The sequence below is a fragment of the Amblyomma maculatum genome, chromosome 10 (genome assembly GCF_055883805.1).
Source record: "Amblyomma maculatum isolate TAMU_Amacu chromosome 10, ASM5588380v1, whole genome shotgun sequence".
Taxonomy (NCBI): domain Eukaryota; kingdom Metazoa; phylum Arthropoda; class Arachnida; order Ixodida; family Ixodidae; genus Amblyomma; species Amblyomma maculatum.
Window position 1 is genome coordinate 53,025,893 of NC_139353.1, and position 70,306 is coordinate 53,096,198.

General features: G+C 47.7%; 5 protein-coding genes, 1 non-coding gene and 1 pseudogene across 6 annotated transcripts in view; 5 read left to right on the forward strand and 2 right to left on the reverse strand.

The window, feature by feature from the left end:
* The window catches only part of LOC146176420 (integral membrane protein GPR180), a 13,887-nt gene extending 5,900 nt beyond the window's left edge, over positions 1-7,987 (forward strand). The window contains exons 5-7 of the mRNA XM_084582750.1: positions 1-11; positions 3,844-4,007; positions 6,690-7,987. The exon at positions 1-11 is cut by the window's left edge and continues 245 nt beyond it. Of these exons, the coding sequence (XP_084438876.1) occupies positions 1-11; positions 3,844-4,007; positions 6,690-6,725 (211 nt within the window). The 3' untranslated portion in view covers positions 6,726-7,987. The remainder of the gene's footprint in view (positions 12-3,843; positions 4,008-6,689) is intronic.
* An 8,720-nt stretch (positions 7,988-16,707) lies between these two features.
* LOC146176421 (uncharacterized) lies at positions 16,708-29,771 on the forward strand. The gene is made up of 6 exons (XM_084581299.1): positions 16,708-17,008; positions 19,135-19,331; positions 20,456-20,674; positions 21,179-21,390; positions 22,338-23,232; positions 26,557-29,771. The coding sequence occupies exons 1-6, from the start codon at positions 16,888-16,890 to the stop codon at positions 29,743-29,745; spliced, it is 4,833 nt and encodes a 1,610-aa protein (XP_084437425.1). The 5' UTR covers positions 16,708-16,887; the 3' UTR covers positions 29,746-29,771.
* On the forward strand, positions 18,621-18,694 carry TRNAI-AAU (transfer RNA isoleucine (anticodon AAU)). The gene has a single exon. It is a non-coding gene; the product is annotated as a tRNA-Ile (tRNA).
* A 1,173-nt stretch (positions 29,772-30,944) lies between the features above and the next one.
* On the reverse strand, positions 30,945-34,446 carry eIF3h (eukaryotic translation initiation factor 3 subunit h). Its single transcript, XM_084582751.1, has 2 exons — positions 33,675-34,446; positions 30,945-31,945 (listed from the first exon to the last, which is right to left on the reverse strand). The coding sequence occupies exons 1-2, from the start codon at positions 34,413-34,415 to the stop codon at positions 31,664-31,666; spliced, it is 1,023 nt and encodes a 340-aa protein (XP_084438877.1). The 5' UTR covers positions 34,416-34,446; the 3' UTR covers positions 30,945-31,663.
* A 209-nt stretch (positions 34,447-34,655) lies between these two features.
* On the forward strand, positions 34,656-35,089 carry LOC146176424 (uncharacterized). The gene is made up of 2 exons (XM_084582753.1): positions 34,656-34,831; positions 34,973-35,089. Exons 1-2 carry the CDS (start codon positions 34,688-34,690, stop codon positions 35,072-35,074), a joined length of 246 nt encoding a protein of 81 aa, XP_084438879.1. The 5' UTR covers positions 34,656-34,687; the 3' UTR covers positions 35,075-35,089.
* Positions 35,090-35,288: 199 nt separating this feature from the next.
* Positions 35,289-38,341, forward strand: LOC146176425 (coiled-coil domain-containing protein 32). The gene is made up of 3 exons (XM_084582752.1): positions 35,289-35,422; positions 35,579-35,775; positions 37,969-38,341. Exons 1-3 carry the CDS (start codon positions 35,296-35,298, stop codon positions 38,125-38,127), a joined length of 483 nt encoding a protein of 160 aa, XP_084438878.1. The 5' UTR covers positions 35,289-35,295; the 3' UTR covers positions 38,128-38,341.
* Positions 38,342-52,138: 13,797 nt separating this feature from the next.
* Positions 52,139-53,458, reverse strand: LOC146176426 (uncharacterized; annotated as a pseudogene).
* Between the last annotated feature and the right edge of the window lie 16,848 nt (positions 53,459-70,306).

Here is a 70,306-nt window from a genome sequence, read left to right on the forward strand (position 1 = left end):
GTTCATACTAGGTGAGTCAGAGTTCCACAATGGCACGGGTTGCGCAGTTTAACCCTTTGGCACACTGTGTACACAATCGCATTGAAGGTGAACTGGCATTCTCTGAAAGTGTGTTGCACCTGTAGCCTGATACAAGTTAAAGGGAAGCTGGATCGGTTGTAGAATTAACTAAATTAAAGGAGTCGAATGTGTGAAGGCTAAGGTTAAATCATGCCAAGTCGTTTTGCGCTAGCATTCAAATTGACGACGTAATCGCTCAATAAAACTATTTCGGCATTCAGGCTTCTCCGCAGTACACGGTGACGAATAGACACCAGTGATGACATCATCTGTAGAGGTGATGCATTTGCAACACAGAAACGTTTGCTCTGAGGAAGAAGACCAACGCCAACGAATGTTTAGGTCGGGAGGCGTTGTTCGGCGGCATCGGGCGACTCACAGAAAGGATTGGGTGAAAACTGTTCAAATTGGAAACGTCACCTATAATGACGTCATCGTCTAGTTTCACTTCACTGCAGCTATGCTTTGAGGAGAAGCCTGAAGATTGTAGCTATTTTAATAGTAGATTATGTCATAAGTTTAAACGCTAGCACGAAACCACTTCGTGAGTTTGATGTACAAGTTTCATATGTTCTAATGCGTGCATCTCAGGAAATTGTCAAAAAAGCATTTCAGCTTCCTTTTAAGAAACGAAGCAGCTTTTGCCTTTCATTCATAGCACTTCCTCCCCCCCTTCCCGCAGATGTTAACGTCTACCACTGCTCATGAGATTGATATAGTGGATGATCTACTACTAGTAAGACAATGCAAGATGTGGCAGATGAAAAGGAATTCACTATGCCTCGGTCGGATTAACCAGGGAGCCATGAGGGTCGGCGGATGCCACTGGCTGAAGAGCTTCCTTCGAGGGGCGTCTGCCACTTTCTTCTTGAGGAATACCCTACTGTGGCAGGGATTTATTTGTTTTCGGTGAATTTCCCATCCTTCATGCTGTAAATGAAGTGTTTTTTTGTACCACGTAGCACAGTGAATACGGTCTTGCGGTTTCACGAGACATTGAGTAGGGTAGCATGTCATCCACCATTTTTGTTCATGCATGTTTTGCTGCCAGTAGCGTAACGCCAACGTCTTTGTGGAGTTCCAAGCGTTCTGTGCGCATAAGTAGCGGCATTTCAGTTGCTGTTCCCGCCAATTATGCAACATTGAATTAAATGTTTCACGCCCCTGCAAAGGTTGACTGCTTGAGTTTTGTCCTGAAAAACAACTTTCTTGTTAAGGCTTGAATGCACTGTAGAGGCAGAAGTTTTTTCGGTGGAAACAAAATATGGCATCTGAAAGGGTTAAATCTGGTCATCTCTTGCAGCCAGCTGCAGTAGACTGGTAAGCAAAAACATGGGGTGTCAGAAATGACAGAACTGACGATATGTCCTAATGTGCTTCAGATAATTTTCTGCACTGCAGCCTTTCTTCAAGGTTCATTTGTGGTTTCCATAAACTCTGATGTCAAAGGTCATAATAGAGAGCCATCATAAGTGAGGTGTGTACTCAGAGAACAATGCTGCATTCTCTGTTGTAACTCTTGGAATGACTGCAATTCATTTGTACTTGCAGCTGATGATTGGCTACAGAAATATATCACCATGTATTGAGCACGAGTGAATTGCAAGCTAGTTTTTTTGGTGTCACAGTGCACAGAACCTGACGCTTGTGGAGAAAAAAAAGAAGCTGTGATCCGTTATTATTTAAGCCACGCGTGAAAGTCCCTTTTCTCATTGTCTCAGTTCTGTTGCCCCGTGTATTCTTATAAGCGAAAGAGGGAGCAAGGACCAGTATGGTGTGTGTGCCTATTTCGGTGCAATGTTAATTTCATCCTTTGTGAAGGGTGCCATGCCACTTTAAGGCAGATCTGAACTTGATTTATTACAGCTGAGGGTAACCTTTAAGCCTCGACATCTAGTCAGCCACTGGTATGGTAAAAAAAAAAACACTTGGGATATTTGAAATGAGACCTTCGGGAAGGACGCGGCATTTAGAAAACAAAATTAGCCAATAGGAATACTATTCTTGGACCCCGTTACATCGTCTATTACATCACTGCATAACATTCACATGAGCTGAATCCTTTGTAAGGTTTGTGCAGTAGAGGCCAATTTTGTGGACTTGTTGCTTTTATGGTGGACTTGGAGATGTTTGCAAATTCGCATAATGACATCTGAGGATTTGAAAGTATGTAAAACTTTAGTTTTGCTTGAAAATTAAAGCTTATTGTAATAAATTTTGTAATTTTAGAGTAAACGTAAAAGGGTAGAAGGGGGCCTTAACTGCACAAAGTGCGCTCAGTGTGTTGTTTGATGGCTGAACAATTTACCGGTCCAGCAGAGCGACAGCACTATATACAGCTTTTTTAAGCACTCAAGAAAAAAACTTCTAATGCATGCATGAAAGGTTTCTGATTTTTGCTCCAGATAAAACGGCATCATTGTCATATTTCGAACAATTAGCTTCATCACCACCATCTTGATTATACCTGCAGCAGGGCGAAGGCCTTTCCCATATCCTTTCAATCAACCTGATCCTGTGTCTGCTGAGGCTTCACTGTGCTACTAAATTGCTGTTGCTGATATTAGTATATCAATAAAATATTTTCTAGTGTCTATGTTAGAGAGGCAGCCACTAATACTGAACTTCTATGGCACTTTTCTCAATGTTGCTGTCACGGTAGATGTACTTGGACAGGGAGCGGATAGTGGTAACTACGTGCTCCAAAGTATGAAGACTTGAAATGCTAGCTTCCTTTTCATTTGTGTAGCCCAGGTGTCTAGTAAGGAGGATGACAAGCGGTATGAACTGCCGTCAGCCTCATGTGCAAATGGTTACATTTTAACCTGAAGTGACTCCTAGAACTAGACAGATGATGTACATGCACAGAAGTAGGCATAAATATGCAACCAAAACAGGCTAAACTTTTGTATGGTCTTTTGATGGCAGCGGCAAACACACAGGCAAGTGAATGTTTTTGTGGCAAACTGTTTTTTGGACGAACCTCTGCCTACAGACACAAAACAACTCTGCAGTGGCAGTGGAAGCAAGTGTGTTTGGCATTTGTTATGATTGTAAAAAAAAGGACTGTTGCCCTAGGCAGCACTCTAACTAATTGAGACCGTAATCTTTCGAGATGGCGAGCGTAAAGGCTGTGATCAGTGTTGAACATCCTTGATGCCTCAGCTCGTAATGACAATCATTCTAGATCAATCAGGCTTGCCACATATCGCACTTGCAAATGGAAATTGACGGGACCGTGTGACAAAGAAAATCTAACAGTGCTGTCTGACAGTGCTGCGCACCTGCTGTGTCTTACGATGCAGTTTTGTTTTTGCGCTTCCTGTAATTCGCACAGCGGTGATAGAGCTGCACCCATAATAGTAACGACAGCCCACAAGCGTGGGAGGCCTCGGCGTGGGGCAGTGTGCTGGAAGTCTGCAAATGCCGTGTCGGTCAGGCGTCGGTCACGCTTTGGCCAGCACACAGAGCTTTCGGAATGCCAGCACGGGGTAAATCGCTGTACGCCACATTTCTCCAACATACCACGTGGTGACACTGCCTCAGTTCCGGTATAACAGCAGAGTTCATATTGCGTGGGTTTTCCTGCTAGGTACTGTGGTACTGGGTCAAGTTGACATAGCAGCTGGGAAAAGGCACAGCACCGGGTAACTTAACAGCGAGGTTCTGTTGCATATACGTGTAAAGAAGAAACCGGCCTTTCCACGGTTTCTCATCACTTTGCTTTCCAGCATGCTCCTAATCGCCCTTTTTCCCCCTTTTGTCTGTCGCTCTTTCCTCCAGGCATAAGCTCCTGTGCAGACTTCCTGGCTTACGCCATCATCACCCACCTTCTGTGGCCCACGCGAAGCCAGCAGTACTTCCAGCTTCAGTCCGAGCTCGACCCCGGAGACGAGCTCGAGGAGCTCAACGAGGCACCGCACAACGTCCAAGCCAACTGCCGAAAGGTTTGAAGAGAGAGTGCAGAAGCTCTCTTTCACCTGCTCTGTTCGTGAACGTGGCTGAAGCACGCGCGCAGCCACTGCAGCACCTGTCGACACCTGCCTGCCTGCGTCGTCGCCCCCCCCCCCCCCTGCCTGCTTTGCTGTGGGTGCCCACTGCTCCCTGTGCATGAAGCGTGGTGATGCATGCAGGCACCACGTGACGGTACACCCGAACCTCGGTACGCCGCCACTTTATCATTGTGAGAGAACATGTTCTGGTGCCCTTGCATTTTAGATCTCTGGGAAACCGATCCGCGTCACAAATACAGTGCTCCGTTCACTCAGCTGCGACTGCCCCGTGTTAAGGGGGAGCTTTATCTCGATCCTGAATCCCCATCTCATATTAGCATCTTATTAGCAATTAGCATCTTGCAATGCTAATTGCATTTGAAAAAAATAAAAAGAAGAAAAGTTTAATTAATGATGAAAGTAGGATTTTGACTCAAGCCTTTGCATAATTGTATGTAACAAAGAAAACTGTGAATGTAGCCTAAATTGAAGCTTCGTTTTTACAGTGCCGTGGCTTGGTTGCAGAAACAATGAAATCGGGGTTTGGAATTCGTGTCTGGCTTGGTTGCAGAAACAATGAAATCGGGGTTTGGAATTTGTGTCTTTGTCGAGCCGCGATGCATGCAAAAAGAAAAAAAGCCTGAATTGTCAAGCACAGTGTCATTTGCAGTCTCAATTGGTCTGCTTGAAAGACTAACGCTTGTGGGTTACAAAACTGGCAGCTGCATTCATTTCTTGGAGCTATTTTTAAGGTAAAACTCCTGTTCTTTTTGAATACTTTGTCATGGTTTTCTCACTGTACGAAGGGCATGGCATTGCACAATCTATTCCACACAAATCGGTGCCTGCCCCGGTTATTTGATGGGAATGAAGTAGGTGCATCTCGGCAGAAAAGGAAAAAAAAATGAGTTCCGCCTTCGTGAAGCTCCCCCTTAAGAATTGTCACTTGCTTCTATGTCTTGCTTTATCATAGGAAAACCTTTGGCACGCCACCAGCAGCGTAGCACCTGTTAGCTGAGTGCTGGGTTTTGTCATTTGTGAAGTGCTAGTTGCACAGTTCCGAGTATGATACTAACTAAAACGTTAGTGTAGCAGCCTTGTGAACGTAATCATTCATCTTGTAACCAGGTGCATCGTGCATTAGTGGCATGATGTCATTGCCATGCATGACTTTTCGTTTGCAAGCGTTATGTAGATGCTTGCTTGCATTTTATATCATGTTATCCGGTTTATCCTTTCCGAACCAGGCCGACTTTGTTGCATGTAATATATGCATTTTGCACCACTTTCACATTAGTAATGCTTGTTTTTATTTTAACTGCGCACTCATTTGTCCTTTTACGAGTTTTATTGTTAGCTTTCTGCTTTTTGTTAACTCTTTTTCTAGTACCACTTTCCAAAGATAGCCCGATGCTCTCAGCACACGCATGGTCACTTTGTTCCTCGTATGACTTGTGCACATCCCTTCGAAGATTTGTTAAGGGCGCCAACTCCAGTGCTGCAATGTTTGCCAACTTGCACCAATATTTGAGACTGGATTGTTTGCATTTAGCAAGGTGAATAACGTGTTTTTGGGTGGGCGGGATCGCACATGTTTGTAACATGTACACTACAACCAGTGAAACAACTATGGTATTGCTCATTATTTGTGTATGTGGAAAAAGCAGTCACTGCATGGTACATACAACGTTTCTGGAATGCTGCTTGCCGCAGCAGTCTTGCAATTTACATGAGAGGAGGTTGTGGGTATTGCATGCTGTACATATCTTTCTTTTTATTGATTTTGTATTGCATCTTTCAGTATTTTGTACATTCAAATTGTTTTATTAAGTTTATGATGTTATTAGTTAAGTTTTATTAAAGCAGGTGCAAATATAAATGTCCCTGCTCGAGCCCTGCACCTTGCATTCTTCGTTCTAATTTTTTGTGTTCAGTGTTCGGGTACCCAGAAGCTGTTGTATACATTTGTTTGCTGCTAAGAGCAGTGTACACTTGACCCCATTTGCCTAATGCTCTTTGCTTGCTGTACAGCCTGCACCTGCTGTTATTGCATTGCTTACATGTGGCCTTTGTTTTTGTTTCGTTTGTTTTGCAGGATTTAGAATGTAAGTAGGCTTCAAACTTGGCATGACTGGTTTTTGTTTCCACTTTTCATGGTGCATGCAGTATGTCCGTTACTGAAGTTTCTTCACATGCATGTTTTAACATAAGGTGACAGTTCTGCTTGCTGCTGTTTAAACAGCTCAAGTGAACCCATAATCTGACTGCAATATTCTGCCTTTGAATCTCTCTGTAAAAACAGCAGAAATGTTGGTAGAACTGCCATTATTCTGATTCTCTGCGCCAACTTTCAAGTTTGTTAGATGAAGGTTTCAGCATGCTGACATTGAAATCTCTTAGGTTAATTGAAACTTCTCTGCCATCAGCGAATGGTCTTTAACTGCTGTTAGCCCAAGAAGCTGCACGATCCTGTCTACACTTTATAAATGTCCTCGTTACTTATGGAGTAAATTTCTCTCTAGTAATGTTTTAAGATCTGCACTAACTGCACCTCTTTCTCATTTTTCAATTTCTGGAATGTGCCCGTAACTGCTGCGTACTTTCTCGAATGTGCTTCTTTTTTTGTCTGCTTTTCAGCAAATTAAGAGGAGTCATTCGAGCATCTTCTGTTAGAAGAAGAAAGGCACCACTGTGTATGAAGAGTGGTGCCCAAGGAACTATACGTGCTTCCTGATTGCGCAGCACACAAAATGTCTGGTGCTTGTGCTTTCAAATTGTTTGCCATATACGTAGCATCGCACGCCGGCTGCACCGAGTACTTATGTACAGGCTCGCTTAATCCCGGAATTGTCCGTTCCGACCGCAGTGCTATACAAGATTGAAACAGCCACTCTGGCTCCTCGACTCTCATATTTGGGTGCTTTTCGCTTGTAGGCAGGGGAGGTAGGATATTGATTGCTGTATGGAACGCTCTTGAGTCTAAGTGGAACAGTGCGACTCATTTGGTGGAACACTGGCTAACACAAAGTGCTGCAAATGCAGTTCTGAACAGCTTCCTGGGCCAGATTAAAGCAAAAAAAAAGTTTGCCTAACCTGATGCACTTTGCACTCATTGATTGCTATGAGGAGTGCTTACGAGTTTAAGCGGAACAGTACTACTCATATTTGGTCGAACACTGGCTAACACAAAGTGCTACAAAGGCAGTCCTGAACAGCTTCCAGTGCCAGATTAAAGCAAAAAACGTTTGCCTAACCTGATACGCTTTAGCTCTTGAAGTGAACGGCAATGTGATTGAGTACCGTGTGTTTTAGTCTAACAAGAGCTGTATATGCAGTCGAATCTCAATGTGCCTGTGCAAGAAGAAATGACAGTCGTTTGACTTCTGTGCATTTTTAAATTTTTTTGTTATCCCTTCGCCTGTAAAGACTGCACTGAATGCCATGTTCAAAATTTGCAAAAGAAAAGCTGCTTGTAGGTGCCATTTCTTATTGTAGATGAGTTATTTTCTTTTTGTCCTGTGAAAGATTGTCCAGTCTTCAAAGTTAGTGAAAGGAGAGCAAAGGTTGACATCATTGTTTGCCAGAGTGTCAGTTTGATCTTGTAGTAGGGTGTATATAGTAGGTGTGCCATCTTTATATACCGCACGATGCCCCAGGAGGTGTTAGTAGTGATGATGATTTGGTGGCTTGACAGGTATTCTGCGACTAGTCAGCAACTTGTATCAAGGATGACTACTAGTTGACCAAGAGGCTGTGATTTTCTGTTCCTTTCTCTCTTGTTCCTGTGTTTTGGGAATGGCTTGAGGGGCGTCCAGTGAAGTGAAGCGACTTTTACTCCTCTTAGTGTCTCATTTGGTACATGTACATTTGTAGTGGAGAAGCTACTTTTGAGACCTTATTGCTGGAAAACACGTTTGAAAAAAAAAAAAAAGAAATTAACAGAATAGCAAAGTTGCTAACATGTTCTTTGATTTTATTGTACATTTCATGTTACCCTTGAATTATGGAGATTGGGATAACATTTGTAATTTGACTGTTTCAAAGTGCTGAGTGAATTTAGGCCACAACATTCATTTCTTTCTCATTAATTGAATGTTCTGTCATGAACTGCTATTCGATCTAAGAGAAAAAATAAAATATTATGCAAGACTGACTGCTGAAGATTGATTACTAGACACTTGCTTGACTCTTTGTGATGACTATAGTTATAGAATATTGAATCCTGTCAACCTACAGTAAACCACAATTAAGTAGTATTTGCAGCCGTCCTGAAAGGTCCCTTGTGAGCTAGCTTATAAACTAGCTGTATCACTTAACTAAACGTATGATGTGGAACCTATTTTGCTGTTCAATGGACATAAACTTAGGTTAGCCTGTATTGATGCATTGCTGCCTTTTTTTTTTTTTTGTATGTGAGCTACAGAAGACTAAATAATGAGATATATATAGGTACTTACTTGACTGGAGTGCATCGATGCAGAATTCTAGGCATGGAGACAGAGGCTATGATGCTATGCCACCAGTCAATACAACATTCATGTAGTCCTTTGTTCACATAACTGTCGTGACTCCGAATTAAGTGTCAGAAACATTTTCAAACTAAATTTTCTTGGCAGTATATTTAACCTTTCTTTTTGTTGCCAGACAAATGTCTGCATACCCAGTAATACTGCTGCGATTTCAGTTGCTACTCCACATATGGTTTTAAGACTGTGGCATTCAAGTGGATCAATTGCAGATTGAGTTTAGTCATATACATACTTAAAGAAAATTGACTTGTTGCTAACTGCTGTTAAATTACCATGAAGCTTGATAAGAACTATGTTAGGGCTGTGCCACATGTACTGTGCAAACGGCCCAAGCGGGGCACATCACTGGTTAATGTAATACTCGTCTACAATGAACTCTTAGCAATTGTTGATCACTGTAATGCTGTTGTATATTTCATATACACACCACTCTTCTTAGTTGTGTATCTAATTCTAGTTGTGTTGCGAATGTTTCTCTGCTTTCAGGAGTTGGAACATACTGCAGCATTGTTAGGTGTGCTTATCCACCACACCCAGTATACAGGACGTAATATAAGCTAACCGCAATCATTCACTGTTAAGCATTTATTATTTTCATACATGTTTGTACATCACAGCATTTTATCCAGTGCGGAAGCAATCTCTCCTCTGCTTCCTTCTTTAACCAGGTGTACTGGGCTGTGCTGCATCCCTATTCAATTTCGCAGTGGTCCTTGTAGGCCACATGTGTTCTTATTAAGGCCGACATGTGTGTCGCAGTTTCCTTTATTTTTTTACTTTTTCTATTCATACAAGCCCGCGTTGCTAAACAGGTGTTTTTGTTCCGTAAGAAAAAAAAGTCTGAAAAAAAAAAACGATATCCTCGAGTTGCTTAAGCTCGCCTCACATTGTTTCGTTTCTGACTTCCGCGCTGTATGAGAAGGGGGGGGGGGGCAGTAACTCTCGGACATCAACGGAGCAGCTGTTCTGGATCGCGCCAGCGCGCATGCCGCAAGTGTCTCGAACTCAATCCCTCTAACAAGAAGACAAAGCCAACATAAGCAGCAAAGACCTCCACCGTGAGCTCACTGCTTGGATCCGACAGTAGGACAAGGCTGACAGGGCCTGAGTAATGGCCCTGGTAGGTATTGCATGTTCTATCATGGGCGGAACAAGCGAGACCCTCGCTGATTCGCGTCGGTGCGCGCCGTGGGCGCGAGGCGGCTCTGTTCATGCGGCGCCGTGCTAGGGATAACTTATGCACTCTCGCTGAAAAGCAGAAACCCAGATCATTCTGTCTGAGCTGCAGAGTTACACTATACAGCGTCGAATAAAGCGCAGCACTAACAAGCTGTACGCTCTGTCGCTTTCCGCGTCGTCTGCTGTCCGAACTAGCAGACGACGCCGCGGGAACAAATGCTAAAGTTGAAGATAGGACATGGAATTAAATTCGCAGAAATAGATGAGCAATTGAAGTGTGAATAGGAAATAGAAAAAAAAAAATTGGTTACAGGCTCTGTGACGGAAAATACAACGAAAAGCGATCGCCTTTCGCAAGACTTCCTTTTCTTTCATCAGGCTCGATTGCTCAGCATTGAAATGCAGAAGCATCATAGCCACGATGCGACGCAGGTCTTGCAGACGAGCCTGCGTGTTTGAGTGCCCCTGTCAAAGGAGGTGATGCCGTGACACAGTGACGATTCCAAATACCCGAACGCGCTCCTAACTACTGCCACCTCGACCGTCAATGTCGGTCGGCCTTCTACGTACGAGTATGTGGGACCGTGGCGCCATCGCGCCATCCTTGGGGACGGCGCGGAAGCCTTTATTCCGTGCAGCGCCTATCTTTTCCTCAAGCGCCCTTAGCATGCAGCGTCCTTCTCTCAAAGGCCTCCAGCCAACTCATTGTATCGGCATTTTGCACGGCATTAATGTCGTTTATTATTAGAAATGACATTAAAATTCAGCAATTTTAAATGCACAAATTGGGTGATATCTCGACGAACACACCGAGTCGAAATTGAAAACAATGTTTTAACTCGTTTGGGCAGCGTCGTTTGTATGTCTATACTCGACGAGGGCTTAGAGAGCTGAGAACTCGTTTTGGGAAATTTCGTTCGGTGTCCGGATAATCCCTTTTCGGCTTCCGGATGACGGGAAACCGGCATCCGGATATATACCTCAAGGCCGCCGATAACGGGAGTTAAAATCGTTTGCTTAGATAAAACCATTTCATGCTTAAAAATTAGGGAGAAGCGCTGCCTTTAATTATGGCTATGACGACAGAATAGGCTACCAGTCTACATAGAAAGCCCTGCATCAAGCCGCTTATGAACGTGCCGGCGTGTCAACGGTCCTGACTACACGTGGTCCTGACAAATGATTCTGATATCACCCTCCCATATGAAAGAAGATACCCGAGTTGTCAGATCCTGCCAAACGGCAACCTTACGTTCAGTTAGTGCTCGGCCATGTGAGCCATGCCGCACTGCCATACTCGGGATTTTTAAAGCTACACTACACTAAGTAGCTAGTCTACGCGTGAGTCTAAATTTGACCTTTACGGAGTTAGGGGTCAAGCATGGCTAGAAGTCGCACCACGCTCTTCAGCTGTTACCTTGTGGACCACCTGTCACACCACAAGGTTATAACTCGGCCGCTCGATGGAAGCGCAAGCGGCCATGGTTATAAATTTGATATTTGGGTGAACTTTCAAAATTGGAGCTGAGGATAGAGTGGAAGGGGTGGATCACGTGATTAATCACGTGGGAGACGTCATGTCGCGCGATATGGAAATAGCCATGACCTCAATCGATGGGTATAAGAAGGAGCATTGCAACGTCTTGACCGAGCCAGCCATGGACGCCTGCAGTGGCGATGATGCTGCGCTGTAGCGCGTCTCTGACCATAGAGCTGTGTACATTGCGCGCTTAGCCAGAATTATGCTAGTCCAAGCCAAGACCAAGGAGAACAACAAGCTGAAATCACTTCTGAATAAATAGTTGAACGTCTACCGAGCGTAACCATGCTGTGAAGCTTAAATTTCTCTGAATACCATGTTTAACTATGCTAAACCCCTGATATTTTATTTTTTTTCGCTCACAACGCTGACGCCGGATTCTCGGTAAACTTGGCCTATAACACGTGTTAAAAATTTCAGGACACTTTAGAACCGCCTGTGTTATGAAAGCGAACGCTTGATAGCGCAGCAATTCCGCGATTCCTATACACTTCCTAGCTCCTGCGGTGCACGCCACCGCGAGACTGGTTGCTTGATGCCCTCGTGCTCTTTCCACTTCTCCGACAGAAAAAAATAGGGTCTTGTAGGGAACGAGGCAGCTGACGTAGCCGCCCGCGCGCTTTCTTTTCAGGCAGTTTCCTCGACTCGAATGGGCTGAGGACATCGATTCCAATCTGGCTTTACATAAGACATTGTAACTTTCTATCAAAACTCACATCGCAAATACCCTAACCCCTGCAAAAGGTTGGGAAAAGCGAACGAAAGGCTGCTCCTACGCCTCTTCTCCAACACGATGCTGTGCCGCGGCAGTACTTCAGCATTTTGACTCGCAATTCAGTGGCCAGCGCCAGTACTGTGGGAAGGTGGCTGACACCTACCACATGGTATGGGCCTGCCAACAGAAGGGTTAGGGATGTTCACATCCCTAACCCTTCTCGGGAGGACTGGGAGGCGACCTTTATCAGCTGCTGCGACCTACAGGCCCAAAGGACCTTAACGCGGCGTGCGCGGGCGGCGGCAACCGCCAATGGGGTCCTTGACTATAGGATTCCACATAGTATTTGTAGTGCCGAGGCCCTTAAGGCTCCGCGCCAAACATACCTCCTGGTAAATATCGAATAAATGTTTTTACCACCACCACCACACCACCACCACCGCCGCGAGACCGGTTGCTTGATGCCCTGGTGCTCTTTCTGCTTCTCCGACACCGCCCGCTCCACTGAAAAATGTCCGCTGCGCTAGGTCGCGTACGCGATGTAGTGAGGTGATTAGGACATACAATTCCATGGAGACACATGTCGGCTAGAATCCCTATCGTTAACTAGACTAGAGGATGCATTCTAATTAGGCACCGAAATGAAATTACACAATCCGAAAAGCTGTACGAAGATCAGTTGTGCTGCAGTTTTGATAGGAAAGAGCAGTGGCGTCGCGAGGGGGGTGCGGGTGGTGCGGACCGCACCGGATGTAGCGCTCAGGGGGTGCAGCTGGCTAGGCAGAGAGAGGGAGGAAGGGGCGGAGGCGAAATAAATGTTTGTGTTAAGACGCGAAAAAGTGGCCCACTGAAACACTAACTTCCAAGTGATCTTCGCGTAGAACGAATTATTCTCTTGTGAGTAGTAAAACACATGCCTTAGTTCATTCCAGAGACTCATCAATTTTAACGTTGGACCGGGCCTCTGTACGTGCGTGTGCCCTAAAAACACCAGCATTAACCCGACACCCACCGGAAACCCCTGCTGGGGAGCGTGACACCCGTCGGCGGCCATACCACCGCATCGCCTCTTTTTGTGCATGTGCAGTTCACCCTCCTTTCCCAAGCGAGCTCTCCGCAGCAGTCTTTTGTCTTGTTCAGTTATCTCCTGTGCCTTTCTCGCTCCTCGGCCCAGTCGCACATCCGCATCACACTTTCAAAACGCCGAAAGGCACGAAATGCCTGTTGCTCAGTGGAGTGACAAGTCTGATCACTACGCGCTGAAAATAACGGCTTGAAGGGCTAATTGGCGTTGCATAATACCCAGAAATGTGGCGCAACAAACACTAACACAAGCGAAGAGACACAACACACGCACTTGTGTTTGTTGCGCCACATTTCTGGGTTCTACGCGCTGACTATAAAATAATAATAATAATAATAATAATAATTAGGAGGGCACCTTTAGCGAGGCCAGCTGCCTTAAAAGGGGAATTGAGAGTGAATGCACCCAGAATGCTCACGTAGTATATTCTGCGGTTCTTACTTTTAAAGCGCAGCTCATTAGCGACCGTTCCTGCGTTTCGCATCGCCGTCGCCGTCGGCCTCGTAACCAGCTCCGCCCCCCCCCCCCCTCTCAGCCCAGCCTCCCTCTTCCCCCGTGGTGCGATTGCTGCACGCGCTCCTGCCACCGCCGTGAACCGCTCCGCACTACTCCGCACCGGGTGCGGGTGACCCTAGCGACGTCACTTGGAAAGAGATCAAATGTGGTGTCAGATGTAGATGTTTATTAGTGATGTCTTACGAGCAAATGGCGCACCAGAGGCGATACGGAGGTGAAGATTAGACAGACAGCAAATACACAGGCACAGAAGCTTTTAGCACAAGCGCGAGCCCAGTCCTGTGTCGCTCTAGAAACGACATAGCGTACACATGCATGACATGTAGAACTTCCCGTTTGTCTGGCCATTTAAGTGCAATCCCTTTTGAAGCCTATTTTAAGAACGCTTCAATGAAGTGGTTAACGTTATCCTTTCGTGAGCATACCATATATGCTTCATAGTCTCCGTAATGAAGTGGAAGTCCGGCCTGTCCGAAAGCCGCGTTTAAACAGCGACTGTGGAGCGAACATGGCGCGGAATTAGACGCAGAAGAGAAAATTACTGTCCGATCTAGTCATCTGAGATGGGTGCACTGCTCATACAGTTCGAAAGGTATATCCGCTCTTGAAAAAGGCACAATTTCAGTTTGGAAGCCACAGCTGAGGGCGCTCTTTGCTTCAGCATCTGCCTCTACTCATTCCCATTGAGCACGGATCCATCTGAAATGTTATCCTGTGGCATTAGGCACGGGCAGAGCGGAGGTCCCTGCGACAGGGGTATATGTTGTCTCACGCGTCGCTTCGGTGGCTCGATAAAAGTGCGAGCCACGACGGATGTGCAGCGAGACGGCACAAGATATCCAGTCTTTGTTAGCGCCCGTCGCGGCTTATTACACTCGATTTTTATTTATGGCATCACGTCGCGTCACATGACTTTTGGTACCATCACTTGAATCCCAGCATTCCCCCTGTCGCGGTGGCTAGGGCTTTCGACTGCTGAACTCAATGGTCAATGACGCGGAATCAAATCTCGGCCGCTTTTCTATGGGGGCAAAAAGCAAGGCACTCGTGTGCTGTACGTGCGGTGTCAGAGAACGTTACAAAACCCCAGGTCGTCGAGATTTCCGCAGCATTCCACGTTATGGCACAGCCTGCGTCACTGGGACGTCAAACCGTATAAACCAAACTTCTTTGTAATAGATTACACTTTGGCGGTGGCCTCATTTTCACGAAATTGTCCGGCGTTCCTGACGGCCTGAGTTGCTTTGGGGCGTTAAACCCCATGAACCCGAACCAATCGTTTTCAAGTCAAGACACTTATGGAAGATTCAACATTACATTTCGTAGTTTATTTTCTGTTTTTGGCTGCTCTACTGGAGATTAAATGTTTACTCGTGAAAATGCACTGATGGGCGTGCTCTAATCTCTTCGTCGCCACGTGCTACATATAGTGGGAAGGGAACAAAGAAGAAGCCGTTCTCGGGCGGCTGCGGCAGCCGGCAGAGCCATGGCTCCGTGACACCATTCGGCCTTCATTTAACCTGTAACAAAATTTCCTACCGTATATGACCACCTGAAACCATCCTGGTCGCGTCTCATCTTGTGAGATCTCGAAAATTCTCGCCGTCACGTCTTCGCGCCACGCACCACCGCCGACCTCGACGTCCCAGCCGCCAGCCATGAAAAGGTGAGCGCCAAAGCGGCAAAGCCGGAAAGGTGTGATATATGTATTTACACCGACATCTCAGTAGGAGAGCTCATTACTCGGAGTAAACTGTGCCGCTAACAGTCATATAGAATGGAGAATGAGTACCGCTGACATCTGTCATAACCGCATGCGCTGTATCCAGCGACCGCAGCAAATCGACTAACACTGATCGTCTGACATCCACGACCTGCCAAAGTAACGCACCTGCAGAAAAAAAGTTATTTGTTAATAAGGTTTGTAATAGTAGTCATGTGTTCAGCTGCATTTCCTTTGAGCTTCTGTGTCAGTTTTAATGCTGCATCTGTCGGTACATTACCAGTTGGTAAGATCTTGTTTTTTTTTCTGACGGCCTTGAAGACGTTTGAAATTCGGCTCTTGTGGTGACGCAGTTCTCCTTCGTGTTGGTGGGACATCTATGACGTTATTACTTGATCAATAAGGGAATGTATAATCGCTGAGAGCGACAAGGGTTTTATGTGACGCAAATACTCTAGTACTATAGCAGCTAGCAATAAAAGAAAAGTTAGGACGGAAATATGAGGCACAGTAATTGCCTCAGTTTGTTGATACCTCGACCGCTGATGACCATGCATCGAGGCAGAGATTAGAAGATGAAGGAAGGAGTGAAAGAATGGGGGCAGAAAGGGGCGCCGCAGTGGTGAGTTTCGGAATAATTTCGACCACCTTTGTCTGGCAGTCAGACGCCGTAACCATTGAGTCACCGCGACGGGACCGGCGTACGTGTGACGCACTATAGGATGCGATATGAGTTACGACGGAAAGAAAAGCTCAGTAGCCGTATCTTTCTCGGTCGACGCCCGAACCGCACTGTTTGGAAGAGGATAGATGAACGAAGAGAGGAAGATTTGTCTCTTTTAGCGTTGCGGCGAGGAAGTTGTGGTTATCGGCTGGCAGCTACGGACAAGCCTTATACTCTAGGCGGATGTGTCAAAAGAATCTCTCAAGACCTGCTCTTTTATAATTCTGCCCCTACTATACTTCATGTCGTATATAGGTTGACCGAAATGGCAGTTTGGGTGAGCTAGTACATTTTAGGTCGTGACATATATGCACTCGGGCTAGCACCAACGTCACAGTGGCGGTCATTTTGACGGAACAGGGAGAAAATCCACGTGTTTGTCTAAACAGTTTATCAGCCAGAGCATCGCCGAAGCACACCTTAACCAGGCGGAAGCTATGCGTCGGTGCACCATGTACGGTGCCCATACAGGACGTAACTCCTTGGAAACTCCGTGATCCGGCTCTATATCTGTGCCTTTTCGGTTACTGCATATGATCAATACAATTACGATGTGCTACTGCCGACATCAATAATACCGTAGTTTGTATAAGATGTTTTTCTTTTTATTTGGTGTTCTTAGAGATCGCGACATCTGACAGCTTCGATCGGCCTCTATCTCGTATACAAACACACTTCCCCGCGTGATGTTTTGCAACTACTCTGTTTATAAGGGTGGTCTGTGGAGTAGCCGTAGGGCTCACTACTGTTCGCAGCACCGCCGGCGGAGTCACACGATTCAACCGATGGTACTCGCCGCCTACTGACAGGGACGAAGACCCGTGGATGGACTTGGCCCAGGCGACCGACGACGCTGAGGAGGTCAAGATGGCGTTCGATGACGACTTCCACCTCACCGTCATACCCAACTTCCTCCACGACTCGGATGCCTACATCGCCAATCTCGGTAAATCGACGCGTGCTTGCAAGTCCAATTGCAGGGAGCATGTCTATTCAGTCTTTCTGAGGCAGCGACACATATATACTAACCGGGCTTCGTGAGCGGACAACATATTGCGAGAGAATTATATAAAAGCCTGCAACGATCAAGACGTGCACAAAAAAAAATAATAATAATAAAAAAATGAGCGGTGGTTTAGCTGCGTCAAGAACAGCATATTGTTATGCACTCAGTCGTTTAGTTTTACTTTGCCACGTGTAGCAAAATTTTGCTTCCAACTTTCAGAGCACCATCGTCACAATTAACCACCAGTATGCAGTAGTAGCAGCAGCGACAACTAGCTAAGCAGGAAATCGAAGCACGCTTAATTTTGTCACGTGGTGGTGACAATGGCGAAGGCAACAATAGGAGACTGGCTTGTCTATGAAATGAATTTTCTTATTAGGCTGACTTGCACCCGCAAAAAAACTAGCTAGGAGGCGAGGATAGCAGCATGCGCTCTGTTTTAATTATAATTGGGTCACATGAACAAAGAATAATAAGATGATTCACGGCAATATATAACTAACACGTAGTATTCATTACGCTCACGAATCGCAAGTGTTCAATTATGACAACGCAAACTATTAGGCTATTTTCTCAGGAGGCCAAGTTTTGCCATGCTCGGTCGAGAGCCAGCGTGATAAGGGCAGCTCAGCACATGAAACCGGTGGCACAGCTAGTGGTCTAACGAAGTTGACCCTTTTGCTTCGTTCAGGGTTAGAAGACCACTGGCCGCGAGTTCTGCTCGGCTTCACAGCTACTTCGGCGGTATCCATGAATGTGGCTAGTAATCCACTTGGAATCTTGGATTAAAATAGCAGCCACAGCTCGATGAAAACATAACACAAATGTAGGCACGAACGACACAGATGTAGACGGGACAGGCGCCGCCTCGTCCGACCTCTCCCGTCTACATCTCTACATTTGCGCTATGTTTTCAAGAAACTGCTACCAACTAGACCAAACCAACCGTCTGTTAAACCACAACTCTTTTGGCAGGCATCGGTCACGCGGTGGTTTCCAGATATAGCAAGGAAGACAGAGCGCCATTCACGTTTTCTTCTATTATCTTCTAGCATCGAAGCTGCGTCTATTATGTTTCATTTCCATTTGGTGATCACTGTTTTTTTACCAGGCTAGTAATGAATTGCCCCCGAGAAGCGGAAATGCCGATTTTGAGGCTGCCGCCATAAGAACTGACTTTGTTTTGGCTACTAGCCTTATTTGGCTTGGCTTGATTTTATACAACGTTTTATGGTGTTTTGGTTTTGCTTGACTTTTAGCGGCGCTTCAGATCACCGTGATGCAGATTTAGTGGGCTAGACGGTAAATCTTTCCAAATATTCAGTTTAGAAACAAGAGAAGCGCAACGTGATATGTACGAATTTGTTTTAGCAGGTTTAAGTAGTGTTAGCCCGAGGATCACTAGTTGAAACGTTTTGTATATTGGTGTGATTCTAGCACTCAAAATTGTATCATAATTTGTATCTGCAATCATTAAATAACATTTACGGTCAAATTAAGTCGGCTTTTAGATGATAATAAAATGTACTTGTTGTACCGCGCGACTCAAGTTGGCCTGCTAGCTCAGTCGGTTAGAGCGTCGTGCTAATAACGCGAAGGTCGTAGGTTCGATCCCTGCGCAGGCCAGTTTTTTTTTTTTTTTTTTTTTTCTTCTCTAAGTAGTAGTTAATGAAGCTGCAAATATTTACTCCTGAGTAGGACATATATTATGGTGATGCTACCCCCCCCCCCCCCCCCCCCTCCAAACAAAACAAAAAATAATAGGCCCGAGTAGGACAGTGCATTCTGCAGCACTTTACGACTTTTAAATTGTAGTTTTAGTGGCTGTTCACTTCCTGAGTAGGACATATATTAGGGTGAGGCACCCCCCCCCCCCCCTCCTCAAAGAAAAAAATATAAAATAATACGCCTCAGTAGGACAGTGCATTCTGCAGCACTTTACGACTTTTAAATTGTAGTTTTAGCGGCTGTTTTCAGTGCAGATGTATGTACTTATGTACTTTCTCATTAGCACGCAGCACTCTGTGGCCCTTTATATGACATGCCAAACTACTGCTTACTCCCAGAGGACAGACTTGAACGCCTTCAACAAGTCAACCTGAACCCGAGCCCGAGCGAGATACTTACAACAATGATGCAAGCCAGGACACTGCGCATGAAGAATGCTGAATTGAATCCTGAACTGAATGCCAAGCCACCTGATGACACTGGAGATGTGGATGATACAGGACTTCTGGCAATGTGGCCAGCATTGTTTGCATTGGTTGGTATTTGGAGTTCACAAATTTATTCAGTCTCATGCAAGCATATGTTACATATATGTTGTTCTATTTACTTAAGACTACAGGGGCCAAATTAGGCTACAGTTATCGTTCATCACAAAAACTTTAAAACCTATCAATCAGCCCTGACCCACTCCTATTGGTCGACAGGATCCACTGGTCTGAACTGACCAATAGGAGTGGGGTTAGCCGATTAGTTTGCGACAGATTGGTGACAGTTTTTGTGATGCGATAATAGCGTAATTTGGCCCGCTTTCATCGTTTACAATTTGCAAAAGTTTTCTTGCAAATATTGACAGTGGAATAGTTAGTTTAGCATAATTTTTCAAAGTACCTGGCTGTTGCAAAATAGAATAACAGCTTAAAAATATTTTGCACGCCTGACAAAGCTCCTGTTGCAAACTGCCATACAAGGCCATCTTGATATTATCATATATGGAAATATGGCTGTCGGCCAGTTTGCTGATGCATGCTGCTTAAAATTATCACTTTGCCTCAGAGGAATTTATGTGGATGGCATATATGCTTACAATGGAAACATGCACAGCATAAACATCGCTGCCAGTAAGAAACCCTCCCTCCATGATATACAGAGGATATTGCAAGTGTGTGCTTGCTGTGTACCTTTCTTGTCCTTGTCTGTACATGGGCAGTACCCTCTCATATCTATGCTGAGCTTCCTCAAATGGTTAGCAGATGGCAGAGCGAGGCTAAATTGAGGACATCAATAACTTTGAAGCTGTATGCACTGAGAAGTCTTGAAATGCAAAGCATGGACATAAGTCGCTGTGCGATGTCAGTGCACATCTATGAATTCCAGGCGGTTGAAATTATTCCAGAATCCTGTGCTAAATGCCTTCTTTCTCTCTTCATTCATCTTTTCCCTCAAGGTATGGCTGTGGTGTCCGCCAAGGGTAAAACAGTTGCTGCCTCTTTCCTTACAGCCCAATTATTATCACTGTTAACCAGATGTATGCTAAATCTAATCAGTCTCTCAGCAGAAGATCGCGATGGGAGGTTCTCCTGGCACGTCTCAATCTGTTTTAATGTGCAGAGCTCTAAGGTGTTTTTACTTACGTCTGGACTACCCTGGCTTGAAATGCAGGTCTCCAGAAGACTCTTCCCAAGGCTGCCTCTAACGAAAGAAGAGACTCAGCATCTCCTCAAGTTCGACTACTTGCTCGCGCAGCACCAAGACCAGATCAACAATAATGACACTGGAAACAATGAGGCGGAAGGTCATGAAATACAAGATGCCGACACAGTGCCAGACACGAGTTGGGAGCGACGAGACAGGGACAGCAGCCATGAACAGCCACCTGTCGTCGAGAGCCCTTATCAGGAGCTTTCTTATCTCCGTGTAAGTCTCTCGATATGTTGGCATGACACAAATGGAGCAAAAAAAGGTTTGGGTCACATGCTTTTGTGCGAGTGGTTAATAGCAATTAAATAGGCCATTTATGTGCTCCACATGATCGAGTGTCTCCAAATATAATGCGCAGCATTTGAGGTTGGTTCGTGCACGAAACTTCTCACAGTGTTCAACGCCACAGTCGAGCCCTGCTACCCCTGAGACGTTAAAATATCATAAATGATAAACAGTGTCCCCTAAACCCACCTTAACGAAATAAGTATCTTATTTTTCATAAGATAAGCAAGCAAGTGTACCATGTATTTGGCACCACCATTTTGTCAGATACAATTTCAGTACTTAGAGGTTCACGCTCACATCAAAGCTCTTTGCTTATCTTTGACATAGTGATGTGAGGCACTGCTTTAGCTTCATACCTTACAGTAAGCTCCTTTGTGCCCTTTTTTTTATTTTCAGTTTGAGAGTCCAGAGGCCCATGAGATTCAAATTCCAAAAAATTGGGACTGTGATGAAGCCCGTCAAGAGGTACAGCAGGACATCCCACCCGTGCCAGAAGACACCACTCCAGTGCCGCAATACAGTACGAATGAATGCCCCAAAGTGAATCGCTCAGCTTCGTCCCTCTTGGCTAATACCAATCCCATTACACAGGAGGCGTCGACAGTCACGTGCGTATCAAATTTTTCCTATAAGCAACATATACTTGCTCATGTGAATAAGTGACTAAAATGAAAACATAAGGCAATAAAGCTAATTAGAGTAGACTAAGAAAGTCAAAGATGAGCAGAATTTATAAATAGGCTGTTGCTCCAGCCAGATGCTATGTATGACTTAACAGCTGAAAAATTTTCCTGCAAAACATTATTAAAACACATTTGTCGCACTACTTTGCATGGCAAAATTTTCACGTTTCAGAACTGAATAGAAAATGAGAAAAATGGAATATGCAAATTATTTATAGGAAACATTAGGAACATTTTCGGAACTGCAAACCGTATTTCATGCGCCGCACAGAAAGAGTGAGTTGGAATGGTGATAAACCACAAATTTCTTTACTGTTTTGAGCCCAAGATATTTGTTTTCATAATTCCCTGTCAAAGATGCGTGATGCATATGTTGAGAGCCATTATTGGATGAAATGATGCAGCCAAAACATTTTTTTTTTCCCACCAAATATTGTGGTTAAGTATTGATATGATTTCTTCATTATTATTTAGGCCCCAAACATTTCACATGCTATCCTGGCTGCCACTCTACCAGTAGTCCTCTGCAGCGTTCTTATATGATGGACGGCATGGCTTCCTACAAATCACAGATATATCAGTAGCCGAGAAATGCTAGCGTTAACTATTTATTACTATCTCACAAGGTATCTTACAAGATGTTTTCAAGTTCAGCGGAAAACATCTCGAACCTTTCATGTTCTGATGCACTTGTCTTGGAGCTTTAGCTTGTAGAGTTTGCAGAGACCATAATGTTTCTATTTTAGTGACATTTACGACACTGCAGATAGGCAGCCATTGTGTAAAGATTATTTGTTACTGGTACTAGTTGATAATTAAGTTCAGCAGCTCAGGTACACCCACACTGCTATTAATATTTTTTTTTTTTTCAGGTCTTTCACACCGACTAAACGAAGCGAAGAGGCTTTCTACCATTTTGCCTACATCAAGACTTCTATGACCACCACTCAGGACAGTGTGAGGGTAGGCACTCCCTCGGAGTACCCAGCTAGATCGGCTCATGCCGATTCCCACAGCAAGTCCAAGAGTGCATTGCACGACCAGATCTCACTGATAGCTGCTAGCAATGTGAACCTGACCGAGAACCAGTACGACTCTTCGGTCGACGACTCTGACGAGAAAGAGGCCAAAGCTGTGAGCAAGTCATCCGGAAATGTCACGGAGGTTACCTCTAAGGATCAATCCATTCTGATGACCAAATCTTCACCATCTTTGAAACCCGCAAGAGACACTGAGGTGAAGGAGATGTCACTGACAGAAGGAGACAAAGATGAGGCACCCCGAGGCATGGGCGAGGACGAAAGGCACAGACAGAGTGAAAGCATAAAATCGCAGACACAGCTTCCCACTACAGAAGACGAGGTGGTTCATGGAAGTGACACTAGCAGCAGCCCACAGATGGTGACCTGCAAGGCTGTTCTGAACATGATCGTTCCAGAAGTGGCCGTGGCTTCTTCATCGACGCAGGAAAGCATTTTTGTCCAGGAACGGCAATGCAAGCGAGAAGAAGACAAGATATCGCTGGTGATGACTGGACACAGCATTCATGGGACAGACATCACGGTTCCCGAAGTCATGGTCGCATCTTCGTCCACACACGAGAGCATGGCTGCCGGCTTTGAAGGGCCCTGGTTTGATAAGGAATCCGAAATGTCTCTCGACAACCCTGGAGAGGACTTGCTTCAGCACATGTCCTCGCTGGTGCGAGCCAGCGTGGATGAAGACGAACCACCCAGGGTCAATGGAAATCAAACAAGCCAACTCTCTGTGAGTTGAATTTACAACTCCTTCTGTGACCTTAAGTGCTGGTAGACCTAGGTGCAGCCGTAGCACAGGGCTTTAAAGGCTTCTCGAACACTTGTGGTGCAGTGACTGCTCACCTTGGTAACTATAAGACTATCCATTTCTCTGAAAGTGCACACACTGTATGCAAGGTCATATATATAGGTGTATATATATATGTGTATATATATATATATATATATATATATATATATATATATATATATATATATTGTAGGGGGTGTGCTTATTGAGTCCACGCAGAGGGATTCAGCTGTCCGTTCAGGAGGAAACTCGCAGGAGCGTCAGGCGTGGCGAATCAACAAGGCAGCGACCAACTTCTTCGTCCTCGAGAGCGCCAGCACGTGATGCATGTCAGTGGCAATAACGATGAAGATTACCACACTACAATATATATATATATAGTGGTTGTAGTTCCTGGTTTCTCTTCAAAAAAAAATGCGGCAAATTTTCCCGGTGTTTACTTGGGATGAAGCGCGCGCGCGCACACACACACACATGTTCTATATTTTGCATCGCTGTGCAGTTACAAGTCATGCAGGTTCTTATTGCGGTATTTCTTTAGCACAAACAGTCGACAAAGCAGTAATTAATGAATATATTGTTGCATTTAGGATTGTGCTATAATAGCATCAGTCAACTTTAATAAATTAGTTGCGCGTGAAGAAATGAATGAAAATCTAAGCACGCATAACAAGCGCGAGTTGCATCCATACACAGATGCCAAAAGTAAGCAAGTGGAAATATGCATTTCCAGTAGCCAACTTAATTCTTGTCTGAATCCCTTCGGTATTGTAGCATAAGTAACTGTGAAAGCAGCCCACACTTTGATAAGGACCAACTTTCAGATGAAAAAAAAGGAGAAGGAATCACAAGGCCGTGCAGACGACTCTGTGTTGTTACGACAGCAGATGATATACATTGCCACAGAAAACGGGACATGATGCTCTCTTGCAATGCTTTTGCATGGTTTCATGTTAACGGTGGCTTGTTATGGTTAAGAACATTGTCGTTACAAGCAGTAAAAAAACATTGGGGGCAATCATATGATAGGATGTAAAGAATGTGCATTATAGCAGCACAGGTTTTACATTTAGCTTTTTGATCCTCAGTTTTAGGTCAATCACCTTCCATTGCATTTTTAATTTGATTTCATTGTTTCTTTTTCATTCCAATACCGTAGGAGCCTCTGGAAGGTATATTTGATGGTGAAGGTGGGTCAGCTGGTGGATTCTTGATTTTTTGATGGAGGTGGGTGGGTGGACTCTTTTTTTATGGAGGGTGGACTCTTATAGGCAGGTCTTCATGTTTCCAAAAGTTTCCTCCAAAACTTTTATGGAGGGCAGACTCTTATAGGCAGGTCTTCATGTTTCCACCAGAGAATGCTTCTGGAGGATGGAGCAGGAAAAAGGACTATACTGCTAACGATGAAAAACCATAAAGCGGTAACCGCACGAGGTGACAGCCCCTAGCGATCCGTCGCGCGACGCTGCCGCTAACGCCTGTCGTCGCTGATGCATACCGCACGGAGCGACGCGCTCAGCAACAGATAGGCGCGTTTTCAGCCTTGCTCTGTTACTGCGACCTCATCATTCGATCAAGGGGAGTGCTATCACGCCATATCCCATTTCAAACACAAAACAGCATGAAATACGATAAAACACTGATGAAATTTCTCGTAACGCATCTCATTTTAAAGGGTTACAGCTCAGCGGTGCACTGCTACACTGCCTGCTCTTTTAGAAAATTAACAATATCTAGCCACATTAGCCTTTTTTTTTTTTTTTAACTACCCTTCCAAGCTTTTACTGAATTGTCTCGATGCACTCATATATAGACGGTTCAGACGAAGTGATCACGTGTAGGCACCAGGTTCTTTGCCCAAACCGGACTAGGAAAACAAACCTCACACGAAAAAAAAAAAGCCAGAACAGAAGTTGAGCATCCCAAAGCATTTTGCGATTGGCTGCCTTACGAGCTGCTTCCGGGCGACACGCGAAATTTTCTACAAACCCAGAAACTGAGTGACAGCGACGAGCGGCAATACTTTGGCGGCCCTCAGCCCATCACGCGGCATGTCACTGCGAATTGTCGCCTCATGCGGTTAGCGCTTAATGACCCCAAACGGATAATGAGCATGCGAGTAGGCAGTGCTAGACAACACATGGGGAGGAAGTGGGGATTCGTGGTCTGTGCATGCATTCCCCAAGAAATACCTCAAAATGCACTCAAGCACTTCTTTCCACACTTCAAAAATTTTGTATAGTGACCTAGTATCACTCCCATTCAATAGCTTTGTGCAAATATGCCATACGTGTACACTACCAATTTTTGCCAACTAAAACAAAATTCGGGCAAATAAACTCAGCATACTTTTGCGTCTTTTTCGGCTTTAGCTGCAAATTTCGATCCTTACACTGCATGTGTGATGGTGTATGTATTTAGAAGTATAGGTTGTGCATATTGTGCAAATGAGACCAAAGAAAATTACGATGATATAGTAGTAAAGAAGAAAGATGAAATACAGGGATGTCTATGAGCAACTTGTGGGAATGCACTCTACATTTCGCATGCACACGCATCAGCAATTTTTCAGCAAACTTGCAACCTACCTTTTGGTAAAAAGGGGACCAACTTCCATTGGGCTATTCTGAAAAAATTTTCCTGAGGTAGTTTGAGTTAAGACAGTTGCAAAGAACTAACTTCTGTCATTGAGCATTTTCGAACTTTCCCGACCTCTTTCGTCAACCAATGTGCAGGAAGTTGCAACCCTCTGCCTGCAAACATGTAGTCGTGTAGAGCTTAATTTTTTTTTTGTCACATCTTGCCCACCCAACTTTGGCTTCCCTGCTAGCCTTTCAAAAGTTCATAACATATACATAAAAAAAATTAAAAAATAAGGCAAGTCAGCAGTCGCTCGCACCTTCCATGCTTCCAAAAAAAGTGAGACAGGATTTCAGAGCATGAAGTGGCATTGGCAGTCAACTGTGACCTAGACTGCATCTGCTCTGCTGCAGGATTAAAGGCGTAAAATTTGACTTAAATTTCTGCAAAAATATGCCCCAAAGAAATGAGTGACTTGATCAGCCACTTTCTTTGAAGCATCCCGTTTACCAGTGCTTGTTAAGTAGTGCAAGGGGCAAAGGGGATATAGGTGTCCTTGTTGGTATGTCATAATGAAACAAACAAGCATCAAACTTGTTTGTTTACCTTTCTGCAACTCTCCTTATTGCACTGTGTCAGGGCATGTCATACACAAAGATCAATAAATCCTCTTCCCAAATGCAGGGCGGTTGTACCCAGCTGTCATCAACGGGCGTATGCTGTGACAGAACCAAGGCCAGCGAAGGAACATCTGGCAACTACACCACCAACTACAGCGACCCCCACAGCAACCTCTTCGAGGAGGATTCTAGTGTCAAGAAGGACGAGGGCCAAGCACCCATCATTCGCATGTACGGCCACATGGGTCTGCAGGGAAACCTTCGTCTGTGGCCGCAGCCGCGAGGAATAGACCACTCGCGCGACTCTCTGGAACAGTTTAGTTCAAGGCCTCTCCCACAAGTGAAAAGAAACACTGCTGAAGGGACCAGTGCTATTACCTGCAAAGATAACCTATCGAATACCATAGAACAGCACGAGAAGAGTGCATCAACCACATCTTGGCAGTATGCTAGAAATAAGAGCAACCAGAGTGAGGAGAACCAAACAGCACCCAAAATGCCAGTGATCATGGACACAGACTGCTGCCGAAAGGTGCCTTCGGCTAAATCCGAATACTGGAGCAGTCGCAGCCGAAGCTCTGCGAGCAGTGTGGAGTCATCAGCAGTAACCCCCACCAAATCGGCAACAGAGGAGACGTCCATGAAAGCGTCGGCGAGCAAGCTCTCTACATCGTCAATGTTCAAGAGTCGGGAGCGCTCCGTGCACTGGTTCCAGACCATCGAAGATGTGGACAGCGACACTGTAGTCAAGGACTGCGACTACCTGTCAATGAATCCGCTTGAAACGAAAGTGCCCACTGAATATGGAATGGGGCAACACACCATAAATGGCAAGAGTGTGGCATCAAAGAAGGCAAGTGAACGTGATCACAGTGAAGGCAGCAGAGTTAAGGAAATTTGCAAGAAGTTCACGGCGAATGTACTAGAAGAGGAAGGGATCGTGGCCAGCAAGGTCTATAGCTTCCCGGAGTTCTTTGAAACATCACGCAGCAAAGAGCACAGCACCATGCGATCTGAACTGGACATTGTAATTATTGCTAAAGATGACAAGAGCACTGCAGTTGAGTGTGTGGAATGCTCAGAATCATTTGACACACAAAGCGAAGCAAAAGGTTTTTTGAAGGCTCCAAGGGACTCTACGGTTGCCAGTGAAAGTGAAGAGAATGCTGCTGTGTACGCTGCCAGGTGTCCGGAGCCATATGAAGGACAAGATGAAAAAGGAACTGTTCCAAAAACAACGGCAAGCTCAGATGCCGTTGAAAATGATGTCATTAACAGTGTTGTTGATAGTGCACGACTGTCGGAGTCAACTGAAGTGCCGTTTAACAAAGATAGTTCGACAGGAAGCCAAGAGCATCTGGGAGGCATCGCAGAGGCAAAGATGCAAGCAGCAGATGAACCTGAGATGATCGTAGTCTGTCAGTACCAATTCACTGCAGTTCCTAACAATGAACAGAACAGAGAAGCTGTTGAGACGAAGCAAGAACCTTTGACGACTGCCAAAGCATGTCAGGAACACGGTTCACATCCAAAATGCGTTGATAAGGAAACACAAGTAGTGCTGGACAGTGACAACGAACAGGCAGGTCAGGACATGCAAGCACGCACAAACTCACCATCTGTCTGTCAGAGGTGTTCCCCAAAGCCTCCACCAAGAAATGACAAGGGAACAACTCAGAGCATGGCAATCAAGAATGAGCCTGACAATCTACCAAGTGACGCAGGAGCGTCGCCAATAAAATACGACTGTGACGACAAGATGTCAACAAAGTCCAAGAAAGACAAGCAGGAACCCGCAGAAGGAGAGGAGAGGTCAAATGATGAAGCATCCTATAGCAAGGGCACGACAGTCTTGCAATGCCATGAGCTTGTGACTGCCACTCGCTTCACCAGATTTCCTGCTTCCAACAGGAATGGGGCAGCCAATCAAAGGTCACTAAACATGACGAGGGCACTGCGAATCACGACCACAAACCAGTTCAAGCCACTCAACTTGAGGCATTCAACCGCAGGTGGGCTCGGCAACAGCAGCAGCTTTATAGGAAGGCCACTGTCCATTCAAAGCCGAGAGGTGGTACCGCCAAAGGCCTTGCCACCGCAGCATCGTGACGGCGGGCGGAAGGCTCCGAAAGAACAAGAAGACGGTGCCGCCCCTTGTCTTGAGCCTGTGAGGTCTTCGTCATGCAGGGATATAGCGGAAGCAATTAACACAGAACCTTCAGCCACTGCATTGCTGCTGGCTCACCGGAGTCGCTCCTTTCATGGTGCAGTTTCTGAAGAATCCGATGGTCTAAAAAAAGTAAGTTCAGAAATCCCGGCCGATGCATTCACACACCGAACAGATAATGGTGGACATTTAGAAGCAACTCCTGAAGGCACTGTTGCTTCTGGAAATGTCCCAGTGAATGATGCTCTTAATACCAATAAGGGCAGCGACAGTAGTTTCCAGGCTGAAGCAGCAGTTATGAGTGAAGGGTGCAAAGTTCAGCTGCCACTCAAGAAGCACATGTGTTGCCGTCTAGCTCAAAGTGCAGAAAAACTGGGGACTCAAGAAACACTTAATAAGGACAATGCAAGTCACAGGTCTGTGTCTGTGCATGATGCAGAAAACCACACAGCACACGAAGCAGGGAGTGCAACGGACGTGGAAACTAGGGGCTGCGATGAAGTCACAGCAAGACAAGGTGTTGCTATGTTAGTGGCCGAGGCAGCTCTAAAATTGGACAATGATAATGTCTTTCTTAATGAGGAACACACTATACAAGGTGTTCAGGTTGACAGAACATTATCCCTTATTGCTGACTCTCAGTACAGCACAGTGGGTGCAATGGAAATCAGTCACGCTAGCCCAATCTCCGCAGTCTTGGGTGGCGACATGACTGGAGATACTGCCAAACATTGTGCATCTATGCCCTCTGCTTGCGACTGCACCATCTCAACAGCATCCAAAGACGACACACCACTGAACGAGAGCTTGAATGCCTCTACCATGCCTCCTGAAGAGGCTGCGTTGGCTGCCAACGATGGCACGAGTGCCACCATTAACGCTGAGTGTTTGACGATGCCAGTTGGTAAGCCCGCCCCACTTCAGCGCCGGAAAAGAGGTGGCGAAAAAGATGCGGACACTGACGAAGACAGCTCCTGGACAGATTTGTCAGTTGTGACAGAAGCTGACGAAGACTCTCAACCCTCAAGCCAGCTTGGCACAAATACGCTTGATGAACAGTGCCTGCTGGGAGAAAGTTCTACATAAGTGCAAATCATAACCAGGTCCAAGTGGTGCAGGTGGTTAAGAAATAAAATGTTGAAAATAAAACATGGTATCTTTATAGTCACTGCCCAAGACCCTTTTTAACGAATAGTAAGCAGCCACTATATGCCAGAAACCACTTGTAGCGGATTGGAAGTACTGAATGGAATGATACAATGCTGCATAACACGAATGTGTTAACAGGACACCAAGGACAATTCCTACTAATTAGTTCTCAGTGATTGTTTCTTGCTGTGCTGACACTTGTTTGGCAGCAAAAGACACATTTATCACACAAACAATTTTTATCTAGAAATCTTGCCACACCTCTATTCCATCGTCAAAACAAAATTCACGGGTAGAACGCAACAATGTTAACATATATTCAGTCTGCGCATCCTTCTTTACTCACTTAATCACTAATCTCTTTAGCTTTTGCCTCTATCTCTCACATGCTCATTAGCATAGAGTGTAACATACTGTTACGAGAAAACGAGGACGAAGTGTTTCCCTTCCTTGCCTCCCAGATAGATGATGCCGAAGTGGGACTGACGAAGTGGGACTGTTTTCTGTGGTGCTGCTTGCTGCTATGCCAGTTGCAGCAGTCTTGTAAATATACTGTAAATAAATTGTCTTCACGTAACAATATGTTAACATATTAAGTGAAAGACTGCTCAGCATAGATGTAAATCCCTACTAATAGCTACTGGTAGCTTAGAGGAGCTACCAGAATTGGCAGCTTGTGCAAACCCTCCCACGTCATGTAGTCTTGTGATGTCATGCAACCTGCTGACCAGTCAGTAATGCCCAACACTGTCATCTGCCCGAAACGTGCCTGTGATTTTTTGTTCGATGCCGACAATGTATTTTCTGGAGAACAGGGTCGCTAACTCTGTTACATTAAAAAGGCTTGCTTACCACCTTTGCGAGATTAATGGCGACATACCATGCTCTCAGAGATTTGTGCCCAAAATATGTGTCAAAGCATGCATTTTACTTGCACAGTGAGCCGGTGACTACGAAATCTCTGCTTCGTTTTTTGGACCCTTGTATTTGCTCTGTTGTGTTAGTGTCTGAGAGCTTAAAATATAATTTGGCTCTTACAGGCTTCAGCACTAAGCTCAAAATTTGATTTGCAATAACTCTGATGCACTAAAGAAGTGATGTAAAAATGTATGCAGTGAGAAAAAGGGAGGGCGGCATAAACAAGAAAGAAAATCTTTATTCCTAGAGGTCTCATGCTGTGTCGAAGTGCAAATACTGGCATGACTGTCTGCTGCAACGCGCCATGGAAGCAACAATGACCATCAACACACTTGAAACTAAGACAGTAAAAATAGTACAGCACAAAATGTGAATCTTAGTAGAGGCAAGAAAAAGCACTTCGTAGAAAAGGAAAAAAAAAAGGAATAGCAGAGTGAACTTTAGACCAATTTCAACTAGGGCAAGAACAGAATGGAACTGCAGTTCGAGTGGGATGTAATGCTAAGCACAAGTTGTGTTGAAGCAATTCAGGTAGAAAATAATGTGAATTTCGAGTTAACCTGGTTTTTTTGGCTGCAAAAAGAAGAGGAAGTTTAGATCATAGAAAGGAAAAAAAAAAAATACAATTGCAAATGCAGGTTCCTACTATGGCACACTGCCTTCGAATTAGAGGCGATTTCCATAGTCCTGCTGCATCAAATAATTTGCCCCAGAGAAAGTGATTAGTGAAAGTGTTATGTGCCAATGTCGAGTCACTATCGGGCTCTTAATACCAGATGAGTTTCTTAAAAAAAATAAAAATAATAAAGACTGCAACGAGAGGAGAGAAAAAAAGGAAAGGAACTGCGATTGGCCATTGAAGGGAGCCTCCCATGTTTCCGCATGCCCATTTGAGACATGGCATGTGTCTACCTGGCACCTTCGACAAACACCCTCCTTACACGTGCATTCCAGCCGACGGCTTGTTCTCGAGCTGCAGCGCTTCTGCCATGAAGAGCTTGCCCAGGTTCTGGGTGGCAAACTGTGCCACCTGCTGGCAGTACGAGTTAACCTGGCCACAGTGGAGCATCGACTCGAGCCGCGAGGGAGTCGGGATGGGCTTGAACAACTTGTTGATGTCCTCCTCGGGGAGCGGGGGTTCGCCCTTGGCAGCCCGGGCGCTGTTCTCTTGGCTACGCTTCAGAATGTACTGCTGCTTCTGTTGCTGCTGGCGCATCACCTGGAAACAAAGAAAGAGGCAGGTCTTTAAAGCAGGCCAATGGTAACCACATCCCGGGAAGAACTGCAGCGGCACTTAAAAGATGACGGCCAGAGAAAAATTTCAGATAACATTTATCAAGTACATCAGGCATTTGAATTGACACGACAATGAGTGCTGCTGTGTTCTCAGACATAACAACACATGGAGACATCGCAAACTATCTAGTTTATTCCCCCCCGACTTTGTGATGAAGAATAGGAAGCCTTCAGAGAACTGGAGGAACACATTTACTTCCCGCGCAGATGGGTGAGAAGCCTGTTATTGATTTTGGTAGAAAGCGAAAAGCAAGGTTCTTCTACTCAAAGTACAGTTTCAGTAAAAATGCTGGAGGACAACCACCAAAGTTACGCCACTTAAAAAATTCACCAAATTACGGGCAGTGACAGCAGCTGTATTTTGATGATGGCGAAATGCAGACACTCGCATGTCATTTCAGAGCATTGCATTTGCAAATGATATGTGGTTGTTAATTGACACACCCCGCAGACACTCTGTTAACTCTATCATGTAAAAGTTGATTATCAAACTAAGCCTCTCCACATTTCATAGCGAAAAGCTCATTCCGTCCATGACCACTACAGCTGGTGTGCGTTTTTAAAATTGTGAAGTACATGTTCCTGTGCCTGCTACAAAAGATCAAATTTTTGTTTTCAGAGGTAAACCATTCACACTGGCTCGGTAACCACTCGTCAAAAAGACCTGTATGAGGTGGACGGCAGCATGCTCGCACGATGATGCTGGCCTCTTTTGCATTCATGCTTTTATAACATCTAGTTCATTGCACATGCCAGAAGCTTAGCCATTATGAAGTGCAGTTCTCACATACCTGCTCTAGCTTTTCAAGGTCAAAATATGCAATTAATGTGGACCAGATACATACTGAGCATCTTGGAATGTTTGCACTGGCCTGTAATGGTTCTTGTAATGAAAGAAAAAGTTCTTATTCGTCAGCCCCTTTCATCTGGTGCTGTTACTATTATTGGAACAACCAAGAAACTGTGCGCACAACCATTATCAAGCTATAACTGACAGTTTGTCAGCACAACCAACTGATATTCCAGGGCTCCCGAATGTGATGCTGGTGAAAGCCATGTGCAAAAATTCACTTATCTTTTTTTAGAAAAATACCACGAGGTTTTTTAACTCGCCTTAACAAATAAAACATGCAAGCAAGGACATGGTGTCACCTGTCCTTTCGTGGAAGCTAAGACATGACAGGGAAAAGGCTTCCATAAAGGGCTGCCACTGCCTGCCCCTTTCATGCTGACTCTTTCCTTCTCTTTAGAAGAGAACCTATGATTTGGTTGATTAGTCATGCATCAACTTCTGACGTATACATACACGTACAGGCACAACACGTTTTCGCACTTCATTCAAGCACCGTCTCCTCTCGATATGCTTGCAGTGACGTCGCAGAGGCCGCTGTGTTGGTAGACCAGGACCAGATAGATTGTGGAATCCTATCTGACCAGCTTATCCTCACCCCCTTCGATGTGAACCTCAAAAGCTACGCATGGTCTGCCATCATGGCGTCAATGACATGACGTGCAAGTGTTAACAACGGCGAGAACTGCTCTTTGTTCTCAATCCGTGAAACTTCCTAGCGCTATAGAAGAACACATGTATGGCTCGCTACCAGCCGCGGTCAGGCACGCAAAAAACTAGTTGAGAAAACCGTCGCACGAACCTGGCGCTGGTAGTTGATGAACTTGTTTGTCTCCTGGTTGAGTGCGTCCACGCACACCATCATAGCCTGCAGGTTCTTTTCGAAAACAAACGCCGTGCTCATGTCCAGCAGCTGCTTCCCGACATCGACGGGCGTCGATTCGGTCAGCTCGCAGAGCAGAATATTGACGAGGTGAGAGTTGCGAATCACAACGGGGATCTCCTCGAACATGTTCTCGAATGAGCAGCGCGCCGTCTTGAACTGCTCGGCGCTGAACTCGTTGCTGGCCAGCAGCTTCATGGCCGGCTGGCTTAGACGGAACGCGCGCAGAGAAAGGAATCCCCGCGTGGTGCGAATGGGGTCGTAGATGAGTACCACGGACTCTGTGATGTTTGTCTGATAGCCGAACTGGGATTCGAGCAGCGTACGGTTCGAGTAGCTGCCGAAGTTCGAGCTCTGGTACCAACCGACGTGCAGGTGGTCCACGTTGACGTGCCGCATTTGGCGCATCATCTCCATCTGGTATTCCAAGTCATCGGCCTCCTCTTCCTCGGCATGGCGCGGTGGGATGGGGAAGCAGTTGGTGATCTCGACGAAGTTGGAGTTTATGAGGCCAAGAAGGACGCCCTGGGCGACGTCCAGAAGGCCTCCGGCCTCTTCGCTGCAGTGCTTGATGATCTTGAGCACAACCAAGCCGTCAACTTGGACATAGTCGACGACAGATTCGGTCTCTGTGTGCCGGCGGTCCCTGGTCGACGCCATCTTGACAGCAAAAGGAATGAATAAAAGTATATTCTAGGCACTGCTGCTGATTGACGTCAGCAGTTTCGGCAATCATCACTCCGCCGCTGCTGCGTATATACACTTGTTTGTTTTGGCCACAAATAAAACTTGTAACATATAATTTAATTATTAAATAAAAACATAAAAATGTTTTTGTAATAATCTTGCAATATTTCAGTTATTGAACCCTTTTTATAGAATATACTAGTTATGGAGAAACAAGGTTAGCCGCAGTACGATCGTAGTCACTAATGGCCGCGCCCACAACTTCTGCGTCTACCCAAAGTTTCAAGCATGATTACTCCAAAAGACCTTCGTCAGAAGACAGCGCTGTTGATCCCGTTGAAGAAATGCTGAAAAAGACAGGCTGTGTCGAATTACACTACGCTGTCCAAGTAAGTAGAGGTTAAATCGACATTTTGTCATGCCAACGCACGAGACGGTCGTCATGCCGGTAGTTGCATCGTCTGATCCATCCTGCTGGTACTGCCAGTTGAGGCGTCTTGTTGATCCTTCCTTTCTTCATGCTTTTGCAGGAGTGCATGGCCGAACACCGCGACTGGCGCAAGTGCCAAGACGAAGTTAGAAACTTCCAGTCTTGCATGGAGCGTAACGCCAAGAAGCGCGCGAGTCAATAACCTTTCGGGAAATTGGTAAGTGTATTCGGCGCAGTGATCATTCACCCTCAGTTTAATTAGAGTAGCGTTGCATAATCGTCGCGCTTCGAGTACTTTCTGCAACTTTGCGTAAAACATGCTCGGCTATTTCAAAGGGGTGGTGACAATCTTTGCCACTAGACGGCACTATCGACTGCATTTTTTTTTTTTTTTTTCTCTCGTCTTGCAGACCAGTAGCTGGCATGGCGTCAGCATCAGAACCGTGGGGTTGCCAAGGGAGCACTGTCAACAGTGCCGAACAGGCCTTTGAAGACAACTTCAATCCACCCGGCGCTATTCCAGATACCGAACATTACGTGGCGACCTTAGGTACGATAGCCGTTAGCCATTATAAACTCGCTCGTGCGTCACCGCTACTGCCTGTTCGCCAGGTGCGGTTGATAAGTAACACCTGCTAATTGATCGGATGCGATTCTAGTTTATTCTGTTCATTTCCTTTTTTTTTTTTTTTCGCATTTTTTCCAGAGTCCAAGCTGGCCAGACTGAAAGGCAGGACCAGGGACGTAACGGCCAGAGAAATGCTTTCTGTGCTGGGGGAGGCCCGTCAGGACCACACAGGTCGTTTGATCGCGTCGGAACCAGCCTCGGCTGCTCCTCAGGCCACTGCTTACTTGCCCGGGGACGACTGCAGTGATGCACCCGTCCACGCAACTTACATCGAGGTTAGAATTTCGATCTTGCCACGTTGCTACTTGAAATGCAACGGGTGGGGGGGGGGGGGGGGGTGGGGGGGGGGGGGTTCAGTTGCTTCTTAATGGTTCACCTCGCCTGTTTATTAGTTTATTTAACTTTCTCCCAGGGTCCTACTTCATTGCAATGGGGAGTGGAGCACATCATATGTAACATAATACAAACCAGGCGAAAAGCAAGGCACCCGTGCGTGCGTTGTGCGATGTCAGTGCTCGTTAAAGAACCACAGGTGGTCTAAATTTCTGGAGTCCTTCACCGCAGTATCTCACATAGCCTGAGTCGCTTTGGGACGTTAAGCCTCATAAAACAAACAGCATGCAAGCTGACGTATACATTAGCAAGTACACACTCGGAAAAGAATATTATAGCTCTGAAGTGCAGAATTTTTCTGAATTTCACCGCTGTCGTGAGGAAGGTGATTTTGACACAAATTCTGAGTGCGAACGAATTTTGAAAACATTTTGTGTGACAAGCTGGGGCTGATAGTGTATGTTGAAATATATGACGTTCAGTCGCTTTTCTTCAATAGCGACTGCAGTTTCACTGGCCTAAGCTTAATATACTACTAGAAATGCATATGGCTTTCCTTGAACTTTGTAGCCACATAGAGATGCAGTTCAGCCTGTGATTGGGGCACGACTAAGCTAATGTATTTACTCAGGCTCTTGCTACTCTCAAGTAGAGGAATAAGTACAATAATAAAAAAGTGACAAATCTAAGTAAGGGACTTTTTCTGCTGTGTGGTTTCCTTAGTCAGACATTGCATTAGTATGCTTGACTAGCACATGACAAATGTGAAATATACTTTCTTGTGCATTTATTAATCTGTTCTGAATCAATCTGAATGGCATGGGCTAGCACCTTTTTTTTTTCTGCTTCCTCTTGAATAGTGATAGAAGGATTACTCCACTAATATTGTGCTGATCAATTCCGCAGATTAAAGTAAAGACATGGAAACATTACCCTATTCTTTTGTTGGTTTTGTTGACTGTTCTTTCCTAATATTGCAGCAGTAATGTTAGTCCTCAAGCCAGGCATTTTGCTTTTATGGCTAAGTACTGTGTTGAATTTTTGTGCAAGGTTTTTAAAGCCAGTGAATGTACAGTATTTCCCAAAACAGTGATCTTAGTACGACTTCTGCCATTTTCATGTAGACTGATGTTGCTACTAGTTTTGATGGTAGTTTTCTTTTTTTGTGAATTTGTTGTATCATGGGCACTTTCAAAAAGAAATTGCTTTAATATTACAGTTCCCAACAATTTGACAGTTTTTAAGAAACTTTATATATACCAGAAAAAAAAAAAAACCATTACTTTAATTTATTGCAAAACTAGCAAACTGCCTTTCTTGATGCTTCAATATACTGTTCAGTGAGAAAATATTTAGAACAACAAAGTTAAATGGCAGCTGAAGGGTTTAATGCTCACTCCACATACACTACTCTAAGTATTTTAGGTTATTTCTATTGACCTGGAATATTGCCATTGATATCAGAAATTCATTTCTTATTTACTAAATTTTTGGGTTATAGGGTCTATTAGATTCATCTATCATATTTCTTGTCTTCATGTCCACTTCTTACGTGCTGCTGTGTGTAGCACATGCATTAACCTATGTCATGCCAAGCTTCAGTGGTCCGTTGTAGAATGTAGAATTATATTTGTACTATATTTTGATGCAAGTTGCAATGCAGATTATCTAATTGGAATGATATGGCAGGCAGGTGACTTCTTGCCAATGCAGCTTATATTTATTACTTTAGCATGCAGCATCGCGATAAGATACTTGATCTCTCTTTTTTTTTATGCTTTATGTACAAAGCAAGAATATATTATGTTCATCTAGTACTGTCTAAGGTGCTACATCATGTCCTGTAAATTGGATGTAAATAGTGATTTCGTTGCAGTATTAAAAAAATTAACTCCAGCTCATAAGAGGTATAAAAGACTGATGTGTTTTAACTAGTGAAGTTCAATACCGGTAAAGTGGAGGCCAATATGAGTTGTCATCAAAGCTAATTAATTGCTGTGCTAATAAACATACATTTCTTTCTGCTTCCTTGTCATTGCTTGTTAGTGCTTTAGCCTGCTTACTGGTTGCTCATCACTGTGCTATATGAAATTCTAGACAAAGTGACTCCCATGATTTTTTCAACTCGTTTGCAGAGAAGGCTGTTTCCCGAAAGGCAAGCTTTGACACAAGAAGAGCTCAAGTTCCTCCTCGAGGCAGACTTTCTTGAAAAACAGGCTGTGGCAACAGCACCACCCGGAGAAGCCAGGGACCGGGCAAGCATCTCTAGTGCCGATTCAGAGCCTAACCGGTGAATTAGTCGGGCTACATAGAACTGTTGATTAATCCACATAATGTTCGTCACATATTGTAGCCACCGCTATTGTGATAATGTGTTTCGTTGGCTGCATTCTTTATGCCACAGGGCCCGTAAGGTGCCGTGAACTTAGCATGTTCACTTTTTGGCACATTTCCTGCAGAGCTGTGCTATTAGAAGCAATCAATAAAGTAGAATGTGTAAAAGCTGTATGTTGTGTGGTTAGTAACTTCCTTAATAAATAGGTTGCTTACTGGCTCTTATTTTGAGTTTATAGTGCTGGAAACTGTTGCACGTTAATATTTATAAGCTTTTGTGTTGGGGAGTAACATTGGGCTATGAGGAATTCCAATGTTTTGGGTTTAACTGTACTGGTCATGGTTTTCCTAACCTGTACTGAAGGTTGAGTACTACGTGGACGTTTTTTGCATTCTGCTTCATTTAAAATTTTTAAAATCAATTTTTTGTTAGAAGCAAAAGTGAGTGGAGCAAGAGTGATTTTTTGCACTGAGCAAATTTGAATGATGAATGAATGCAATTGAATCTCCTAAAATTTGCTAATGCATTGAATCAGCACGTTTGGCTTACTGTGTCTTGTTTGCTACCTTGAGTTGCTCAGTTCCAGTGTTTCATCGGCAGATGACTGCACTGGAAGTATGTGTAAACAGCATGTTATTAATGCAAAGGACTTTTAAGGAGGCTACATAATGCACAAAGCCCCATCAGGTGCATATTTGATGATGCTATATGTTAATTGCCACTTGCATTCACAGTCTGCACTGTAATAGCACTGAAGAGCAGGGTGGATCACATCATCGAACGCAGTTACAGTAAATGCCCGTTAATTCGAACTTCACGGGACCAGGAAAAGTGGGAATTACACGAATTTTGAAATGCTGAATTGTGCCAAGAAGACTGACAAGAACAATTGCATTGCATGCGGAAGGCTGGGTAATGGTTGCTTGCTTTTCAGACATGAACAGTGCGAGTGTGACATATTCGCATTTCCATCAATGCTTCATTGCGTGCACACTGTCGGGAGCGTCGCAGCAGAACTGTTTGAAAATGGTAAGGACCTCCCTGGCATCCTTGACGGGGCAACGCAGTAGCGGCGATTCCCCATCCCGAGCAGCCTGCGTCACGTCCGAGGAGGCTTCATTGCATGACGCGCTCAACGGCACATGACGAGCGCACATTTCCGGAGCAGTGGAAGAACTATGCGGATGGTTATGCCTGCAAGAGTTGTACCGAATGCCAGAACCTTACTGTATATGATGTCGGAAACATCAATTCATCCAGAGGATCTCTGCCGAATGCTTGCTAATTTATTCTACCACCTAAACACACTGGCATCGCACAGTACACTGACGCTTTTTGAGTTTGCCTCCATCGAAACGCGCCGTGTATAAAACAGCGTGAGTTACATATAGCCCTGACCGGGTGTGCTGACCACTGAGCCACCGCAGCAGGTGTACACGAGTAAAAACGAGTGTATACATGTTGCGAGAATTTTCAAATCTAAGTCTGGGAGCGCCACTGCCTCCAATTTTCATATACATATCAGCAAAACATTTATCCATCACATGGGGCTCTTTTTAGGCATGCGCCGCAGCAATATACTGTGAAGATGATGGACCACTTCGCTGGACGCTGATGAGAAAGAAGCAGTTGTGGAATTGCCATCGCGGAGATCGTGTTGTTCTTGATCGCCCCGCTTCCTCGCGGACCTCAACGTCCCTTTTCTACAGATGTAGAAAAGTAATTCCACAACTGCTTCTTTCTCATCAGTGTCCAGTGAAGTGGTCCATCTTCTTCACAATGCCCTCCAGGGAAAAAGGAGCCATCCTGGCGACTTAAGGGGACGAAGATGCAATGGGGTCGTAGAACGGCTTAAGGCACTGCACATGAACAGTTTCACGGCCACGGCGTCGCAATCGGAAGATGGCGTAAGCGGCTCAACAACATAGTTCACTGGTGAAGTGCGCTTGACGACGCGGTAGGGCCCATGATACTTGGAGATCAGTTTTGTTGAGAGGCCGGAGCTGCCGGATGGAACCCATAGCCACACGAGTGAGCACGGCTCGAAGAGTGGTGCATTCTTCTGAATGGTGTCATGGCGATATTTTTGGCGCCACTGAGAGTCGGTTGTGAATGTCCGTGCAATCTGGTGGCATTCTCCTGCGCGCTGTGCAGCTTCGGTCACTGGTACATTCTGATGCGTCAGGGTTGTAAGGGAGGACAGTATCAAGGGGCGCAGATGGATGCCGACCGTAAAGCAAAAAGAACGGAGAGAAACCCGTGCTGGATTGCGTAGCAGTGTTGTACGCGTAGGTGATATAAGGAAAGAAAATGTCCCAGTTTGTGTGGTTGGATCCGACGTACTTCGCGAACATGTCACCGAGGGTGCGATTAAATCGTTCAATGAGGCCGTTTGTTTGCGGGTGGTAGGCGGTGCAAGTCCGGTGAACGATTTTGTACTGAGCGAGCAGGGCTTGAATGACGTCAGATAAGAAAGCACGGCTTCTGTCGCTGAGTAATTCACGAGGCGCACCGGGACGGAGAATGAAGTTCTTCAATAAGAAACCGGCCACATCTCGGGCTGTTGCAGCTGGAAGCGCGGCGGTTTCGGCATATCGCGTCAAATGGTCGACGGCGACAGTGATCCAGCGATTGCCATTGGGTGTGTACGGAAGAGGGCCATAGAGGCCAATTCCAATGCGATCGAAGGGTCTAAGCGGGCATGTGAGAGGCTGTAACTCACCAGCCGAACGGTGAGAAGCAGGTTTGCGGCGTTGGCAAGTCAAACACGATCGAGCGTACCTAAGAACCGAGTTGTACATACCGCGCCAATAGTAGCGAAGCTGGATTCGAGTGCACGTTTTCAAAACTCCAGCGTGACCGCACTGCGGATCGGCGTGAAAAGCTGTACATATTTGAGTCTGTAGATGGCGCGGAATCACGAGGAGCCATTTCCGTCCACTCGAGTTGTAGTTGCGCCGGTAAAGGAGGTGATCCCGAATCTCATAGTGGGAAGCTTGACGGCGAAGAGCGCGCGAAGGGGTAATCACTGAATTGTTGGAAAGGTAGTCAATAAGGTATGCGATCCATGGATCATTTCGTTGTTCAGCGGGTATGTCACTGATGTCGAGGGAAGATACCGCAGAGTCCAAGATGGAGAGGCTGGCAAGGTCGGCTGGCAGCGGTGAGCGAGACAAAGCGTCGGTGTCAGTATGCTTACTACCAAATCGGTAAATAACACGGATGTCATATTCTTGTAGACGAAGAGCCCACCGTGCCAAGCGGCCGGAAGGATCCTTGAGCGATGAAAGCCAACAGAGCGCATGATGGTCCGTGACTACATCAAAAGAACGGCCATAAAGGTAAGGGTGAAACTTTGTGAGGGCCCACACGATGGCCAAGCACTCCTTTTCCGTTACAAAGTAGTTCGCTTCGGCTTTTGTGAGAGTACGGCTGGCATACGCAACTACGTATTCACCGAAGCCGGATGGGCGCTGAGCAAGCACAGCGCCGATGCCGACACCACTGGCGTCAGCGTGCACTTCGGTGGGCGCCTCAGGGTCAAAATGGCGCAGGATAGGCGGGGCTGTGAGGAGGCTGCGCAATGTGTTGTAGGCGTCCTCGCATGCTGGTGACCACAGCGAAATATCTGAGGTATTGCCGAGGAGCTGAGTCAGTGGGGCGACAATGGAAGCAAAGTTCCGTATAAAACGCCGAAAGTATGAGCACAGGCCTAAAAAACTTAATAGCTTGATGGTAGTTGGCTTCGGAAACTCGGTCACAGCTCGAAGTTTGGCGGGATCAGGACGTATACCCTCCTTGGACACAACGTGGCCTAAAATGGTCAGCTCACGAGCAGCGAAATGACACTTCTTCAAGTTGAGCTGCAGGCCGGCGGTCGCAATACATGTAAGACCTGCTTCAGGCGAGAGAGGTGGATCGCAAAGTCCGGCGAGAACACCACGATGTCGTCAAGGTAACAGAGGCAAGTCTTCCACTTCAGGCCACGCAGTATAGTATCCATCATACGCTCGAATGTAGCAGGGGCATTACAGAGACCGAAATGCATGACGTTAAATTCAAAGAGGCCATCGGGGGTGACAAATGCGGTTTTAGGGCGATCTTCCGCAGCCATGGGCACCTGTCAGTAGCCGGATCGTAAATCGAGCGAAGAAAAGAGTTCAGCACCTTGTAAGCAGTTGAGTGCATCATCTATACGCGGAAGGGGGTAGACGTCTTTTCTCGTGATTTTGTTCAGTCGACGCAGAAGCGTATAGAACCATCTTTCTTCCTCACTAGGACAACAGGAGAGGACCACGGACTGTTAGACGGCTCAATCACGTCATTTTGAAGCATAGTATAAACTTAGGCTTCAATAACTCGGCGCTCGGTGGCAGACACTCGATAGGGACGCTGGCGCAGAGGAGCATGGGAACCGGTGTCAGTGTGGTGGGCAACAGTTGATGTGCGGCTCAAAGCAGGCTGATGAGAGCCGAATGAAGAGCGGAACTGATAAAGCAGTGCGGGGAGTTCAGAGCGTTGAGGGCCAGGAAGACTGGCATCGATGGAGCGGAGAAAAACGTCGACAGAAGACTGGTCCAGCGCAAGAACAGGCGGTGTGAGTGCAGCCACGTCAGCGGGCTGCGAAGAGGGTGTTTCGTCAGCGGTGAGAATAGAATCCTTGAGCTGGATGGTGCTGAGGCATTCACCGCGACGCAGGGATATGGGAAATGAGAACGGATTAGAAATCCAGAGCGCGGTGAGGCCAGCTGATATAGAAAGTACGGCATAAGGCAGGGGAAGACTTTTGTGGTTTATAAAGGTAGGTGATGGGGTGAAAAGTACATCGGTACTGCGGGAAAAAGCACAAGCGGTGGGCACAAGGACGAAAGAGCACGCAGGAAGATCAGTATCTTCGGCAACAACGACTTTGGGATAAGGAACGTTCGGCGACGGTTCGTCTAGCGCAAAAATCTCCAGTTCGGTACGAGCACAGTTTATCACCGCATTATGACGCGATAGAAAATCCCAGACCAAGATAAGATCATGCGAGCAGGAAGGCAAAACGACGAACTCTATTGCGTATATATACGCAAGAGTTCTCCGTTATATATACAAGGGAAGGTGGCAGCAAATTTAGGTGTTGCCCACCTGTATATAGAAGTCACCATTGAGTTGGCCATACTAAATTTAGGCTAGACAACCTTTGGTCAAAATCGGACAAAGTAAAGTTTTGGGTGTCCAGGACCGAGCCAAATTTTGGTGGTGGCCGACTCAAATTGGCAGGTCACCTCTGAATTAGCCATACTTCATCGAATTAGATTAGATATCAAATTCTTACGGTCAAATTTTAGGCGTCCAAGGGGACAAAGTTAGGGATGGCCCATTCAAATTTAGAGGTTGAGTTGGCCATGCTCGGATTAGATTGGGCACCAAATTTGGTGGAATAAAATTTCACGGTCCAGAGGGCCAATTTTCGAGGTGCGGATAGGCACTTTCACTAAACTTCCTGAGGAGACCTGTCGCGGACGCCATCTGCGAACTTTCTCGCACCATGAGTCAATAACCCTTACACATTAAAAACTGCGCACTAACTCGCCACAATACAACGGCAACAATATAACAGCAGCTGCATCGCTGCTGGCTGCCCGATGCCCTCAGATAGGTAGCCTGAATGTTGCAAGCGCCGTGGCTCAACATGTAGGCTCCCTACCCCCAGATAGAGTTACTATATCGCCTATATAGTAATTCTACCTTCAGAGTGTACGCAGCGCCGCCCCGCGTCCGCTGGCAGCTCAAAAAGCTCCCTCATAGAGTTAGGGCGGAGTATCATGACTAGAAGAGTTGTGCCGCTCGTTCATTTAAACTGGGTAAATACGCCACCTGGGCGAGTGCGGGCGAGGTCCGCGAGCGTAGTGTCGGGCGAATCCACCAGGCGGCGCGAAAAAAAGTTGCGTGGCATAGAGGAACCCACCCTTGCTAAAGACACAGACCGCAGCCGCGCCAGACAGGCTGTCGAGAACACCGAGCAACAAGCAGCCAGACTAGCTCATCGCGGAGAAGCTTACCAGGCACGGAAGCGAACCTAGAGCGAAGCAGCAGCAGCGCCGGCGGCTGCGGACGGTGGCTTACGCTCGTTCAACTTGGTTCAGGGATGGTTGAACCTCTACAATGTTTTGCGAAGTTCGACGAGGGGTACCTGCGATACAACGTGACGCAAGCGACTGCTGTCTTCAACAGCTTGAGTCAGAAGGATGACCAGCCGATCAATGTGTTCATAGCCGAACTGAGCACCAAGCTGCAAGGTGCGACTTCGTTGACAAGCATGACCGTCTCCTTGGTGACTGGATTATTTATTTATTTATTTATTTATTTATTTATTTACATATACCTTACAGGCCTCCAGAGAGGCATTGTGTAAGGGGGGCAAATACAAAGATATATCCGCTAAGTGGGTAAAAAACAAAATCACAATCGCAAGTACAGGAAAACAGTGGTAATTATACAAATCTATAAACATAATAAACAATATATCGAAATGCAGAGGGAGTTATAAGAAGTAGGTAGTCGTGACACAGGACTACGAGAAAGGCTGTTCTGTGAGATAGACCTGACACTGGACATCGTAAAGTTTAGTGTCATGCTTGCCTTCACAAGTCACTGCAGCACCAAGTAGAGATTTTTGTTGCGCTCTGATTCGTCAATCACGAAATCAATAATATAAATCACGTGGTAAATCTGATAAATCTGACCTCGCACACATCCCAAGCTTTTCACCTTCCCATGCTGGAAAACTTCAGGAACTGTTGCATGGCTGAATGGACTATCGAGGCAGCCTGAACGTAGCTAGTTTTGAACTCTTAAACCAGCGGTTCCTGCCAGTTGATGGTGTTGGCATAGGTCTTAATTACTGCCGTGACACCTGCAAGTTGCGCGTAATTTTGCTCCACTGTAGGCGTGATCTACATCAGCACTCTGTGGTTGAACATAGTTTAGTGCAGAAATATCGGAACGGAACTGTCATTCGTTTGGGCAACTATCACTGGAGCACGTCCTGGTAGATCATGCACAGACAATCGCATTATTCTACTGGAATATGAGGTATAGGCCGCACCCGTCTGTTGCATGAATGCGAACGGTTGGACTTCCCAGAGGAAATCTATCCTGTATTGGATGTGCTGTAAAGAGGAAGATAGGCAGATAGGCACCGGCACCTCGAGCACAGGGGGAGATCGAGGCGTTGACTGAAAAGCTAGGATTGTCGGTTTACGAGGTTTTCCTCCGGCTATTTTTGATCACACACCCCATTATATAGCATATTCTTTAGTCCGTCGAAAAGGAAAGAGTGGTTACTTTGCCTCCAGCTGATCTGCCCCCCCCCCCCTCTCCAATCCCTTTCGTTCTGTGTTGACTTCGTTTGAATACGGTAGTCCCCGTGAATCGTGTACTGCAGGCCTACCCATAGTGGATAGTTTCTTGTGCCTTCTTTGCATACCATGCTACTGTTGTACACAACTTTCTTAGCGGGCTCAGTGGAGAGAAGCCCGTTACAAAAGGTTCTCCCAGCTGGCGGCAGTGTTGGTAAGTTACACCCATCAGGTGCAATAGATGGGATGGCTGTTACATCTGGCCCAGTGCCCACCTCGAGCATAACGTGTAAGTTGAGGACTTAAGCTGTGATGTATCACATATCACACAAACTTAAATTGCTTCTATACTTCCAAAGAAAGACAACTTAGCAGATGGAATGGATTACTGTGGCTTCCCGAGCCAATTCGGAGAAACATATTAAGCTGTCCAGCCTTCATGCAAACTTTGAGTTTCTCTCCAGCAGCGCATTACTGTGCTACGTGGTTCTGCAAGGTTTTGCAAGCTGGTGCACAATCCACTTAATTGCAACCTGGGCCAGGAGGTCGAACATGCTGAGTCTGTGGAACTCAGACGATCGGTGCCTTTATTCCAGCATTTATGATGTGCCTTTATTCGGGGCCTTTCCTCGGTAAGAAAAAAAAAACAAAATCTGTAAAATAATGCGCCATAATACTATAAGCAAAATGACATGTTTTAGTATTTCGAGTTCTGAAGACTAGGTTTCAGGTAGTTGCACATCGTACAGGTTGAGGAACGGGGTTTCCCTCCGGTTGCTTGCGTTTTGACGTACTGCACCCGTGTCTAAGAGTATATGTATTATTGGCCATGCCTCAGTTGGGCTTCGCATGTCTTCACTTCGAACCCGGACTCCTGACACCACCTGGATATTATGAGACCTACTGAACCACCACCGCTGCCATTATATCGCGTACCGAGAAACGTGAAAGGACACCGACGATTGAGTCAGCTCTCAAGGAAACCCGAATATCCGAGACGTGTACGTCGCTTCCCTGAATGATTGCACGTAAGTGATGAATGGTGGTGATGTCCGCCATATGTATTCCCCTTGGCTGACATGGCTGTTCCACGAGGGGAGATCGGCCAGGAGTTTTTGAGGAATACCAAAAAGAATGGTCGAATATATGCTAATGTTGGGAGAGCGGCACGAAGGAGAGGTAAATGACGTCCTGTTCTTCAGTTACAGGTGACGAAGTGCGTCATACTGCCATGCGCTGGTTTCCACATCGGCCAAGAAGGGGGTGTTATGATCGGGCTTTTAGCCGCGGTTAGCGCTGAATTTGCAGCGGTCAACGGCTGCAGCCGATCGAGTGTTGGCGAGCGCCTGACGCGCCTTGACAAATCCGACTGCTGCATCGCATGGTAACGGTGAACTGAGGGGATGCCTCGACGCTGGGCAAGTCTAAACAAGCTCCATACTCCGTTGTGCCTCGGCTCGCCACCGGCACCTTGCCTTGTCAGATGGAAGGGAGGATGCACCAGGTGCAGTCCTCCTGTGAGGGTACAGACAGAGGGTACAGACAGCGGAGCCCTCTCCTCTCCCCTCACGCAACGGCAGATTCGATGTGGGAGACCAGCGCGTTCGCTATTGGACCTCTCGGATCGTCGCCGACTGCGACCTCTGGATTGGACAAATCAAGTGCCAAAGTTTTCCTGGCCTATAGACCTTTGCAACGAGGGCCTCCTGGGCGTCACCATATTGCTCGCTGGGCTGTTGTGTGCGCCTGACGTCAACACGGTGGAGGCGGCAGCAGAACCGGTTTGCAACAGTCCAGAGAGGAGGCGTTTCGACAACCTCCTCGCCCGATGCAAAGTTATATAAAGCAGGAGCGTTGCCTTTGGGAGGAAAGACCGTCGAGGACGTCCGTCGAGTGATGTACGGCTCGCCTGGTGGTGCGTGGCGGAAGCTCAGTGGCCATCGTGGCCAGCTAACGGAGCCTTGACATGCCAGACCCTGATAGCGAATCGCGCGACAGGGGCCAGCGTCTGGGCATCATCATCAACGCTCGCTTGGGAGAAGAAGAGGTAGAAAATTGAGCGCAGCATGATGCACACACCACGTGACCGCCGTCGAAAGGGGCAGCGCAGTCGACAAGCCCAAGGGTAGAGTAGTTGTCATGTTTCGGCACGGTGGCCAGCTTCCCGGAGGCGACTCTACCGCAGACTGCCGCCTCCGCACGGTGGACGGCAGCGAGTTTCGGGTACAGCGAGGGTTTCTTAGCGCGACGAGCCCCTACTTCATGGCCCTGTTCAGCGAGGAGCTTGGCTCAACCAGAGACTTCGTTATCGGCGGCGTCAAAGGCTCTGCGCTCGACGTTATGCTCACATTCTTATACACAGATCAGGTCAGTATACTGATATGCTTACTTCCTGCCATTTCTTCCAGGAACGGTTCAGGGGAGCTTAGCTGCCGGAAAAAGGGTATCTTTGCTAAATGCTCCCATGTGAGTGGCCACGTGCATCGAATATATCTGACAGTCTCTCCAAAAGGTCCTTCTTTCGGAGCTCCTGAAACGTAGCGTCTATATTTAACACAACACGGCAGCAAAAAGAGCTCCAATAATGTACAGTGCCCGTCTAGAACCTTCAGGTTTATTCATTACTGGTACCTCCGGTTTGAAGTTGCTTAGGACCCCGTTAGCACGGTGGAAGATCATTTTCGCACTAGAAATTTAAAAAGAAGTATCACACTATACCACGCAGTTAGGAATTTGTTGGCTTCGGTACTGACACCAATGATGCACTCGCGTCACATGCTCCTGTGCTTAGGCGAGCGAAAGAGGTCCGCCGGAGGCCTTGCGGAGCTACAGGAAAATCTAATCTCGAAATGGGCTTCTGGCAAAAAGTATCCCAGACTTCCCTTGAAATATCAGTCGTAACAAAGGGAAAGGCACGATATCTGCGAAGTTCAGTGTGAGAACCACTGATTTAGAACACAGCATCTCGAATAATGGGCTTTCCTGACGGTGCCCTACGTTACCTATACTCATTGCAGCTGTTCCTGAGCGCGGCGAATGTCCTGGATGTACTAGACGGCTCAGACAGGCTCCTTCTCTACGAAGTACGGGAGAAGTGCCTGCAGCTACTTCTTCGGTTCATGGCGCCCCAGAACTGCCTGAGCCTGGCGGCGATCACGAAGCGCTACAGCTGTGCAAAATTTACCGACGCGGTGATGGCCTACACGCGAGCGCACTTCGACGAGGTGAGCGGCCGACCACTCGCAACCCGCTTCTTAACGTCAATCGAAATTAGTCAGACGCGGGAATAATTCCGCCCCAGTGACCACCAACTATTCCTTTGTTGTGCTGTCAGCCGTGGTATTTGCTCCTGAAGATTGTCCCAGCATCATCCGTCAATCTGTCTTTGCCGAACTTCCTTCCCTATGCATTCCATAGTTAACCGAAGGAAAAATCCGTGTTCCTCATCACTCAGCTGACATCTCATAGCCATGCACATTCCCTCTTAATTTCAGCTAGTCTATAGTTAACTTTGTGCAATTCCTTAATTCAGTATCATTTTTTTCGTCTCGTAGCAGCACGTTTGCGCTACCTTAAAATTAATCTGTTGGTCATAACGTACATATAGTTTATTGATTGCGAGGAATAAACCCCATTTGCGAGAATAAAAGCGACGGATAAGAAGGCGAACTGCCCGTAGCTAGCGACTGTCTTAAACCGCTCGTCACACCATTAAGTGACTCCCGTTTACGACAAAAAAAAATCGTCAGAGGCACTTAGAGTGAGTGAGTGAGTGAGTGAGTGAGTGAGTGAGTGAGTGAGTGAGTGAGTGAGTGAGTGAGTGAGTGAACTTTATTAATTGCTCGGAGATCTTTTTCTTCGCCTCTTCAACCGAGGCTGACGAGCGGTTGGCGCCCCCAGTCCAGGGCACCACTGGCTTTCGCCAGTTTGCGAGCTCTTGTGACCAGGTAGAGCTGAGCCTCCGGGTCAGAGCTGGCCAGCAAAGCCTCCCACTGTCTTTCATTTGGGTTTTCAATTTTTTGCAGTTGATGTGAGCTGCATTCCCATGTTATGTGGTACAGGGTAGGGGTCTTCCCGCACCACGGGCACTCGTCTCTGAATGTCGTGGGATGCATCATGTGTAATATGTGTAAATTAATGAAGGTGCCCGTCTGTAGCCGCCTCAGATCTATGGCCTCCTCGTTGCTGAGCTTTTTATGCGGCTCCGGATATACTTTCCGCAAGCCTCTGTAGTGTTGTAGTATTGTGGTGTAGTCAGGGTCAAGCGGAATCAGGTCCTCTGTCCCGAGACTGTTGGGCGCACGGTAGGTTGCATGTCCTCGTGCTACCCTGTCTGCGTACAAATTCCCCGTGATCCCTGCATGCCCCGGAATCCACACTAGTGTTTGAGTGTATTGTTTTGTTGGCTCGCTTATGGAAGAAAGGATTTGGTGCGCTACCTTAGATAATTTACCCCGTTGAAAATTTCTGCATGCGGACTGAGAGTCTGACAGTATCGTCAGACTCTCTCCCGTTTCTCTTCCTTGCCTAATGGCCAGTGCGATAGCCACTTCCTCTGCCTCCGTGACTGTACAGTTTTGGATCGAGGCGCTAACTACCTCCCGGCCTTCGCAGTCTGTGACCGTGGCTATCGCCCTCTTTGCGTTGGTTTCGTATAAGGCTGCGTCGGTGAACCTTGACGTGTCTTGTTGGCCGAATGTTTTTTCATAATACTCTGCCCTTGCCTGCCTTCTTCCCGGGTGTAGGCGGGGGTCCATGTTTCTTGGTATGGGCCGAACTCGGTACCAATTTCTGACTTCCCGCGATACCTCTCTTGTCTTGTTATAAGCCTGTAGGTGTGTGCTATATCCCAGTCTTTCCAACACCCGTCTTCCCGTCCTCGTTTGTAGAAGTCTGTTTAGCTGTGACTTGATTTGGGCTTCTGCTAATTCTTGTATTGTATTGTGCAGACCCAGAGCTGCTAGTTTGTGGTTCGGTGTGTTCTTGGGGAGCTTGAGTGCGGTCTTGATAGCCATTTTGATGATGGCGTCCGCTCTGTCTTCCTCTCCTTTGGTCATATTGAAGTAGGGTAGAGCATACGCTACTCTGCTAATAACGAGGCTCCGGACCAGTTTGAGTGTGTCGGGCTCCTTCATCCCCATCTTTTTGCTGGTCACCCGTGCACTCCGATCTTCCTTAAGTGCGACAAGGCAAAATACTTTCCTGCGACTCTTTGGACTCATTTACTTCTTTTTTTTTTTTGCAGGCTTTTCTTTTTATCCCTCGCCTTTTACACAATTTTCACATATTTTGCACAATTTCGACGTCCGTGGCTGTTTTGACGTCTCTTACTATATCGACGTCCTTGGCCATTTAATTGTCTTCGAATTTGACTTGTTTGGTACTGATTAACTAAACACAGCATATAAACGAAATTTTGCACGCAGACATTTTTTAGTTCTCTGCCTCATACTATCATTCTTTTACCTATCAATTCATTCCTCGACAGTGACTGACGCCCTCCGCGGACGCACAAATCCTGTCCACACTCGCCTCAGAACCGCCACTAATCTGATGAGCTGCGCTCAAACTTCGCATTAGGAAGTAACGTAATCTTCGGCAAATTTTTTTGTCCAACTAGATTTGAAATTTAGTTATACAACTCTGCTAGCGCTTTTCTTCTGTCCTGTTTGCGCGATTTTCAGTTATGGTAGAGAGCCTGTAGCCCCGCCGGGGTGGTGCAGTGGTAAGACGCCAGACTACTGTCCGGAGTTCCCGGGTTCGAACCCGACCACGGCGGCTGTGTTTCGATGGAGGCGAAACGAAGTGGCGTCCGTGTGCTTTGCGATGTCAGCGCACGTTAAAGATCTCCAGGTGGTCGAAATTACTCCGTAGGCCTTTACTCAACACCACCTAGACTACTCGAGGCCTCTCCGCTCCTCCGTGACGTCATCACACTACGACGAACGCGGAAGCTGCGCGTTGCTGCGTGCTTATTCTTGTTTCACTAGAATTGTGGTTGTTGCCGCATGCGAAAACATTCTTTGGTGTTTTAAGCCCCGTTGTTTAATAATAATAATAATAATAATAATAATAATAATAATAATAATAATAATAATAATAATAATAATAATAATAATAATAACAATAATAATAATAGTTGGTTCATAGGAAAGGAAAGGCGCAGTATCTGTCACACTTGTTTCTGTGGACACCTGAACCGCGCCGTTAGGGAAGGGAGGAAGGTAATACGTAACTTTTCAGTCGGCTCCAATATCGAGAGTAAACGTCTGTGTATTCGTGCAGTGGATGTTCTAAAGAAGTTCAGGAAACAGCACATAATCTAAATGAGTTTATGAAAAGCCAGAAGCACTGCTTTTATTGTGCCAGTGTTAGTATAACGCTACGGATATAAACATATCTTCAGAAAGTCAGCTCTATAAACACTGGAACATTCTGTAGTCTCTGTACTCGTTTTGGAAACAAATATCAAGAAAGTTTCACAATGATTTCATAGCACTCAAAACAAGTAACTCCACGACCAGCAGAGGACTTTATTGTTGGCTGTAGAATTGGTTTCAGCTCAATAAATACGTAAACTGTATCGAGTATGAAAGTATTTATTAAAATATGCAAGTTTCGAGAAAAACTTTGACAAATGTCACAAAAACAAATCAAAATTATCAAGGCTTCAAAGTGTTAATTTTACGCTTTTGAGCGATCTTGGATTGCACAAGCCGATCGTTTCTTGTCTTGCAATAGTTCTTTAACAGGACATTGGTTGCTGCACAGAGCGCATATTTCATCACTTGCTGCGGGCTGTGACCATTTTCGCATCTTTCAAAATTTTCATATTTCATCAGGTTGCTTGTCAAAGTAAAAAGAACTTTTTGGTTCGCCAGTGCATGGAATTGAATTGCATGATTTTCACTACGAAGTTTATTAAGCACGATCTCGGCTGTCACTACAGCATTTACGACAGCTTGTTTTGGAAATTTGAGACCTCCGCGGGTCATGTTCCGAACAATTTCATCATTCTCAATTTGAATGTCGCGGTCTTCAACTAGGCTTGCTCTGCAGGCTGTGCATGAGAGCTTCTTAAGTGCAGCGTGTGCACAGTAACCGGCCACGTATGTAGCGGCAGCAATAGTTGGTTCCTTGCGTTCGAAGTCGTCATCATTTACTTCTATGTTGAAGCTGCCTAACACAAGCTCGTCAGTTTTAATTTCCGGCGCCCCTTCATCCATTTCTGGAAGTTCCAGGGCTGTCTGGAGACGAAGCTTTCGTTCTGATTCGTACACTTGACGAATAGAAATGTGGTACTGGGATCCAGATAGTTGTCTGTATTTGCCGAAACGCGCCTCCAAGCAGTCAGTCTGGAATTTCCCCAGGAGGACGTAGTCAAATCCCAGGTCGTGGAGGCAGTAGCTGATGAGGTTTACCAACGCTTCCGTAGTGAGTCGAAGCGCACTGTGCGTCTCCCGTGTTAGAATTCCAGTATCAAATTTCAAGCTTTGCCACAGGTCAAGCCATTTCAAGGTATTCTGAAGAAATTCAACTTGCGGAGATGATGTTTGTGTTACAGGACTCTGGAACACATACTTGATGGGTTGAGAGCTTTTTCCGAGAGCGTCGGAGCAGCCTTGATCAATAGATCTTGTTCCTTTAGGTGAAGGTCATGCAATGACTTGAATGATGCGGTCAGAATTTTCGGCGTTGTGCATAGGCCCAGATATTCAGGAAAAACCATGCATGTTCCACAGTTCTTCTGATTGATCCAGTTGTTGCGAACACATTTTAGCAGGTGAACGGGGTCAATAACAAAAAAAAAAGAGGCCGTGTGGGATCTGATGGATGACAGTATGAGCTGCTGAGTTTTGACGAAGTTCCAAAGAAAGACATTACTTTACGGTTGAAGGGGTTGTTGTCTGTAATAACAGCAACAATGCGAAGTCCAGCCTCTTCAAGTTCATTTATGATTTTTCGGAGGACAGTATTCAATTGTTGTGCATTTATTTGCTCAACTGGTAAAATGTGAACGACGGTTTTTTGCGATGAAAGAAGGCTTCGAATAATGAAAACGTGTGCCGTTTTCGCAGCATTTGAGCTGTTGCTGGCCGTGCCGACAATAGTGCCATCCTTATAGTCAAAATATGTCTGTAGATGTATTTCATCCATCATTAGAACCGCACATTTCTCATGATCTTTCATTCATTGTTGTCACAACCTTTTTTGCATGCGACAGGAATGAGGCGTCCTGCTGCTCAGCTGCTGGACTGACGGCATATGAACAGCAGACACGTCTGATAGTTGATTCATGCGGCAGAATAAGACCTCCGTAGCTTCTCAAGTATTTATAGGCGTGAGGAAAAATGGTGAATAGAAGGCCAGAAAATACGAGCAACTCAGAAGAGTAGCGGGGCGATCTGCTGGAAAGAAGGGATACTTGTTCCAATAAGAAGGTCAAAGCATCCTGTCGCTCCTCGGTTTGCAATTCTTGGTTCAAAGCATCCTCAAGAAGGGACTGCACAAGCGTCAGTGTGCTATCTGTCTTATCCACGGGCTTGAAGGCAGACACCTTATCAAATCTCTCAATGGCTTCCAGTATATTTGTTAGGCACCGAATGTCATTTAGTTTCTGGAATGTTTACACCATCAACTTTGGTCACCTCTACGTCTTGAAAAAAACAGCCTTATGGACAAATCATTTGTTACTTTAACTGATTTTCTGATAGCTGGAGCACAAACAAGACCGACATTTAGAAACAGTATGCACTCAGGATTGGAAACAACTTTCCAAAATTCCGAAACCTGGATGCGTGGAAGACCGCTTAACAGAGTCTGAAAACTGTCAATTTTGTTGCTGTGTTCTTCCTCTCGGTGCGTCTCAATGGACTGGTTGATGGCTTCCTGTATTGCAGCTGCTTCAAGACGCGCCTTCTTGTCATCTGGGGCCTCTCGAGAGGCACTTGTAGCTGGACCAGAAAGATACGCTGGGCAGTTTGGGAGTATGCTTGGTACTGCGTCAGGTAGAAGTCGTACCAATTTAAGCTTAGCTTCAATCACTTTTCCTGTCTTCACATCCACGTAACTTGTTTTGTCGACCATGTCCGCAGGCTTAAAGTGACGCTCGCAGACCTAGAAGGAGAAATGAGACGTTAGGAGGATGCAATACCTGAAGGTAACAAAAAACAACCAGCAGCCCTATCTTTTAAGGTTCTAATGATCGCAATTTAGTTTAAAGTCCGCGCGCACTAAATATCAGTAATACTGTGTCTCTAAGTCACATTCACGTAGTATAGAATAAGGTTCGCACCATAGCTATGGAAACTTTCTTTTTTAAGGTGGAAGCCTTTAATGGATCATACTGTCATGGACTAAGTGTGTCCCGCTTTTGCGGCAGCTGTCACTTGGCGTTCCTCGGTGTGCTTTCAAGTGTGGAATTCAGATGTAGGAACGCTAGACAAGATGAGACTTCTGGAGGAAAGGCGCAGTATCCGTTACACTTTCTCCGACAAGTGTGCGTTTAGATGGTACGCCATCGCGATCCTGTCGCGTGGCGTTCCTTGGCTCACGTTCAAGTGTGGGATTGCAGATGTCAGGAACGCTAGATAAGATGAGATTTCTTGGGCTTTCGCCTTCCACTACTTTACTTGCTAAAGTCCCTCGTTATTTTTAAGGTATGTATCACGTACACATAATCTCTGAGTATCTATGTAGCGTTACTGATGCAAAGAAGTTGTCGATAACAAATATTAAAGAGGAATATTTGCCTTACCACCGATCGCTTTCCTGGTGTGAAATCGGCACAATGGATGGCTTTTATCCACTGAGCCCTTCTCACTGGGTCCGATGGGAACGTGAAGACTCTCTGTATCCCCACCATCATAGTTTCCGCGGCACCGCGGTACACAGCAATGTACAAGCATTCTCAAAACGTGCACACTTGATGAAAACACTGCAGCATCAGCGCAGACCTGTCACCGCCACTGATCCAGTGCTTATTTCTAAAAAAAATCGGCAAAACTTTTGCGACACACGTTGCACAAAGGCGAAATCTCGCACTGCAGTTGGAGCATGAACACCAACACCTAGACTAACCACTCGCACCCCTCGCACCCGCCTCCCGGATATGCGCCGAGACGGGAGACGACGAAAGAGTTCCGTCGTAGTGTGATGACGTAGGCGCGAGGAGGAGGAGGATATGAAGAGGCCTTGTAGTCTAGGCGGTGTTGGGATAACTGGGCCACTGATTTATTTCCCCGCCGGGGTGGTGCAGTGGTAAGACGCCCGACTACTGTGCCGGAGTACCCGGGTTCGAACCCGACCTCGGTGGCTGCGTTTCGATGGAGGCGAAACGAAGAGGCGTCGTGTGCTGTGCGATGTCAGCGCACGTTAAAGATCCCCAGGTGGTCGAAATTACTCCGTAGCTCTCCACTACGGCTCCTCTTTCTCTCTTTCCCCTTTCACTCCCATCTTCCTCCCTTCCCTTACGGCGCGGTTGCGGTGTCCACAGAACACAAATGAGACAGTTACCGCGCCTTTCCCTTCCTATAAATAAATCAGTAACTGAGCCACTGATTTATTTTATTTATTTATAGGAAGAGAAAGGCGCAGTAACTGTCTCACTTGTTTTCTGTGGACACCGCAACCGCGCCGTAAGGGAAGGGAGAAAGGTGGGAGTGAAAGTGGAAAGAGAGAAAGAGGAGCCGTAGTGAAGGGCTACGGAGTAATTTCGACCACCTGGGGATCTTTAACGTGCGCTGACATCGCACAGCACACGGACGCCTCTTCGTTTCGCCTCCATCGAAACGCAGCCGCCGAGGTCGGGTTCGAACCCGGGTACTCCGGCGCAGTAGTCGGGCGTCTTACCACTGCACCACCCCGGCGGGGCGTAACTGAGCCACCTCCGCTGCCTCATGCGGACAGAAGAGAGAAAGCAGAGAAGAAAAGAAGAGGAAGAGAAAGACGCGCTTCGTAACAGCCGTCGTCCACCACTTAAGCGGTGGCGGGTGCAATAACGGCCTATAAAATTTCGGTGGCGGGCTAGCCCCCACCGCAAGTGGCGTTGACCTACCGTACCAGCCCCGTAGGGCCAGAAACAGCCACCCTTTACCACCTCCTTACGCCCCCCCCCCCCCCCCTGCCTCTTATATGCTCAGTGGTGTGGCGTTGGAGGAAGCGTCAAAAGAAGGGCGGCGCACGGACGCCTGGATCGTATTCCCGGCGGGGTTAGCTTCGTGATTGATTTAGTGATTTATTAAACCTGTAATTTCCACCGATTTAGGAGGCCCCCTACTCCCCGCTCCTGGCACGCAGTCCAGGAGCGGGGCTGAAACCTCCTGAAAAGTTGAGCCCCTCCTGAAAAAAGCGCTGAAACCTCCGCGACTAAGGACTGGCGAATATACATTGGTTCGCGGCCTCAGCCGTCAGACGGACGGCTTTTTGCTGGTCAGCGGGGACGTCGTTTCACAGCAGGGTCACCCAGGCTTCTGTACTTAATGTTGTCCCTGTAGCGTCCGAAGAATTAGGACATTCCCAAAGTATATGGTCAAAGCTCCCGCTCGTTTCGCAGGCTTTACATTTCTCATTTTTTCTCTCATCTATCTGGATGTGAAACAACCAGACAGGGATTGGGAATTTCCGGCTTGTAATAGCCGCCGAGTGCGAGTGCTAAGCAACTCGGGGGATGAACTACAAATAATGATTGATGACCTAGACAGGAAAAGTAGAAAGGTAGGCTTGAAAGTCAATATGCAGAAGACTAAGGTAATGTTCAACAGCCTAGGGAAGGAACAGCAGTTTACATTAGGTAGCGAAGTACTGAAAGTAGTAGGCGAATATGTCTACTTATAGACAGGTAGTAACCGCAGATCCGGACCATGAAAAGAAAAGAATAAGATTGGGATGAAGCGCATTTGGCAAGCACTCGCAGATTATGACTAGCAGCTTACCGGTATCACTCAAGAGAAAAGTATACAACACTTGCATCTTACCTGTACTCACCTATGGGGCTGAAAAGTGGAGGCTAACCAAGAGGGTTCTCTTAAGTTGAGGACAACCCAGAGGGCTATGGAATGAAAAATGGTAGGGGTAACATTAAGAGATAGGAAGCGTGCAGAGTGGGTCAGAGAAAAAATTACCGACGATTACGTTACTTCCTAATGCGAAATTTGAGCGCAGCAAATAAGCTGTGTAAGGGGTTTATTGGAGCACCAAGACCGCAAGCAACGTCCGCAAACCAAAGCGACGGGGGTAGCGTTCGAATCAACAGTGCAGTGCCAACAAGGCTCCGGCTCCACTTCGTCTACCTCTTCGGGTTGGCGCGCGAGCTGATGGCGATCGGGATTACTACAATACCCCCCGGCGGAAAAGGAGCCATCCTGGCGACTCATGGTGAGGAAAGGGTAGGGGGATCATAATACGGCTTGAGGCGGTCGACATGTACAGTTTCTCGGCCGCGGCGGCGATGATCTGGAGATGGGTTCAAGGGCTCTACTACGTAATTGACGGGAGAAGATTGTTCGAGAATGCGGTAAGGTCCATGATAGCGCGATAGGAGTTTGGATGAGAGGCCGGGTGCAGAGGAAGGCACCCAGAGCCAAACGAGGGCACCTGAGGGATATATATGAAGGCGCTGGATTTGTAGGGTCCCGGTTATGCTTTTGTTGAGCCTGGTTCTCCGTTGTGAAGGAGCGCGCCAATTGTCGGCATTCTTCGGCAAATGTGTGCGCTTCAGACAGTAGAGTGGTCTCTGAAGCGTCGGGGTGGTAGGGCAGGATAGTATCCATGGTGGACGTGGGTTCACGACCATATAAAAGAAAGAAGGGGGAGAACCCAGTCGTAGTGTGCGTAGCCGTATTGTAGGCGTACGTTACGAAAGGCAGCACTTGGTCCCAATTAGAGTGAGCGCTATCAACGTACATGGCTAGCATGTCACTAAGAGTGCGATTAAATCGCTCAGTCATGCCGTTCGTTTGGGGGTGATACGCTGTGGTGCTCCGGTGAATGATCTGGCACTGTTTGAGGAGGGCTTCGACAGTGTCGGAAAGAAACGCACGTCCGCGGTCACTGATTAATTCTTTCGGTGCGCCGTGACGAAGAACGAGGCGATGCAGAATGAACGAAGCAACATCCCGTGCGGTGGCAGACAATACCCCTGTTTACATGAATGCGACGCGCTAGGAATCGGTTGCGATGCGATGCAATGCGCTATCTGTCGCATTCATGTAAACACGGTTAATGGGCGACACCGCGTTCCGCCACCACCGCGCTAGAGATGATGCGCTACATGTAAACGCTGTCGCATCGCATTAACGTGAGGCGCTACGAAATGCGATGCGATGTGATGCGCTACTGTCGCCTTCATTTAAACAAGGCTTGCGAGGCCGATGTTTCCACGTAACGGGTTAGGTGGTCAACGGCTACGATGACCCAGCGATTGTTAGCCGACGTGATCGGAAGCGGGCCATACAGATCGATACCGACACGGTCAAAAGGGCGGCTGGGGCAAGGCAATGGCTGCAACGGAGCGGCTGGCTGAGGGGATGGATTCTTGCGACGTTGGCAGGCGGTACAGGATCGGATGTACTGACGAATGAAGCGGTACATGCCGCGCCAGTAATATCTCATACGCAGTCGAGAATATGTTTTCATGACACCTGCATGGCCGCATTGGGGATCGGCGTGGAAAGAGGCGCAGATTTCAGCGCGGAGATGTCGCGGAATCACGAGAAGCCAGTTTCGCCCTGTAGGATGGTAATTGCGGCGGTATAAAAGTCCATCACGAGTGGCGAAGTGGTGGGCCTGACGACGAAGTGCACGTGAAGGTGAAGGTGACAGCTCTGCGGGCGTAGACAGGAATGTTAAGAGGGAGGATATCCATGGATCCTTCTGCTGCTCAGATTTCATGTTGGTAATGTTGAGCGGCGACATATCGTAGGCACAAACGAAGCCAGCCGTCGAGTCGTTAGGAAGCGGTGAACAGGAAAGGGCATCAGCGTCGGTGTGCTTGCGTCCAGATCGATAGATGACGTGGATATCGTACTCCTGAAGACGTAACGCCCAGCGGGCGAGGCGGCCGGAGGGGTCTTTGAGGGAGGATAGCCAACAGAGCGCGTGGTGGTCGGTAACAACGTAGAATTGGCGACCGTAAATATAAGGACGAAACTTGGTAATGGCCCATATGATGGCCAGACACTCCTTATCGGTCACAGAATAGTTCGATTCCGCTTTCGTGAGGGTACGACTAGCGTACGCGACGACATACTCGGAATATCCAGATTTCCGTTGAGCAAGAACAGCGCCCAGACCTACGCCGCTTGCATCAGTGTGTATTTCGGTCGAGCAGGCAGGGTCAAAATGGCGCAGTATAGGGGGAGAGACCAGTAGACGGCGTAGTGTACTGAACGCAGCATCACAGGCTGGTGACCAAGAGGAGAGGTTCGGGCCTCCGGCGAGAAGTTGCGTTAAAGGGGCGATGATACTGGCGAAGTTGAGGATAAAACGACGGAAATACGAACATAGACCGATAAAACTTCGAAGTTCTTTCAAGGTTGTGGGCTTGGGGAAGTCTGCGACGGCACGAAGTTTGGTAGGATCCGGTAGAACGCCATCCTTGGATATGACATGACCAAGAATTGTGAGCTTGGTAGCGACAAAGTGACATTTCTTCAAGTTGAGCTGTAGGCCGGCTTCAGTAAGGCACGTAAGGACACGCTGAAGGCGCAGAAGGTGGGAAGGGAAATCTTTCGAGAAAACTACAATGTCATCTAGATAACAAAGACACGTTTCCCATTTGAGCCCACTGAGAATGTTATCCATCCTTCTCTCGAAGGTGGCGGGGGCTTTGCACAGTCCGAACGGCATCACATTGAATTCATACAAGCCATCGGGAGTGATGAAGGCTGTTTTCGGGCGGTCAGCGGAAGCCATCGGTACTTGCCAATAGCCAGAGCGCAAATCTAGCGACGAAAAGAACTCCGCTCCTTGCAAACAATCTAGCGCGTCGTCAATTCGTGGTAGTGGGTAAACATCTTTGCGGGTTATCTTATTCAGACGCCGGTAGTCCACACAGAAGCGGATCGTGCCATCTTTCTTCGTCACCAACACGACGGGGAAGGCCCAAGGGCTATGAGATGGTCGTATGATGCCCCGTTGAAGCATATCGGCGACATTGTCACGAATGACGCGGCGCTCAGTGGGCGACACGCGATATGGTCGCTGCCGCAGGGGAGCATGAGGACCAGTGTCGATTGCATGAGAAACGGTCAAGGCGCGGCCCAAGGAAGGCTGGGACACGTCAAAAGATGCACTGAAGCGCTGAAGGAGGGCGACTATTTGGTCCCGTTAGGCGGTCGGAAGGTCGGTCGCGATAGCTCGATGAAGGGCGTCGACAGGAAGCTCATCACTCGTAGCAGCACAAGACGTCAGGGCAGCGACGTGAGGAAAAACTTCAGGTTCGGAGAACATGTAAGTGCGATCAGGGTCCAGCTCTTCAATGTAGCCGAGGCACTCCCCGCGAAGAACAGCCGTTGGGCAGGGAAAAGGGTTGGAAGCATAGATGACACAGCTGTCATCAGAGATTGTTAGAACGGCGAAAGGAAGAAGGAGGCGGTTATGGTGGGCAGAGGCGAGTTTGGGCGTAAAGAGAACAGGACTAGGGAGGGCAGATGTCGAAATAAGGGGAACGAGAACAGAAGAAAAGGGAGGAATGTCGGTGTCTGCAGCTACAAGGAGTTTAGCAGGGCGCACAGGCGGGTCACACAGGGAAACATTACACACAGGGGAAAGCTCAGCTTCAGCACGGGCACAATCAATCACAGCACTGTGAGTTGACAAAAAGTCGTAGCCGAGGATGATGTCGTGGGAGCAGTCGTAAAGCACCACCATCTCGACGAGATACGTAATGTCTTTGATGCGAACTCGTACCGTGCACGCTGCTACAGGGGTGATTCGCTCTGAACTGGCCGTACGAAGCGAAAAAGCAGAAAGCGGCGTCGTGACCTTGCGAATTTTGCGGCGAAGGGCATCACTAATTACGGAAACGGCAGCACCTGTATCCACCAGCGCGAGAACGGGAAAACCTTCTACGAACACTTCAATGACGTTGGCGGGAGAAGGCGGAGGACCTAAAGAGTTCGTCAAACGCGCAGTTCTTGCCTCCGGAACTGCGGCATTTAGTTTTCCCCTTGCGTAGGGCCCTGTCGCCGGAGCATTGGCGAAATGGAACGTCGGCGAGGCGAAGGCGAACGGCGTGTCGAGTACTGAGCCCGAGATGGAGACGATCCAGAAGAGACGTTGCTCAGGGGCGGCTCGCGATCGTAGTGGTACTGACGGACTGCAGTGGTACTGACGGACTGCGTCCTCAGGATGAGGCGGGCGCTGACGGCAAAGGCGAGCGACGTGACCCGGGAGCCCGCAAGCATAGCAAATTGGGCGATTGTCGGCGGTTCGCCATGGGTTCGTAATGCGGCGTCGCGGTCGAGGGATCTGAGACTGAGGGGCCATGAAACGAGGTGGAGCATAAAATGTAGGGCCGTTCTGGTAAGATGATGTTGGAAGCGGACCGCGCGTTCCAGCGGTTACTTGCGCGTAAGTGAGTGGGGCTTGCACAGGAGCGATGGGAACACTCGAAGGCAGCGCTTCGGCGACTTTCTCCTCGATAACTTGGCGGATAGCCGGCGAGATGGATGGCGCGTTGGCCGGCGCTAATTGCGAAGTGCAGACGGTCGGCTGAACTGGATGGAGGAGGGACAGCTGGCGTGTAACTTCTTCGCGGATGAAGTCTTGGATATTCTGCATAAATTGAGACTGTTCCGCAGACGGCGTAGCCAGTGCCAAGCCAGCAATTCCGGCAGGTGTGGCAGCCCGTCGCGTAGAAGCGCGCTGCTTTCGTAGCTCGTCAAACCTCTGGCACAGTGTTATAATGTCGGATACGGAAGTAGGGTCTCTGGCCGACATCATATTGCCACACCACTGACCATCTTCTGGCGCCACCAAGTGGCCGAATGTCTTGGCACGTGGCTAAGCGTCTTCCTCGTCTCTCTCGAGTTTTCGCTTGATTAAAAAGGGCCAGCTCGGTTGTTGTGCTGCTTGCTACGTGTGTTGGTGACATTTGGTGGAGGTGCTGGGTAAGATCCCATGTACGTTGCCCCCGAGGACGTCAGTGACGCTGCTCATCAACGCGTGGACGCGACTCCTGTCCATAAAGCCAGCCGTCGCCTGCGAGGCCTACAACCTGAGTTTGAACCACTGTCCACCCCGCTACGAACCATGACATCCACGACGAGCAGCCAGACAAGCCAGCCTTCCAGCAACGCCCCACCGTTCGTCCTTCTCGCACCGCGATCACCGCCATCATTTCATGGTGACCGGTTAGAGGATGTGGAAGACTGGTTGGCCAGTTTTGACCGTGCGGCTGCATTTAACCAATGGGACGACGAGCGAAAACTAATGAATGTGTACTTCGCGCTGCAAGATTCGGCCAAGACGTGGTTCGAGAACCACGAGGCGTCCTTTGTCAACTGGGCAGCCTTTCGCCGTGAGTTACTTACAACATTCAGCTCGAGTGCGCGCAAAGAAAATGCAGAGATTGCGATTCGTTCAAGGTCTCAACAGTCAAATGAGAGTGTGGCCATGTTTGTCGAGGACATGACGCGGCTTTTCAATCGGGCCGACCCTACCATGCCTGAGGCAGCGAAGGTACGGCACCTCATGCGCGGGGTGAAGGAGTAGTTGTTCGCTGGCCTCATTCGCGACCCCCCAAGAACTGTCGCTGATTTCGCAAGAGAAGCTACCAGCATGGAACGTTCCCTGCAGGAACGGAGTACCCAATACGGCCGCCAGGCAAGCGTAGCGGCCACACCCTGCTGCGCGTCCGTGCTAGCAGCCAGGGACGAGGCATTGCGGGAGCTTGTGAGGAGCATTGTCCGCGAAGAGCTGCAAAACCTCCATTTGAATGCTCCCTCTGCAAATAATTATTCTACCGTGGACGTCATCCGTGATGAAATTCGGCGAGCGGTGCAGCCACCACCACCACCAGCACCACAACCGGAGTCATGCATCATGACTTATAGTGATGTCTTACGACGACCTGCTCCCGAGCCAAATCCATTCCGTCCCGTTGTCGGACCACCGCCTCGCTACATGCGCCCCGTCGAGCAGCAACAAGATCTGCGCCCCGTCGAGCCACAGCAATACCAGCGTCCCGCTATTAGCAAGGCGCACTTGTGGCGCACGCCCAACAGACGGCCGCTCTGTTATCACTGCGGCGAACCTGGTCACATTCTTCGCAATTGCCCATACCGGAGAATGGGCTTGAGAGGATTCCCACCAAACGCGCCTCGACCGCGCTATGGCGAAAGGCCACAGGAGATTGAGGAGTACCTGGCTGCTAACGAGATGCAGCCAACGTCACCACAACGGCGGTCGCGATCGACATCTCCGAAGCGTTTTGCTTCGCCCAGTCGGTACTCTTCCTCTGGGCAATTCAGAGGCACGTCCCCTCACCGGGAAAACTAAACACGGCGACCTCCGGGGGTGGGGCCGCCGCTACGTTTCAGATTAAACAGCCTCCACCCGACGATTTGACGCGACGGCCCGAGCGGCGACGACCCGATCCGATGAACTTACCGACGTGCTGCGAACGCATTGTTTCCGGGGAAATTTTTGTAACCGCCGACAGTTGTGATGTGACCGCACTTGTGGATACCGGCGCCGATTTCTCCGTCATGAGCAGCCAGCTAGCCACGGCACTCCGTGAGGTTCTAACGCCTTGGTCTGGGCCAATGATGCGTACCGCCGGTGGTCATGTAATGTCGCCGATTGGCATGTGCACTTGCCGCATAGAGATCTGCGGTTTTACTTTCACTGGCACATTTGCCGTATTACAAGAGTGCTGCAAAGATCTGATTCTCGGCATGGATTTTCTTCAAGAGTATGGTGCTGTTATAGACCTTCGGGAGCAGCTCATGGTATCGTTTTCAACCAAGCGAGCCGTTGATAGCAACACGGACTTCCTTAAAACGATGTTGCGCGTCTGTGACGACCACATAACGATCCCTCCGCGTGCGAGCAAGTTCGTCACAGTCGAATGTGATCACAGCACTGGCACGTGTGGCATTGCTGAAGCTAACATGTCACTGCTTCTAACTCGACAAGTTTGTGTAGCTCGGGGCCTTGTCGAACTTGTCCGTGGCCAAGCCAACGTGCTAGTGACAAACTTCACATGTGAACCCCAACATTTGACGGCGAACACGACGGTCGCTTATTTTGAAGAACTTAGAGAATGTACAGGCCAGTACGCTTTATCCAACACGTCAGACCCCGACAATGCGACGCCTACAGCCATTCAGACTGATGTGAACCCGAACCTCTTGCCCAGTGAGAAACGCTGCATAGAGAATCTTGTCAATTCGTTTCGAGATTGTTTTGCATCAACCTCCAAGGTCCGACAGACGCCACTAACGAAGCACCGAATTATAGTTGCCGATGACCAACGTCCACTATGTCAGCGTCCTTACCGGGTGTCTTCAAAAGAACGTGATGCCATCCGCCGCCAAGTAACAGAAATGCTCCAGGACGACGTTATCCAACCGTCGACGAGCCCCTGGGCTTCGCCTGTTGTCCTCGTCGCAAAGAAGGATGGAACCTTGAGGTTTTGCGTGGATTACAGACGCCTCAACAACGTCACGAAAAAGGATGTGTACCCCCTGCCACGCATAGACGATTCCCTCGATCGCCTTCGCCATGCCACTTACTTTTCGTCCCTTGACCTCCGCAGTGGATATTGGCAAATAGAGGTTGACGAGCGAGACCGTGAGAAGACCGCTTTTATTACGCCGGACGGTTTGTATGAATTTAAAGTGCTCCCGTTTGGCCTGTGTTCGGCCCCTGCCACATTTCAGCGAATGATGGACACTGTACTCTCTGGTCTGAAGTGGCAGTCATGCCTCGTATATCTCGACGACGTTGTGATTTTCTCGGACACGTTCGACGAGCACCTGAAACGTTTGCGCGCTGTCTTCGAGGCCATCCGATCTGCCGGTCTCTCTCTAAAACCCGAAAAATGCCACTTTGCTTTTAACGAGCTGAAATTTCTCGGCCACATTGTCAGCGCTCGAGGTGTTAGCCCAGATCCAGAGAAGACGGCCGCTGTCTCTTCATTCCCCAAACCAGCGGATAAACGAAGTTTGCGTCGATTTCTCGGCCTCTGCGCGTACTATCGTCGTTTTGTTAACAATTTCTCCAAGATCGCTGAGCCCCTGACCCGCCTGACAAAAGACGCCGAGCCGTTCTTTTGGGGCCCCGACCAGGAAAATGCTTTCACGGAACTCAAGTCCCGTCTCCAATGTACGCCAATACTTGGCCACTTCGACGAAGAGGCCGACACGGAACTGCACACGGATGCCAGTAACGTTGGCCTCGGTGCGGTCCTTGTTCAGTGGCAGGACGGTGCAGAACGTGTCATTGCTTACGCCAGTCGCACTTTGTCCCGTTCAGAAGTTAATTATTCAACTACCGAAAAGGAGTGCCTCGCTGTTGTGTGGGCAGTCATGAAATTTCGTCCGTATTTGTACGGTCGTCCGTTTCGTGTCGTGAGCGACCATCACTCTCTGTGTTGGCTGGCAAACCTGAAAGATCCATCGGGTCGGCTTGCTCGATGGAGCCTTCGGTTGCAAGAATTTGACGTTACAATCGTGCACAAGTCCGGCAAGAAACAGAGTGATGCTGACTGTCTGTCCCGCGCCCCTACTCCCTGCCACGCGGACGGGTCCGACGACGATTCCGTTTTCCTCGGTGTTATCGCGACGTCCACCTTATCCCGAAAGCAGCGGGCTGACTCTGAACTTTTGCCCCTCATTGAATACCTCGAAGGAACCGTGTCATCTCCTCCTCAGCTCTTCAGGCGCGGACTGTCGTCATTTTGCCTGCGTGATGGTGTGCTCTACAAGAAGAACTACGGTCCAACAGAAACTGCTTATCTGCTTGTAGTACCCACAACGCTACATGACGAAGTTCTTCGTGCGTGCCACGATGACCTTTCTTCCGGCCATCTCGGGTTTTCTCGCACATTGGCACGGATACGCCGAAAGTACTACTGGCCCAGGCTAGCTGCCGTTGTGCACCGCTACGTCCGTACCTGTCGTGAGTGCCAGCGGCGAAAAACACCACCCATTAAACCAGCTGGGCTCTTACAGCCTATCGATCCCCCGAAATTCCCATTTCAACAGGTCGGCATGGACTTACTGGGCCCATTTCCGAAGTCCTCCATGGGTAACAGGTATATAGCGGTTGCCACTGACTACCTTAGCCGCTACTGTGAGACTAAGGCCATTCCCCGTGGTACCGCAGATGAAGTTGCGCATTTCTTCATTCACAACATTGTACTCCGTCATGGTGCGCCAACAGTCGTCTTAACTGACAGAGGAACCTCGTTTACGTCGGCACTCACGAGTGAGGTACTTCGACTCAGTGGCACCACCCACCGCAAGACAACAGCCTATCATCCTCAAACTAATGGACTGACTGAGCGGCTTAACAAGACAATTGCCGATATGATTTCTATGTATGTAGACGACGATCATGGGAACTGGGACCGAATTTTGCCGTACATCACGTTCGCATACAACACTGCACTCCAGGAAACAACACGCTTCACTCCATTTCATTTGGTTCATGGACGCGAACCCTTGACTATGCTGGATGCTATGCTTCTTCCAGATTCTGCTCCCTCCACTGTCGTGGGGGCTGACGAATTTATTCGTGACGCAGAAGCTGCACGCCAGCTTGCCCGACAGCGAATTCGGCACCAACAAGTCCACGACGCCCAGCGCTACAACCTGCGACACCGAGAGGTGACTTACACGCCCGGCGACCAAGTCTGGGTATGGAGCCCAATACGGTTGCGAGGGCGCTCTGAAAAGCTTCTGCGGCGATACTTTGGACCTTATGAGGTGCTCCGCCGCCTCAGCGCGGTGAACTACGAGGTGCTACCACAAGGCACTGTACGCTCCTCTCGGCAGCCGAAATCTGAAATAGTTCACGTTGCAAGAATGAAGCCATACTACAATCGTTAAACCATTTCAGGGTCCAAACCAGAGCCAGAGACTTTCCCCTATAACTTGCCCCGCTTTTCGACTATTCCCCTACGCTTGCGGCATCGGGTCGATGCCCCTTCGAAGGGGGGCAATGCCACACCACTGACCATCTTCTGGCGCCACCAAGTGGCCGAATGTCTTGGCACGTGGCTAAGCGTCTTCCTCGTCTCTCTCGAGTTTTCGCTTGATTAAAAAGGGCCAGCTCGGTTGTTGTGCTGCTTGCTACGTGTGTTGGTGACAATATAGTACGCATCATCAGTGAGGCCTTTTAGAACATGTGTGACTCTTTCGGGCTCGGGCATGGACGGATTGACCCGCTTGCAGAGGTCAACCACGTCCTCAATGTAGCTAGTAAACGTTTCTTCGGGACGTTGAAGCCGTGCATGGAGGCGTTGTTCGGCGCGGAGTTTACGTACCGCAGGACGGCCGAAGACATCCGCGAAGTTTTTCTTGAAGACAGACCACGTCGGAAGATCGGCTTCGTGGTTTCGAAACCACAGATTCGCCACGTCCGCGAGGTAGAAGATGACGTTTCTCAGTTTTATAGAATCGTCCCAGCGGTTGTAAGTGCTGACGCGCTCGAAAGAGGCCAGCCAGTCGTCAACGTCGTGGTCGTCGGTACCACTGAAGAAAGGTGGGTCACGGGGGCGTTGTGCCAAGGGACAGAAGATGGTGGCAGGAGTGGCAGGGATGGGCGCCGATGGTTGGCTGGGAGCGTCCTGCATGGTTGTGACCGAAGGCGGAAGCGTGTGGTTCCGAAGTTCCAGGGTGAAATTTGCGAGGAGGACTGGGGCGACGACCGAACCTCCACCAAGTGTAAGGGGTTTATTGGAGCACCAAGACCGCAAGCAACGTCCGCAAACCAAAGCGACGGGGGTAGCGTTCGAATCAACAGTGCAGTGCCAACAAGGCTCCGGCTCCACTTCGTCTACCTCTTCGGGTTGGCGCGCGAGCTGATGGCGATCGGGATTACTACAGCTGTTTCACCTTTTCGATAGATTGAGGCAAAGAAATCGAGCAACACATGTATGCGCTATCACAGAATTTTTTTTTATTTTTCACACGTATTCCTTTGCCAAAGACTCCACTAACAGTTCTTGACAGTCATGAAGGAAGCTTTGTGGTCGGAGAAATAGACTGATAGATGTTCGACTTGGTACACCAATGCTTGATTCTCAAAGACGAGATCTATACAAGTGCCTCGCGAGGTTGTCACAGCCGTGGGACGCGTTACGAGCGAGAGGAACGGGATACGAAGAGGCGTCCGTGTGCTGTGCGATGTCAGCGCAGATCCTCAGGTGGTCGAAATTACTCCGTAGCCCTCCACTACTACTCCTCTTTCTCTCTTTCCACTTTCACTGAAATTACTCCGTAGCCCTCCACTACGACTCCTCTTTCTCTCTTTCCACTTTCACTGAAATTACTCCGTAGCCCTCCACTACGACTCCTCTTTCTCTCTTTCCACTTTCACTCTCGCCTTCCTCCCTTCCCTTACGGCTTGGTTGCGGTGTCCACAGAAAATAAGTGAGACAGTTACCGCGCCTTTCCCTTCCTATAAAAAATAAATGTTTTTCTACGCGGTCATGCCCCGCCGGGGTGGTACAGTGGTAAGACGCCCGACTACTGTCCGGAATACCTGGGTTCGAACCCGACCTCGGCGGCTGCGTTTCGATGGAGGTGAAACGAAGAGGCGTCCGTGTGTTGTGCGATGTCAGCGCACGTTAAAGATCCCCAAGTGGTCGAAATTACTCCGTAGCCCTCCACTACGGCTCCTCTTTCTCTCTTTACACTTTAATTCCCACCTTCCTCCCTTCCCTTACGGCGCATTTCAGGTGTCCATAAAATCGTGTGACAGATACTGCGCCTCTCCCTTCCTGTGAACCAATTATTATTATCTACGCGGTCACGTTGTCTTGACTCGCTAGCGGCGGCAGCGGCATCAGACAGTCTTTGCTAGCGCTTCCTCCGGCGACCCCTCCCCCCCCCCAAACCCCCTTCCTTTCCTTGTGTTCTCCGGCTGCTCCGCGCTTCCTGCGAGGCTTCGGTTGCCAAGCGCCGGCTCGAACTGGGGGGATGAAAGTGGGGAGGCGCTGGTTACGAGGCCGACGCCGACGCGAAACCCAGGAACGAGCGCCAAAGAGCTGCGCTCTAAAAAATTTGGAGGCTTATCAAGGTTAAGCCCAGTGGATGCGAAGCATGTTAAGCAGCTGCCTCAGTGTGGATGGGCTAAGTAACGGAGACGTGGGTTTAGGTTAATCGTCGTACTTTATTCTTTGCAGCCCGACAAACACACTCTTATGGTCCGTAAATGCATGACTTGGTTTGCTTACGTCTTACGCATACACGCCCGGCGCAAAGACGCTGGCGCGGTTGCGGGCACAGGAGACTGACGCGAAGGCGGGCGCGCGCCGCTTCATCCCTGGCGTGACGTCACATATCACGTGATGCAGCGATGGTGGCGCCGCCGCCGCGTCGCGCGCTACGGCGCGAACCGAAGCGTGGAGGCCTCCGCCGTGCGACGTCCGAGGGCGCGATATGAGGCCCCATCTGCAGCCGGTGTGACGTCATCACGTGACGTCACATCATGTGATCTCACTTCAAGGTCAATGGTGGCCACCGCCAGGAGGCGACCGACGACGCGACTATAGCGATATGAGGCCCGATCTGCAGCCGGTGTGACATCACGTGACGTCATGTCACGTGACCCCACTTC

Bases quoted from the DNA above. Each gene is read 5' to 3' on its own strand.
- LOC146176425 (XM_084582752.1), top strand. From the start codon at position 35,296: ATGGCGTCAGCATCAGAACCGTGGGGTTGCCAAGGGAGCACTGTCAAC. The intron at 35,423-35,578 runs GTACGATAGCCG...CATTTTTTCCAG, and splicing joins ACATTACGTGGCGACCTTAG to AGTCCAAGCTGGCCAGACTG. The intron at 35,776-37,968 runs GTTAGAATTTCG...ACTCGTTTGCAG, and splicing joins TCCACGCAACTTACATCGAG to AGAAGGCTGTTTCCCGAAAG.
- eIF3h (XM_084582751.1), bottom strand. From the start codon at position 34,415: ATGGCGTCGACCAGGGACCGCCGGCACACAGAGACCGAATCTGTCGTC. The intron at 31,946-33,674 runs GTTCGTGCGACG...CTTTGTTTCCAG, and splicing joins TCATCAACTACCAGCGCCAG to GTGATGCGCCAGCAGCAACA.
- LOC146176421 (XM_084581299.1), top strand. From the start codon at position 16,888: ATGGACTTGGCCCAGGCGACCGACGACGCTGAGGAGGTCAAGATGGCG. The intron at 17,009-19,134 runs GTAAATCGACGC...GCTTACTCCCAG, and splicing joins TGCCTACATCGCCAATCTCG to AGGACAGACTTGAACGCCTT. The intron at 19,332-20,455 runs GTTGGTATTTGG...CTTGAAATGCAG, and splicing joins GGCCAGCATTGTTTGCATTG to GTCTCCAGAAGACTCTTCCC.
- LOC146176424 (XM_084582753.1), top strand. From the start codon at position 34,688: ATGGCCGCGCCCACAACTTCTGCGTCTACCCAAAGTTTCAAGCATGAT. The intron at 34,832-34,972 runs GTAAGTAGAGGT...ATGCTTTTGCAG, and splicing joins AATTACACTACGCTGTCCAA to GAGTGCATGGCCGAACACCG.